The 72089-nt window shown below is 48.7% G+C and overlaps 2 protein-coding genes across 3 annotated transcripts; both read left to right on the top strand.

Moving 5' to 3' along the window:
• The first annotated feature begins 13903 nt into the window (after positions 1-13903).
• LOC136483532 (uncharacterized) lies at positions 13904-59449 on the top strand. 2 transcript variants are annotated; one of them, XM_066480619.1, is made up of 9 exons: positions 13904-14076; positions 49005-49160; positions 49902-50703; positions 53328-54814; positions 55222-55854; positions 55963-56079; positions 56432-57442; positions 57562-58248; positions 58389-59449. In XM_066480619.1, exons 2-9 carry the CDS (start codon positions 49014-49016, stop codon positions 59244-59246), a joined length of 5742 nt encoding a protein of 1913 aa, XP_066336716.1. In that variant the 5' UTR covers positions 13904-14076; positions 49005-49013; the 3' UTR covers positions 59247-59449. The 2 variants fall into 2 exon arrangements, with proteins under 2 accessions (XP_066336716.1, XP_066336717.1); XM_066480620.1 differs by lacking the exons at positions 13904-14076; positions 49902-50703 and having other exon boundaries at positions 49034-49160.
• LOC136479425 (uncharacterized) lies at positions 22376-22996 on the top strand. Its single transcript, XM_066477299.1, has one exon. The coding sequence runs from the start codon at positions 22376-22378 to the stop codon at positions 22994-22996; it is 621 nt and encodes a 206-aa protein (XP_066333396.1).
• Positions 59450-72089: the final 12640 nt, after the last annotated feature.

Below are 72089 nucleotides of genomic sequence, written 5' to 3' on the forward strand. Positions count from 1 at the left end.
ACCTTATGGACTTTGCACTAGATGATAATCTTCTGAAGGATACTCGTTGCAATGGTTCCATGTGTGCAGTTCTCTTTCTCTGATAACAATATTGTATGGTTTGAGTCTGCTGAGTGAGTGGTAAACATAGTAGCTGACTCTGTCGGCTCAACGTTCTCGATGATCATTCCTTAGGGAGCCTTCGTATCCAAGTTGCAACAGTGATCTAGGTGGAATCTAATGCAACCTCTTGGGTAAAAACACATATAAGGTACCAAAGGCATGTCAGCATTGGAGAACCATTGACGTAGAAGGATGTTAGTGAGGCTTGGAGGACAACATAAGTTGCAAGTAATCACAAAACTAGGGACTAGTTCACTACCAAGCAGGTTGAGCACAATTTGCCTTCGTGGTGCAGTTGCACAACAAGTTGGGTTGACTTGCATCGTAGCAAAACCAGCCTTCTTACTACATTTGTCTTCGAGACTTCCATTCCAAGGCCAATCAATATCTCAAAAACCATAATCCAAAAATCTGCGGTTTGACATCTTTCCAATTGCTTTCGAATTGCAAGGGCACAATTTTGACTTCTAGAACACCTTGACTGCTCATGCATTGCTGATCTAAGAGGGCAAAGGCAAGGCACATAGGGGTGCAATTAGTCTTCTCAAGGGTATGGAGGGTTGTCTAATCAGCAATATACCTACAAGTTATAATTCCTTGGCATGAATTACAAACACAACTGTCTAATGCAAATGATGATCGCAGTCACAACGGAATTGCAGATTCTGTACCCTTTTGTTTTCTATTCATATCTCACAAACTACAGCTCCATTATGCATGAATTTTGGTAGGCATACAGATCCATGAGTATTCTAACTACTCACCAAAATTCAACTCAAATGGGCACCGTTTGACCATCCAAATAATTCATCTACCAAAACTGCTGTGTTTGAAAATGGCAGCAAACCAAGCCGACAAGATATCTCTCTAATCCGATGTTTTACTCAACCAATACTCAAACTAACTTAAGACATTGAAGTGTCCTAAGCAATGAATGAGATCACCAAGTTTGGGGTCAATCCAGCTCCGTTTGAGTCACTAACCGCCGGCTTGAAGATAACCGGTTTAGTGCCACAAAATCTGGACAGATTTCGTGTCCTCCCTTTTCTTCGCTCCACACGTTGAGGTGTGTGTTTGGCACTCTCTAACCTTTCTCATAGCAGCAGCAGTCTTTCTCTAGCTGAGGATGGAGGCTAGAGTTTTCCTTACATGCTTCTCTGGTAACACTTCAACCATCGTTCTAGACACCAACTTGACTATGCACAAGCATTTAACTGGTGGGATGTTTTCGCAGGGCATAAAACATTATTCCACATGTAGGGCATTTCTACATTGACAAGGAACCATTCCTATATATCCTTCGGCACTTCATCCAATAGAGTCTGGACACATGTGTTAGTGGCACCTTGGGGCACAAAGATGCTGACTAAAAACTAGGGACGTGCTTTTGCTAGCTCCTACCTAGCTGATACAACGTCTTGTACTATATACGTGATTGCCAAAGATAGAATTGACTGGATAGCACATTTGGAGAAGAAGTAGCACCTGCATTGCGGGGCCAGGTTTGCTGTTTCCTTGATCAATATTGTTCTGTGAGATCTGGCCTTCATAGTTACCAAATAGTCGTTACCTAACTGAAGACTAACTTTCCTACTGGTAACAAATCAGTTGTCCCTTAACACTTAAAAAGGTTCCAAATCTTCACTCTTGATAATAAAATTTTTAGTCGAAGCCTACAGATGGTCGCCATTGAAGTCAGCAGAAAAGGGGTCACACCAAAGGAGGTCGGTTCGTCTACGTCATCCTTATGCACCTAAAGATTGAGAACTTGGACATGAATCTCATATATACCAGGTGACCTATTACAGCACATAATCTCCTGGTCCATTTATCATCCGACTGATAACTTGTTCAACCTTAAGTGTGGTGCACCTTTCTGATCCAATGAAAATGACATAAGTTGCTCACTAGATGACCGACGTCATTATAGGGATCGTCAAGTAGAGTCACTTGTCTACCACCTCTTGTAGTCTGTTTATGTTCCTGTTAGTGACCTGTTCTTCAAAGGTTAACCATTGGACGACTTCACAAGGGAGTCCTATTGCATCTAGTTCTGCATATAGATCTCTTGACATGATAAGGAGAGATAACCAAGGAAGAGCTCAAGTGAGAATAACATATTGGTGTAGTTCTGCAATGGATCATGACTAGAAACCTCGATACCAGCGCGTGCCGAGCAGCACAGCCTTGTGTGTGCACCCACAGGAGGCTCTCGGTTTCGTCGCGGCACCATAGATCGCTAATCGTGGCACCATTACTGAACATACAACCCACAAGAAATCTCACATGGCATAAATTGGGTTGCATAGGAGCAAGCACTATGTGAAGGAGGGATAGCAAACAAAGGTAGTCACAAGGTTAGGAGTCAACAAGCAGGGGATCCGAAAATCAAAACACAACGCAAGAGAGCATAGCTTAATTTCCAAGGACAACTGAGCAGGGGACTTCTTGCCGAATTTCCATATACGTCTTGTGTCCACCAAGTGATTACCAAAACTTGGACATGGTTCTAGGATAGCGCTCTTCAACACTCGTACGCTTACCGAGGATAAAAGGGTGATAACTATGGCACTACCTAAATAACAAGCATACATACCCACCACTTGGCTAAACTAGAGGACATTATAGGTTTAAGCATGTAACCACAATTATTTCTAGCAAGGCTAAGCACACACTTTTCTCAAGCACTTCCTATTCAAGCAACATGGAACAAGGCATTCTTGTTTAACTTCACACAGAGAAGATAGTAACATCACATTGATCACAAGTTACTTAGTATTAGAACAAGGTGAGGGAAAGCATATTTATGCACAAGCACAATCATGATGCATGCTCGTCCTATTCGTCCTCACAAAATTGCCAGCCTAAGGCGACAATCACGTTTTATGTCGGTGGCATAACACGTACTCTCTCGGTATATAGCTAGTCGTCAGCTACATTCAATCTACGCATTCGTGGTTAGCGTACCTGCAGGCAAATTCATTGCAGCCCATCCCCACAAGAGATAAACAAGCGCATAATAAAAATAGTAAACTAAGATACTCTCCATATATACATCCCCAGATGTATATACTTTGATATCCATAGCTACCCGATAGATATACCCACAATTAAGTACCTTCATATATACATGTGTGTAACATGTAAATATTCCAGTAACCACAGCTAACTCTCCCCTAGACCGATAGTTGGACGGTCATACTCTCACAACTCACACTTACCTGGGCGTAGAGGCAATTGATCCATACATTACCATTCAAGTGAATGACATCCATACAATAGCACGCCGTATGGACGACGAAAGTAAAAATTTCAAGAAGTGAACTCCCCATGTTAGTACTTAGATAGCCACCTAATAGTCCTCAATTGGGCATAAAGGAGGATGTCGCTAGCATAGTTTTGCAAATAAGTTTTGACAAATTTGCCTGTAGCTAAAGTTTTAGTTAAAATAGACCTTTTAAAACCAAAACTTAGCTTTTAAAACTATGTACCTGACAGTATTATGCTTAATCTCGCTCTAATACCAGCTGTGACAGAACCGCCCAATTTATACAAGATCAAGTATGGTTGTCCCCGCTAACACGTTGACACACCCATACTTTCACTCATATAAACCCGGTAGTCCGCCGAGTGTCCCGAAAGACCTCGGTAAATCAACATCACAACCAAGATCGCGTGATTAAGCAAATACACATCACATACATCGGGTTGCAGCGGAAATAATATTACAAAGGGGTTAACAAATAATAGTACAAGTTTGGGTTTCAAAACCGCTTAGTGAAAACAACATAGCTTTCAAATGATTACATTAATATAAGTTCCAAATATATTGCTAGCATAGTGACATCATCCGACAAAAGCATATAGATGAGAAGTAAGTATAGAATCACCGAGCCCACCGGTGGTTAGCCACCATCATCAACAGGTCGAGAACTTCACCTGCAACAAGGTGGGATAAACCCTGAGTACTCGAATGTACTCAGCCAGACTTACCCGTCGGAAACCAAAACAAATGACACCAAGGATCATGCAAGGCTTTCTTTAGTGGGCTAGCTGACTTGTTTGCGAAAAGCATAAGCTATCATGAAGAAACCATTTTAAGTACTTTGCATCATCTTTATTATGACCTATTCATCTAGGTAAGCCCATGTACTATAGCAATCACTTGATTAACCAATAACATCCAGTTACCAATTTAGATTTAGCATATCTCATACCATCCAGATAACCATCATTGTTCCATAATAATTACTACGATGCAGTAACTCGAGTCAAGTGCTCACTATCCAGGAGCGATGGCGATTCGAATCGATTCCTAACCAGCTGGTGATTTATTCCTTACACAAACCTCACTCACCCGCTAAAGTGAGATATTGATCACCGAGTCAACTTTCCAGGAATCTCGAGTTTGCCAGGAACCACATGTACCTGGGGGCCGACCGACTGCACTTTGGTCTTATCATCTCGCCCCCGTGTCCTACCACACCTGTTCCGGCACAGTGCGTTGCGGGCAATCTACTCGGCCCGAAAAATCTCCCAGCTTCGCGGTCGGAAGGTACTTTATCCGGCCAGCTAAATGTAAGGCATGCGTTCAACATGACTCGAGGCCCAACAACGAACGGTCCTTAATCGACACAGACGGAAACTAACAGCACCCCAGAACCCTGTCTGGTTGCCTCCAACTTTTTCCGTCCGGTCTCCAATTATCCATCACATATGGTTAATTCCAGGATATCATTCTTTCCATAGCTAAATTCTTCCAGTAACCACCTATAATGTAGGTGACCGGATATCACCGATCGCTACCGGTCTAAGCAAGGCTAAGCAGTTATTCGATCCTGACCTAACAGGGTAACATGGTAGTAAGGTAGGCAAGGATAGTAATAAATGCATCAACGGTTTCAATCAACTCCTACAACTTAATGCAACAATATATATAAACTCATATATATAGAAAGAATTGCTTTTATAAAGTAGGAGACTTATAATGCTCCGGGGCTTGCCTGGGATCCGACACAAGTCAGTTCAGTTAACTTGCACCATCCTGGTGACATCTCAGATCCTAGCACTCGCTTAGTCCTTCCATCTTCGGGATAGATCCATCAAACACCGTCTTCGGGTTTGGCTCCAACATCACGTCCTTCACATGGTTCATCTAGCGTACCTAAATGAGATGCAAGATGCATGTGTATGAATGTGATGAATGGTAACACAAGATGCATCACATAAGCATTCAAGACAACACAAGATTATGTAAGACATAGACACCAGTAGCTATTTAACTATCATCACACAACTAAGTATAGAGAGCAAGCACATCAAGCATGACACAAGTTTAATAAGGTCACAAGTATCATAACTTGATTATCAACAAAGCCACACTTAGCAATATACAAGCAAACAACTATAATTGGAATCTGTCAATTTCTGGACATGCAAACAGCAGCTATAAGATTTAGCTATAACTGGAGTTACACAAATCCAAATGACTTGAAAGAAGACATTCTAGAAAGCTTATGAAATTTTCTACAATTCATCTTTAATCATCTTAGCATGATTCTCAAGTTAACTAAGTCAAATATATCCATTTACAGAAACTGGTCCACAATTGACAGAAAACAACCATTTCTGAAACCCAACTTTAAACAGCTATAACTCTTAAACTACTTGGCCAAATGACACCAAATTTTAATAGAAGCTAGATACATGAATTATCTACAACTTTTGTATAAACAAGTTTCACAACAAAGCACATTATCATGAAGAACTTTGCTAAGTTCCCAGATCTGTCCATAAACCACATCGGCAAGAAAATAATTATTAACTTATGTTACAAATACATAATTAGGCAAAACCAACTTTACCAACATGTCACACATGACTAAAGAACACCAGAAAACCTAGTGTCCATGACCAAATAAATTCTTTTAATGCATTTCTTAATTTATTTTAGATAATAAGGTGACTTAATGAACATATACCAAAAGTGCACAATAACTTCTACAAAAATTACAGTGGCTCACATATCCTCTTAATAGTCTACTGTATAAATTTCACTCCATTTGGATATGTATAGCAACCTCTACGAAAAAGACAAGTTGCTAAAGCAAGAATTCATGTGAGAGCAAGATAAACCAATAACTCACTCATACTTCATCCAATACTCATGAAATTTTTACCACACATCAACTATCACATGAGTAGCATGCCACAAAAATTTTACTTCATTTGGAGCCCTAGATCTATAGTTATGAAAAATAACAAATTCAACTAGCATTAAAACCTTACTGCACAAATCTATTTTTACCGCAAAATATTTAAACTAAAACATGCCATATTATAGATCCACTGCATAGACAATTTCACAAGGATTCCAAAAAGTCCTCATTTACTATTTTACGAATTTTCTACGATTTACTATGAATTTCCAAAGTTCCTGCAAAATAATTACAAACCAGTCCTACGGCACTATTCACCTGAGTCTATGACAATGCAGATAGGACCCTGAACTTCGTCGAATTGTCGTATGACGTCCCTGGCGGGATTTTGAACAGGGAGGTCGTCGGAGCTCGCGTAATCCGGCCGGAGAAGGCACGTCGTCGGCGGCTGAGGGGCGGGGGAGCACTTGGGGGCCCTTGCGCACCCGCGGGGCTGCTCAGCTTGGCCCGACGCGGCCTGTGGTGGCGCGGCCGCAGTAGCCGCGGCGGCGACGGCAGCTGCTCCGACGGCGGGGAGCATCAGCGGCCAAAGGCGTCGGTAAAGGAGGTCTAGAGGTGCGGCGTGGTGAGAGGAAGGTGATGGAACTGACGGCTTGGAAAGAGGAAGGGCTGAGCAGCGGGGACGCGACGAGGCCGAGCTCGGCCATGGCGGCCATGGCTGCCCGCGTTCGCGAGCAACAGCGAGGCGAGGGTGCAAGGGAGAGAGTGAGCCCGGTCGTCCATAACGGCCTGGCGCGCGCGGAGAAGCAGCGAAGCGACCGCAGGGAGGCGAGGGCACGCGGCAAGGGAGAGGGCGCGCGGCGTCCATGCAAGAAGACCACGCGGCATATCGTCGAACACGTGGTGCGCGTAGAAGTGGGCAGAGCGGGCGTCAGTTCTGGCTAGCTACAGGCCGAATTAGTTACTGGGCCTAAAACAAAGTTTGAAGCCCGCGAGCTGCTCTACATTTTTCATTTAGAGACCAAGGTCATTAGAGTTCTTTAACAGCGGGTAATTAGGCCACAAACTGTCAGTGTCAGCGCCTTGATAACGGTCACGAAAATTCACTTTCGGAAGTCAAAACTCGGTCAAACTCAGTGCAACTTTTTGCATGCTCTTCTCCATAGTATAACCTTCAACTTCTCTTTTTGGACCAACTCAAGTTGTTTAATGAATTTCGGAGAACGCGGAATGCCAACAGTGATGACAATGGATTCCAGACTTAGAAATTTTTCTAAGTGCTGAAATCAGCAGCAAATTTGATCTTGTGACCTTGATTTGACTTACTTCCAAGCTGATCTAGCTCTTAGTCCAAAAACAAAGTTTGTTCTACTCTACCCAATCTTTAACTTTTATTTAAGGTGCAACTCCATACAAGCACTGTAAGTGGTTGGTCAACATAGGTCAAAGTATCGTCACTATAAAGCTTAAATTAGAGTTATTGACCGATTGAGGCATTTTCTTGACTTCTCCTCAACATGAACCTTTCATGACTTTTGTTGTAGAGTTCATCTAGAGTCATTTGGGCAAGGTTGCAAGATTTGGTTGACGATCAAGAATTCCATTCACTTTATAGTGCAATTCAGGCACTTAGTAAAATCATTCCAATAAGGATATAACTTATCATTTCATGTGACTTTTTGATTCCAAACTTCATGAAACTTTTCCAATGATCCATATAGATGGGTATTGATGTGAGACACATGAAGATATTCCAATAACACCACCCAAGCATATATCTTGAAAAGGGGTCTATAGGCGAGCAAAGGTGCAATATCCAAGTTTAGGTTGGGGCTCGTTTCTATAGGTTTGACCTTGACATCTTCATCATCACTTAATATTCCATGTTTTAGCTCAAACCCATTGCTTAACTGGTGGCAAACACCTGGGGTGTTACAATCGCATATCAATAATTACTTCTACCGTGAGCATCCTTTGTAGCAAATTACTTATGAATTACTTTTTCATAGAAATATGTACGACTGACCTCCGGATCTGCTGAAGCAATTTCTTCAGATTTCTCATCATCGTAGTTGAAATCTCCACCACCATCCTCAAAGTTGTGGCAAGAGATTTCACCCACATCATCACGAACAGTTGGCGGCAACATAGGGGCAAGCGACGATCTGTCGAGACTTAGCGGCGAGCATGAAGATGGATAAGCTGCTGACCTCTACTTCCTTTTCTTTTTAATTTTGGTTCTCCAGCCTATCTTGAAGCAGCTGTGAAGCTTCCACTTAAAGGGACATTAGCTCTGTCGGTGGCTGATGTTTTTTGCGGCTGATGCTGTTTTGTTGTGAGAGAAAAACACTGTACCATAGCTGATAAGCCGGACAAAAGAACAAGGCGAATATTTTCTATATATTTAATGTAGTCAAAGTTCAGGTAGTTTGACTTGGGCATAATTGATACTATAAGCTAATTGCTAGCTAGCTAATTCTAGCTTAAATTAGCTCTAGTGTATCTAAACAGAAGGATTAATAGGTGAACTAATTTTTAGGTAAATCTTTAACTAGTTGTTAGCCCACTAGTTAACCAACCACATGTAATCTGAGTTAATTTTGAGTCCGACTAGTAATAGCCATGTGAAGGGCAGTCCTGGTGGAAGCGGTAGAGTCTTATTGCCTATGACTAGAAGGTCCCAGGTTCGAGTCGTGGTCTCCTCGCATTGCACATGCGAGGGTAAGACTTGCCACTAACACCCTTCCCCAGACCCCGCACAGTGCGGGAGCTCTCTGCACTGGGTACACCATTTTTAGTAAATAGCTATGTGTATCCAAACAGATCCTTAGGTCCCATTTAGATCCATAAAGCTAATAGTTAGTTATTAATAATTAGTTCCTTGAATCCCAACTAAGATCTTGTTTGGATCCATAGGACTAACAACTAGTATTCTAAGTTTTCATATATTGGCCATGTAGCAGTACAGCAGTAGTTATTGCAATCCGTTTTCAAGAATTGCACATTCTCACCTCCACCTGACCACCGTGGAAAAAAGTCATATATTTCAGTTGGTCTCACTCCAGCTTGACGCATTTTGCTGATTATGTGTTCATCCGCTTTTGTCATACGCCGCTGCGATCTAAGCATGTGTGCTTTGTTAGGGCTTACAAAGCTATGATTGTGTGGGAGTATGACTTTCTGCCTCGTCCAGATTCCTTCTCGTGAAACATAGAATTGAACACGAGCATTGCTACGTGTCCTTGTTGAAGCGCGTTCTTTCTTTGGTTGATATTTTGGATTAATGTTCTTATGACCTTCATTACTGCAAACAAAGTACTTTGAAGATAATGTGCCATCTGCTCTATGTTTTGTGTGACACTTCACACTGAACCCAATTTTTCCAGCATATGCATTATAAAATCTGTATGCATCTTCCTCTGAAGTAAAAGTCATGCCAACGTTCGGCACAAGTTCATTTAAGAGACTTTGGTCATTACCCTACATACATCAAAACCAAATATCGCATATCAATAGTTACTTCTACCGAGAGCATCCTTTGTAGCAAATTACTTATGAATTACTTTTTCATAGAAATATGTATGACTGACCTCCGGATCTGCTGAAGCAATTTCTTCAGATTTCTCATCATCGTAGTTGAAATCTCCACCAATATCCTCAAAGTTGTAGCAAGAGATTTCACCCACATCATCACGAACAGTTGGCGGCAACATAGGGGCAAGCGACGATCTGTCGAGACTTAGCGGCGAGCATGAAGATGGATAAGCTGCTGACCTCTACTTCCTTTTCTTTTTAATTTTGGTTCTCCAGCCTATCTTGAAGCAGCTGTGAAGCTTCCACTGAGGCCCCGTTAGTTTGGAGGAATCTGGATGAAGTGTTCGGCTGGTGCAGTGTACAGTGATTTTTAGATGGCTTTGGATGATTAAATAGTGTTCTGTGAGAGAGAATAAACTGAAACAAGCTGAAAGTGTATCCGCCGAACGCCCTGTCTTAAGCAGCCTATCTTGAAGCAGCTGTGAAGCTTCCACTGAAAGGGACATTAGCTCTGTCGGTGGCTTTCTCTGGAAGACAACTGCAGGTCTGCAGCTGCCCGCCCCCTGCCTGTTCTGTGCTAACGGCGTCACTAGCTAGGATAAAATGGCTTTCTTGGTAGTGGAACAGGATCTACAGGTTAATGGTTAGACAAGAATCGCCATGGACATCGTCGACCTGACCAACCAGATACTACAGCTGGATTGTAGCGTGCGGTTGAGTGATGAAAGGAGGAGCAGCGAGATGGATTAAGGTTCCAATTTGAGGTTCTTGCCCGCAAGGGTAACAGTAGCTGGTTGCTGGCTTGTGTTGGTTGTATGAGCTAGGAAGGAAATGTTGATGATTCAGGGAAGAAGGTGGTGACTGGAGTAGGTCGTGGTAACACAGCAAGGTGGGAAGGAAAGTACGTGACAGCTTCGATCGACTTGCGTGCGGCGTCCTAGTTTATTAATCCCACACGGGAGCCTTGGATGCTAAAGTAGCACTGAGCCACCGTGTGAAAAGGCGTGCCGTAGCGTGGAGGTGCCCACAAACAAGTTTTCTCGTCGCACAGTACAAAGATTACAAAGAAATCAATGCAGCTGAGGTAGGATGAAGCAAAGCAAGATTTGCGCGCCTGCTCGTTTGGACTGGTTTGACTTATAAGCCATGGTTGAAAGTACCGTCGGCTGATTTAGTATGAGAAAAAAATACTATTAATTAGCTGATAAGTTATGGCTTATAAGCCAGATACGAGCAAACGCGGCTGTTGGTATGAGAGCAAGAGATCACATATACGTCAGCAGAGCCGCCACTAGCTGGAGGGAGAGAGAGAAGGGGTATTAATTAGGACCGATGAGTCTTTGATTGGTTTCAATTTCAAAAACATAATGAGAGACTCATGGAGTTTGTGTCTTCACACTGTTATGTTTTATCACTGCTCGATTTGTCTGTATCGACCAATCACAATTGGTTCTTTTCTGGGGATAGTTTATTACACAACATATTAAGCATCCAATGCATCCATGGGCGCATGAGGAATGAAGACTGGCATCAGCATCCATTGGTGGTTGTATCCGATGGAGCATGAGAATAACTCAGGTGCGGTGCAATAACCCAAATTAACGAGATTGCATAGCAGCATCCCTAAAAATGTAAAAAGAAAGTTGACGAAAAAAATAGATAGAGCATGCAATTATCTATGTCAAAGCAAACATTTGAGCTCAAACAAATACTTGTGTAACACGGGAAAAAAAGTAGAAACAAGCGAGTTAGTAGTTGCTTGGGTAACCTGTCCATTATCCAACGTCAAGCAAAATGTGGAGCAGGTTAAAGAAATTATTAAACAATCATCTAATTATTTTTAGGGTAGGCATCTTATGGTGGAAGACAAAAGCTAGTGGTTACCAACTAATGGAATCTGGCTTTGCGTACATGTATGTAGTGGTAGCCGCACGACCATTTAGCTTTTGAATACATTATCAGCTTGTTCGCTTGCTCGTATCTGGTTTATAAGCCATGGCTTATCAGCCAACGAACATTATTTTTCTCTCACACTAAACCAGCTAACATTACTTTTAGCCATGGCTTATAAGCCGAACCAGCCCAAATAAACAGGACGCTGTGTAAGTAGTACCCTTTGGTCATTCCTATATTAGTTTGTGTTCGAAATCGAGGGGTTCCCGATAGGTAGTGGGGGGAACCTTCGGAACGCTGAAGGCCCTTATACAAGGAGCGAGCAGAACAAGACTCGCTCGGATTCAGGGTTTCATTCAATGGAATTAATCATCCTAACATAGGGTCACCCACCCTCCTTTTATAGGTTACCGTACACACATAAACTGTTTTACGATTTTACCATCCGATCGTACAAGCATATTCCAAAAATATTCCACCAAAATCCATCCGTGCATCAGGTCATCAGCAGGGGATGGCGGCCGTGTCATCAACAGGGGATCAGACGGTTTAACGTATATTTCACGTATACACAGTATATATACTAGTGTTTTGTATACATTTTAGGTATGGCGGCCGCGAAACCTCGCCATACAGCTGCCTCCGCCCCTGCCAAGGACAGTGTAGAGCTGTAGTAGCTGTCCATCGCGATGAACTCGACAATCTGCTCGATTAGTGAATTACCGAGCTGCATTTCTGACCAAGAATCACTTCCAACTGACCAGTCAAGAAGGTAGGCCGGAACGCTGTGCTGGCTGGATACTACACAGACGTGAGAGAAAAAACACTATAGCATGGCTGATAAGCCGTCTGATAAGTTCAACCAAACAGGCTCAAAATTGTTTAAACTGTAGCTTGGATATGAAATTGCTGACAAGGAATTTGGAAACTAACCAATTCGTTCACTGTTTGTAGTGCGTAACTGATGAAGACTTGGAAGCATGATTGTCAAATGAGATATTCCCGACTTTGGTCATTACCCTACATACATCAAAACCGAATATCAGCATATCAATAATTACTTCTACCGAGAGCATCCTTTGTAGCAAATTACTTATGAATTACTTTTTCATAGAAATATGTATGACTGACCTCCAGATCTTCTGAAGCAATTTCTTCAGATTTCTCATCATCGTAGTTGAAATCTCCACCACCATCCTCAAAGTTGTGGCAAGAGATTTCACCCACATCATCACGAACAGTTGGCGGCAACATAGGGGCAAGCGGCGATCTGTCGAGACTTAGCGGCGAGCATGAAGATGGATAAGCTGCTGACCTCTACTTCCTTTTCTTTTTAATTATGTAGCCTGTTCGCTTGCTCGTAAACGATCGTAAATTTCCAGCCAGAAACAGTGTTTTCTCTCACACCAAACCAGCCAGCAGTAAATAATCCACGATACGATACGGCCTTCCGAACAGGCTCCATGGTTCTCCAGCCTATCTTCGCCCTTGTTCGCTTAGCTTATAAGCCATATTTTTTCAGCCAATAAACAGTATTTTGTTCTCACAGTAAATCAATCAATAGTACTTTCAGACATAGTTTATCAGCCAAATAAACAGGACGCTTGAAGCAGCTGTGAAGCTTCCACTGAAAGGGACATTAGTTCTGTCGGTGGCTTTCTCTCGAAGACAACTGCAGGTCTGCAGCTGCCCGCCCCCTGCCTGTGCTGTGCTAACGGTGTCACTAGCTAGGATAAAATGGGAAGGCCCACAGGTTGCTTTGAGATTGGTGTATGCCACGTGCAAGCAAAGGAGGGAGGTCTCTTTAGAAGGGGGGAATTCCTTGTGCGCCATTAAAATAGATCGCAATGCCGTGTGTGCGTCTGAAAAAGTTCAGCGGTCTTCAGCGCTACTGCTCTAACTTTTTTGTGCCCTCTATGCCACTGCTGTCAGTTTGGGCTCTAACGCCGTCAAACTGCAGGTGTGAAAAGTCGAAAATACCCTTAAGTCTAAATATGTCATTAATTTTTTTGAGCATCTTAACGACTTCAAATGAAAAAACCCAAACTAGAAAGTTGTAGATCTCGTCGAGATCTATAATTTTCATATAAAATTATCTTCATTTAATTCCGTAAAAAAAAGATATGATTTTTCTAAGATGTACTAATCATATCAAATCATATTTTTTTTGCGATCTTTTTTTAATGGCACAAAGGAATTTCCCCTTTAGAAGAAGGAAGGGGAGAGCCTCTCAGAATTTGCCTCCCCCCTGGATGCCTCCTCCATAGACCATAGTAGTCCATACCCACCGCGTCAACGCACGATGAAAGCTAGCCCCATTCTTCTCAGGTTCTGAAGGCAGCAGCTTTGGAATTGGATCTCCGTGCAAGCCTGATCAGTCGTCCAACAGGTTAGTGATCGATTCTGCCACTGATTTATCTCCATCCATGGCAAAAGCACTTCCGTACTGCCTTGAGCTAGTAACCTCTGCTTTGCTGATCCGTGATTAAGCATGTTATAGATGGGTCTCTGTGTTAGTGTCTGTACAAAACAAATTCGGAGTAGATGACTTGGGATCTAACCCGGCCAAATAGGACCGTATGGAACGTAGATACTCCATGATGTTAGTTGAATTTACACCACACGTGGTTTTTTTAAGGTTTGTATAATTAATTTGTTTCCACTTCCTGCTTCTATGTTGCAAAAGGCTAGCATAAGCTTGAAATAAACGAGGCCTAAATTTGAAAATTTCCTGCTATTTCTTATTATTTGCAGTTAAATAGATTTCTCTAAACACACACGGATTACAATTATTAGCATTTCCTTGCTTCATGCTCTCTGCCCTTGGTTATACTACTTTTTGAGTGGGGGGCCGAGATAGGATGGAGATTTCCCCTCCTATCACAGGTTGCTACAAAGCTGTGAATGGAACAGCTTATCTGTTGTTATGAATGAAAGAAGGCATGATCCAATCATTAAGCTTAGAAAAGTAAGTACTAAGCTGTTGTTAGCAGCTACGCTAGAATAAAATAAATTTTTTACCGTGTTCTACTAGAACAACATGCGAGTAGGAGATCATAGATCGTTACCACTTGACGCAGCGCAACAAAAGAATAGTTGAAGCAGCCTGATCCAACGTCGTGCGCGTCAATGTGTCGGCCTCCACGGCGCCGGTGCCACAGCCGCAGCACGAGATGGAGTACCGAGCGATGCATGCGGCCATGCGGGTGGTGTCTACTCTGACCTAATGAAGATGTTCTTGACTAGCTAGCTAGCTATTCTCTCGTAGCATGCACCATCGATTGGTTACAAACTGTAGGAATCCTGAAATCAGTCCAAACCAAACCGTTTGTGTGCTCAAACTGCTTTGCCCCATCCAAACAAGACCCAAAGGTAAAACCAAACCACGTAACCCGGTTTCAATCCAAACCATTCCCAGCTTTACGGTGCTCTCACATGGGCTAGATTTTATGAAACATAAGCAGTACTTATTGTTTAATACAAGTAACTAATAAAAAGTACGTATATTGAATTGTATGTTTTTCTCTTTGTTCCTTTTCTAACGCAATATACATAATAGATATTCCGTAGTCTCTGTCTAGTTATGATAAACTTAATTATAATTTATATGTTTTTTCATTCATATCCATATTTTTTTTCTATTTTCTTGGTACCTCTATGTATCTTCAATATGCATTTAGTTGACACCTTAGCTTAAACTATGACGACTCTTGTTGTAGCCCATATCTTATAATGTCATGAATCTAAATTATTGATTGGTAAGATTTTTTTCCCTCAAATTAAATCGCAGCTCTTGTTCTTATTATATCTTTTATGAGCACTCATTTTTTTAACTTTATAAAAACAAGGACCTTATCCTTGTGCTTATTATATCTTTTGTTAGCATTGATTTTTTTTACATTATAAAATAAGGACATTAAGTCGTAGACTACACTCTTAAGTACCACAATAGCATAAATACCTATTTAAAACCCGCAGCACTTGCTTAAGGTCAGTGGTAGACCTTGAAAGAAGATCTTGGATGCGTAGTAGTGATGATCTTAAGAGAATATTAATATTTAAGTCTTATAATGACTATTACTCCAAAGAAATCTCAAAGCCCATGAAGATGTTTGAATTTTCTAATCAAAGAGTTATATGTGCAATAACGATTGTATTGTCAATATAGACATGCTAAACGTTTCATTTAAAATGTATAAACACTACTAAAAAATAATTTTACGAGACAATGTCCAAACATTAACGGAGGTGGTTACAAAATCCAACTGCCTCGTAAAATGCGTGAGGATTTTCGGAGGCAGATGCTTTCATTTACGGAGGCGGTCACAATTAACCATCTTGCAAAATGCATTTACAGAGACGGACATTTTATTTCTGAAAGACAGTCAGGATTGTCCGTCTCGTAAAATCGATTTACGGAGGTGGTAAAAAATGACCGTCTCCTAGAATCAATTTAGGGTGACCCACCTCTGCAAACGGAGGCCGATAGACCTCTTATGAGGCCCGCCTCTGTTAATCGTGGCCCAGGGCTATCTGCACCTCAATAATAGAGGTCCATGGACCATAGGTATACACACATGTATCTCTACTAGCTGGCCAGGGCTAATCTGCATATCAACTCGACACATACTTCTCTCAGCGTCCACGACGAAAGCCATAAGATCCCGTCCCTTGGACTGGAGGCGTGCAACAGCTAGCAGTCTCAGCCTGCGTACGTAGAGGGCGGCGGAGGGGACTGTGGAGCGGCGGCGTGGGGAGGGCTGTGGGCGGGGAGGTGGCGACGACGCGGGCGGAAGCCGGGTGTGGGGGAAGGTGGCAGGCACGGTGGGATAGGGACGAAGGATTCACTAGGGGCGCGTTTGGTTGCTTGTATGCAGCCTGACCAGGCTCGACGCATGCATTCAACGAGGGATTGGTTGGCTGCAGCACCGCTAGCCAGGCTCCGCGCGTGCAACTGAAGGGCGATTGGTTGCTTGCATCTCCGTCTGGCTCGTGCCTTCGCGTGCAGAAATCAGCACTCAACCTGGCTCCCGGTAAACGAAACTGGATCTCGTTTCTCCGGAGCCTCGCTCGCTCGCTGCTGGCCCGTGTGAAAGCCTGTCTTTCGAGAGCCGAGCCGGCCGATACCCAGAAGAGAACCAAACGCACCCTAGGTTTCTGCGACGGAGGGGCAATGATTCTCAGCTGGCTGGAACAAGCCTGAGACAAGACAACCAGAACCGTTCGTTCAAACTCTGCGGCCAGTGTCCGCTGCATTGGTTGGCTGGTGAATTTCTTTTGTTGTCTGGGTACACACAAACATGCAGTGGTGCAGCCTTATCGTACATGACGGCGACGTTTCAACGTGGTTCGATGGCTTGAAAACTGCGCCTCAATAATGGAGCTCCAGGGGTAGATACATTTCTCGACACATGTTTCCTTCCCTCTGCGTCCACCACGAAAGCCATCCCCATTCCCATCTCTGGGAGCGGAAGGCGTGCAGCAGCTAGCAGCCTCAGGCTGCGTAGAGGTCTCCCCCGTCTCCATCACCTACTACCCGTTTTGTTGTCGCTTTTTGCATTGTAAGCCTCGTTTAGTTCCACCCCAAATTCCCAATAATAGAGCATTAAATGTAGATGAAAAAAAAACTAATTGCACAGTTTGGTGGGAAATTGCGAGACGAACGTTTTGAGCCTAATTAGTCCATGATTGAACACTAATTATCAAATAAAAACGAAAGTGCTACAGTAGCCCTAAATTCCAACTCCCTGGAACTAAACACGCGCTCAATATCTCCAATGTGTTTCTAATTGATAAATACCAGCTCCTACATCTTGTGTGCATACATTCTTAAACCTTACCAGCGCCCAATCACTATGGGGTGCGCATGCGCTGCTAACCGAAGGATTGGGGGTACTCACGGGCGGATCTAGTACCGGGCTGGCCGGGGCTTGAACCCCCGCTGCCGTCGCTAGAAGCATGGAGCCGCTAAGGCTGGCTACAAATTTATACTCATTAAAGTTTAGAAGAAGAGACTAAATGTCCAAAATAATAAGAATAAGTCTCTCCTAACATGTGTTTCTAGATCCGCCACCGGGGGTACATGATACATCTGAATTACGTTGATGTATTTAGCCTGCGCATGATGACAAAAGGAAAAATGGACTCAAAATCTTTTTATTCTTCCCTTTTGTTTTTGAAGAACAAGAGCAGCATAGTTATTGTCGGGGACCTAATGCTGAGGTACCCAATGAGGTGGAACTAATAACCATCAAACGTTGATGCTCCCAAACAGGCAAGAACGTAGCTACACTTCTTGCCCGAAGGACCGAAGGCAGGCTCCGTCACGCCGACCCCTGAGGGTCGGGCTCCGCCTCGCCCGACGACTGAGGCAGGCTCCGCCACACCCGACCCCCGAGGGCTGGGCTCCGCCACGCCCGATGGCTAAGGGCAGGTCCCGCCTCGCCCGACGGCCAAGGGCTGGCTCCGTCTCGCCCGATGGCTGAGGGCTGGCTCTGTCTCGCCCGACATCCAAAGGCGGGCTCCGCCTCGCCCGACAAACCGAGGGCAGGCTCTGCCTCGCCCGACGACTGCACCCTGCTCCTTCATAATGACGAGCACATGGTACGACAGGACATTCGAGTCAACTGCAGTACCAAGGACCATGCCCTGCACGCCTGCAGGGAGGTACTGTCAGGATACAACGGGGTGGGCGCTTTAGGCCCTTCCAGGCATGGTAGAGTCTGAACAGTGTTGTAGGCGCCGACTTTTATCTTAACAGTGTTGTGGGCGCCGCCATCAGCCCTCGGACGTGGATCCTGACATAAGCATACGACAACCACTACGGTCTAGGAAGAGACTCGCGCCCTCTACAGTGACAGACGTGTAGTCACCACGCCGTCCGCTCCCCGTAGGGTCGCAAGTCAACACCCATGTTCGACACGCCACCCGCAGGGCGGGACGGGACGTGACCACTTGCTGATCAAGTAAGAGCGTAGCATCATCAACGTACAGAGGCCCAGCAAAGATGGGATCCCTGGCATGGTCTTCCCTGTCAACAGAGCAGGCTCAAGGGAAAAGGAAGACCCGGCGCCTTCGGAGGGCGATCTCTGCCTTTGGTTTTTTCCCTCTTTCTCCTGTCTGTAACCCCTGCTCCCCCATGGTCTATAAAAGGGAGGGCAGGGCACCCCACTAAAGGGATGGATCAACTCACAGAGAGATTGATCGACACGATTCAACAACGCCCATCACGCACAACTGAGCAGCGACTAAGCTCTCGACGTCCTTTCGACCATTCCATCAGAGACTTGGGACCAGTCCCTCTCTCGACCGTTTGTACCCCCTACTACGAACCTTTTTTGGTGCTAATAACACGAGCAGCAGCAGACTGGACGTAGGGACATTCAGCCCAAACCAGTATAAATCTTGTGTCCTTTAGCGCACTATCCGGGCCTAACGCGCAACAAATACAAATTTACTAGTTGGTGTTTATTCGAAATACCGACAGTTGGCGCGTCAGGTAGGGGCCTTTGCGCGTTCCACAACAGGCCACGGATGGCTAACCACGACATCAGTTGGGTCTCAGGCGCACACATGCGCTTCGGGAGCCTAGACTTCATCGTCACGACGGGGGAGAGTTGGTACTGGCTCACGCCACCATCCAATCTCTCCCCTCCATCGGCCTCAACCACGAGAGGCTTGGGCGCCAGCTCGGCGTCTCCCTTGGACCCCAGCAGTCCAGGGAGGACCAGCATCGCCTCACCCTTTCCAACGACAACGACATGGCGCAGTCTGTGGCAGAACCGCCTAATTTAATGCCTCACAGGAGTGCTTGTCTTCCATTAGACACTAATCACTCAGAGGAGAACACTAGATTACTCGGTTCCGTCGGACACACCCCAGGGGAGAACCCGAAAATCCACATTTTTGCCACCAGAATCACAAATGAGAGAATAAAGCTTACATCATTCGTAACCACTTCTTACATCACTTTTAATACAACATCAGAGTATAATATTTATTAATATAACAGTGGAATGAAATCATGTTATCAGAGTTATAAATAATTTAATTGAACAGCGGAATAGAAACATGTGAACAGAGTTACAGCGGGAATAAACATCTATTAATGACATGGTGAAGTATTGATATATATAGACTACGGCAACAGATTATGAAACTTTCATTTATAAAAGTATTTGGTGAGAGTTATAAATAACAACTATGATCGCAGCATAAAGGAAATCCTCTCTGAGCCCACCAGGAGGAATCCACACACAAAGGTCAGCTCAAGCGTCCACCTGTCACCTGCAACAGGGGAAGTAAAACCCTGAGTACTCAATTGTACTCAGCAAGACTTACCCGATAGGAGAAAAGAAAAGACTCCAAGGATATGCAAGGCTATCTGGTTTGTGGGTTTCATTTGCAGAAAACATTACTAAGCGTGCGTCCTTATATTTGATTTTTATTAATAGCCGCATTGGTTCATTAACTAACCATTCTATGTAAGCACCTGTGCTACTTTCAAGCAGATGGTAAGCAATCAGATTTCCTTTGTCCATCTTCCATCTTTCATCTTTCAGTTCTTACTACGATGCTAAACCGTAGACAAGCCGTATCGGTTAGCCCGGCGATTCACGAATCAATGCCCCTAGCTGGGTACCCCAAAAACACACGCCGCGCTTGTACCCCAGGCACAAGCAGGACCAACCCATCACTCTCCTGTCCCGGGTGTCCAGGTCCCCGTCCAAACTGGGACTCCAAGCCCCCGCCCCTGAGTCCCGAACTCAGTGCGGTGCAAGGACCTCCTCCACCAAAAACAAACCCTGACAGTCGGTCCGGAAAGAGCCGGATCCGCGACAAGAGAGCAACAAGTCTTCCAAGTGCCCATACACAAGTATGTGCTCGAGATAATAAGTCTGTGACCTGCCTAGAGTCATATGCACGATCGGTCCTTAATCGACCAGACAGGGAAAAATGGTGTAACCAAGCTATGACCCGCCTCCGCGGCGACACAACTTCTTACACCCACCAATACCCAAACCATATCCCTGCCCAGTCACCATTTTCCTTTCCACCATTTTATATATTCCAGGTGATAATCATATAGTAACATATTTTCTATATCTCGCGAGTGACAGGCAATCACTCGACTTCTACCGGAGTCCTGTAGCATAGCAATCTACACGATCCTGTCATACTAGTAAGACTCATGGGATGAAGATATATATATGCAAGTGGGTTTCATTCAACTTCTTAAAACTTAATGCACAATTATAATTTAAACTGCAGAAAGTAGGGGTTGTGCACCGGGGCTTGCCTGGGTAAAATATAATCAGAAGTTAGCTTTCCATCATGGCGACATGATCTCCAAAAGCACCATTTCTCCAGCAACTCCCGATGACTCCGTGATCCACCGACGTCCCTATTATGATATGCAATGTAATGCCATGCAAAGATATAATTAATTGACTGCAATCGTGACTCGTATAAATACGCTTTACGTCTCTCAAGTGAACGAGCTAGTTCTAACAACGACCGCACTTAGGCTACATATTCATGTTGTCGGATAAGACGCTATTTCCCAACAATTATTTTCGTTACATAAACCCAAGTCGTTTCTTTATCCCATTCTATCAATTTAATCATTATTCGCAATAGGACGCCATTATCTATTTAACAAACTAGTTATTCCGGAGGCACAAAAATTACGGTGAGTAACTACTACTGCTAGGAGTCTACTATACAAATTTCAGATTCAACAATATTATCAATTTACCATACCAATCCCTACAAGTTTACCTTTTCGTAATATCAATTATCTCTAATTAATTATATAGCTTCCTAAGAATATTATCCACTATGTGAACGAATTACACTAATAGGTATATCCTGATTTTAGGAGACTACAAAACTGGTTTGGCATTTTTATGATTTTTCTACACTTCATTCTCAATTTTTGAAAGGCACTAAATTAACAAAACTAAAACAGAGCAACAAGGCCAGGCCCGGGCGGCCAACTCGGCCCGCAGGCGCGCGCGTGGCCCAACACAGCGTGGCGGCCCAGCAGCTGCGCGCGCGGCCCGTCAGCCAGGCGTGGCCCAGCGGTGCACGGCCCAGGAGCGCTGGCAACCGGCCGGCCCACCGCGCGGCAACAAGCGGCCCGAACACGGCGCCAACAGGCCGGCCCAGCAACTGGTAAAGCTCAGGGTGCGGCTCGTTTTGCAGAAAACCCCTTATTCATTTTGCTAATCGCCAAACCCTATTTGCACTATTCATTCGAGTCTTGTATTTTTGCAGTAAACACCATGTGTATTTCTATTTCTTGGATTTCTTACCCTCTTCTACCTTTTCATCTTCACCGAGGAGTAGAGGAGATCACGGCGGCTCCTGCGCGGCGAACCGGAAAGCGGCTTGGCCAAGGCGCTGCGGCACGGCAGCGGCGTACCAACCGACGACGAGCCGCAAGGGGACCCACGTGGCATGGGCGGCGTAGCTGCTGCGGTCCGGCTGAAGGACGTCCGGAGCAGCGGGCCACGGCGTGGCCACACGAGAGGCGCAGACACCGGGGCAGAGCACCAGCACGACCACGGGAGACGCGGCAACAGCGTTGGCCGGCGGGTGCGCAGCGCGGGGAGGAAGACGAAGCGAGGCAGAGCCGCTCGCTGGCAGGAGGGCTCCACGGCTCCGGGACGGCAACGACAGCGGCCATGGCGACGAGGCGCATCACCGGCACGGTGGTGCTCCAGGGCACGGTGGTCGCGGCTTGCCGGGAAGACACAGCGCGCGAGAGCAGCGGCCGTGGGGCTGGCCACGGCGAGGACGCGCGACGCGGGGACGGAACGGCTCCACAGCGAGGCGCTTCGGCTGTGGCTGTCGAGACCGGACTCCCAGGCACGGCGAACCAAGCGCGCGGGACATGGGAAGGGTGCGGCTCGGACTGCGGTGCAGGAGCAGGGAAAGGAGGCGTGGCGCGGCGTTGCGGTGGTGCGGCCTGCCCGCGCAGAGGACGGCAGTTGCGGTCGAGGAGCTCCGCGGGGCTCGGCGCTTGGAGGTGCGCGGATGCGGGCACAGACGGGCCAGCGGCCGAGGAGCTCCGCGGCTCAGCGTGGAGGAGCAGCGCTCGCAGCGCGGCTGACGACGATGGGCGCAGCCATGGCGGCAAGAGCGCGGAGGAGCCGGGGAAGGCACGGCTACGGCTTCGGCGCGGCCATGGCGAAGGAGCGTGCTCACGCAACGCTGAGAGGACCGCGCGGTGGCTGCGGGACCACGGGCGCGCAGCAGGACCAAGGGGCTCGGGCGGTCGTAGTTCGGCCGGCTCGGCTGCGTAGAGCCGAGGGGCGCGCGCGCGATGAGCTCGGGCGCTCATGGCTGGCGCGAGGCAGGAACCGAGGAAAAGGAGGTTGGTAAGGACGGCTCCGACTGCTTTCCTGTAGAAAAAAAAAGAAACAAGGTCGGGCAGACAAGGACAGCAGAGGACAGGGCATGGGCTGCCGAGGACTTTCTGACATTGGCCGTGGACGTGGATGCTCCTGCCCCTGCTGATCTGATCCCATGCGTTGCGTGCTCCATCCATCAGACTTAATTTGCAGGAGCCACCTGGAGGCGCTGGACAGAGACAAGACAGGATAGACAGAGGTAAAGCAAGAGAGTAGACTCGTGAGAGAGAGGGAGAACGGACAAGCAGCAGCAGCATTCGCGCCCAACGTCTCTCCTCCGTACTAGTACAAGATTGGTTAAAAATGAAAAGTGGTACATGACAGCATCAATAGAAAAAGAGAGAAGGCAGCAGCAGCACGAAGCGGAGACAGACATAGACAGGCCGCAGGCAAGCACTGCTACAAGTTTTTTATTAAAGTGACTGTTGTAACGTGCGTGTATATATATATATACACATGCATACTTTTATATATATATATATATATATATATATATATATATATATATACATATATATATATAATGGTTTATTACTTTAGTCAATTTGCAACGTCTAGGCACAGGAAAAATTCAGCAAGCTCGAATTTAAATTTGATTCTAAATCTATATATATATATATATCGTTCTATTTATTAACATATTTTATTTTATTTATAAACATTGCTTTTCATGCTTAATCTAATAGAACGAGCCGTTCGTTATCGATTGGCCAGAATTGTCGTTCAGCAATTCTTAACTATTTTTACGCACTGAAATTTTACCTGGACGTTTATTTGAATTCGCGAAATTACGTCACATAGGATTCGCGTATCGCGTCGAATACGTTTTAAATAAAAATCCGAGAAACTCATTTTGAAGTTTTACTTAGACCTAAATCGCGGCGTTAAATAAGATCGTAACACCGGGGTGTTACAACCAACCCCCCCAAAAAAATAATCTCGTCCCGAGATTCGAAACTAGAACCAGAAAAGGGGAAACGCGATTACATTCCATAGATCAGGGATTACACGAAAGATTACACGACTTCGAATACTAAACCACACGGGAATCTAGGGATACATGGTTAAGAGCAACTTGGTACAACCGAGTCCTACTCCAGAAGTCGAGATAGACGAGGACAGTGGAGAAACAACAAGATAATGATTATCCAAAATATGGCGTAGCACCAACAAATCCAGAAATAGTCGACTGAGAAGTAAAACATCGCGAACCCTAAGAACAACTAACCAAAGGGAACTTGAACTTTCTCGACGAACCGGATCCTTTCTTCTTCTCAGACCTCAAACTGACGAATCTAGCTGTACAACGTCGAATGAATTTCATAGTTCTGCTGTGAATGTGAGAGGAATGAGGGTGAAGAAGAAGAGCAAGGACCAAGGGTATTTATAGTGGAGAATGGAGGTGGGGAGCAACACACCGGAGTGGAGATAAGATTTGGACATGTTGCGCTCCCTGCGTGAGCGGCGGAGGGGGAAATAAAAGGAGGGAAGGGGTCCGCTCGACGAGACAGGCGTGCGGGCGGTCGTGTCACCAAAAGAAGAAGGAAAAGAGAGGGAAATGGGGGGGGGGTCCGGTACGATGAACGACGGTGCGGGGTAGAGAGCCGACCGGATGCTGGGAAAGGAGAAGTGCACAGTGCACCAAGATGGCGAGCACTGCACGATGCCGCGGCCACGCAGAAATGGGATACTACCGATCCTGACACAGACGGCGTTCGCAGGGCACGCAGCGAAATAACCCGGCATGCGTAGCACGGTCAACTAGGCACAGGGCTTGGGACAAAACGTCCACTCTGACTTTTGCAACTACTCCCGACTATCCACTGCTGACCTTCCTTGACCACATCCGTCTTTTCTGTAAACCCAGATCATGTCATACTTCTTCCTCCAAACCATCTCTTGTTTACCTTGCGAGAACACCTCTGCATCAACCCGTTGTGGATTTCCCGTTTGAACACCTGAACATTTCCAAGGAGAAATTTTTAAAACAAAATGGTACGGCAGTGCAACTTGGTAAAGGTACTTGGTTAACAACCTCGATACCAGCGCGTGCCGAGCAGCGTCACATGTGGCAGCTATTCCACAGGGAGCCCTCGGTGTCGTCGCGGCACCATAAGCTATTAACCAGGCAACTATTACCAACTTACATGCCATGAAGGCAGTGGGGTCATAGACCACAGAGTAAGGGGGTATCACAAGGGAAAAATTCAAACAACCAAAGTTTTCCCTCCACAACAAGGGACAAGGAATTTTAAATCCAACGACGGATTTGGTTTAAAAAGATTCAAGTGTTCTGTTGGGACATCCACAATTAGTCGATACAGTGTCCAATAACATCCAATCATGGCTGATCTGCTGGCGTCTGAATGGCAACTTTTCTTGTAACCCACTTAGTATCACCCTAGAAAACTTAAGCACATCTAACGAACTTAAGGTAGATAAACGCAATAAACACAGCGAAATAAATAAAATGCATATTCCAACGATCTTACACGGGTACAACGTACAGGCATTCATGCTCCATTCACGACACAGCATTCACCTACGGCCAGACGATCTTAACAACTACGGATGACAACAACGGCAAGAGTACAAGACCGAGGACAGCAACGAAGAACACTACTACTATGGCACAACATCCCAAGGCAACTAGTCTACATCCTCACGGGGCAACGGCTGAGCGAGAGGAATCAAGGGTTCTTCTAATACTTCCGAGGGTGGAGGTGCTGGCGGTGCTGCAACACCAGTTCTTCTTCTCTCAGGCGGGTGGATAGGGATCCCTTCCAAGATTGGGGCATCCTGCCTTTCAACAGCCAACATCCTCCGCTCGGTCCTGGTGACATGATAGGCCACCCGTAGCTGATGGACATGCCGATCTTCAGCCCCCTTTAGAGCTTCCTCCATGGTAGTCTCCCGGCTCTCCACAGCTGCAGCACTGGCATGTGCTTCGGTGAGCTGCACCTGAAGCATCCGGTTGAAGATCTCGGCTTCCTCGGCGCGCCGAAGGCACGCCCTCAGCACCAAGGCTTGACGGTCGTACTGCTCATCCAGAGCGAGTAGGTACATGGTCAAGTGCACCATGGTGGGACTGTCCTCTTGCACATCTCGCCCTTGCAAAGCCTCCATGCAGGCCCTCCATGCCCGCCGATTCTTGTCCAAAGGAGGAAAGAACCGCATGGGGGTACGAGCGATGGGTTCCTCATAGATCTGGCAGAGGTACCGCAAGGCTTTGTGGGCCACCACCTGGTAGGTGTCGACGAAGCGAAACCCGGTTGCGGTCACACTCCAGGCTTCGGTGAGGTCGGGGAACTCTTCACTCTTCCCGATGTAGACGGTAACCTCACATCGCTCAGTGCCATGCTCCTCATACTCACGGCCCTCATACTCAGGGCGATCATTGACTCCGAGCTTTTGCAGGGTGGCATACAGGATTCTAGGAAAACCCTCAACGTTCAGGCACTAGGTACTAACCTAGGCTCCTGCCATCTTTGGCGGTGGTTGCAAGGGAGGCTGAGCGAAAAGCTGGCTCAAAGGAAAAGCTAAGCGAGCTAAAGTGCGCCGAGTGGTGGTACCAATGGCTAAGCCAGGCTCTACTTATAAAGGCGGAGCGTTCAGTGATCCTGGCATGGTTCACCAGGGTTCCCGCGCGAGATCACTACGGCGGATCGACCAAATTCCACGAGTTCGAGGCGAGCGACGTGCGATGCCATTACTGACTAATACAACTGCAGGGCAAGGGTCCGACAAGAGCGCAGAAAGGGGGTATGGGGAGACGTGGGTCACGACCGGCGCGAACCACGGGCGAATGCGAAACACGAAGCCATAGTGCAGACCTAACTCTCGGACAGGAACGAGTCAGACGTGCACAATACGACACGCGTGACACTTATGGATGGCGTATCTACCAGCTATACGACACTACAATGCACAAACAGGATATGCATGAATGCACGTCCTATACGTCCTTGCACTGTTGCCAACATATAGGGCAACCGTTCTCAGAGTTTTGGCACATCGTTCTCTCCCTATAACTAGCCGATACTATCGGACTATGCTCGAGTCAGTGTACCTGCAGAAACTTGATTAAGTCTACCTAAGTCAGCAAGTGCCATCTATCCTAGATACATAACCATAGTAATAGGGCTACTTATATAACTTCGCATATAAACGTCCTAACTTTTTGCAACAATGGGTTGTCAAATTTTAGTTTAGAAAAGGTTTTCGAAGCTTTATTTCCTCATTTATGCTCTGATACCACCTGTGGCAGAACCGCCTAATTTAATGCCTCACAGGAGTGCTTGTCTTCCATTAGACACTAAGCACTCAGGGGAGAACACTAGATTACTCGGTTCCGTCGGACACACCCCAGGGGAGAACCTGAAAATCCACATTTTTGCCACCAGAATCACAAATGAGAGAATAAAGCTTACATCATTCGTAACCACTTCTTACATCACTTTTAATACAACATCAGAGTATAATATTTATTAATATAACAGCGGAATGAAATCATGTTATCAGAGTTATAAATAATTTAATTGAACAGCGGAATAGAAACATGTGAACAGAGTTACAGCGGGAATAAACATCTATTAATGACATGGTGAAGTATTGATATATATAGACTACGGCAACAGATTATGAAACTTTCATTTATAAAAGTATTTGGTGAGAGTTATAAATAACAACTACGATCGTAGCGTAAAGGAAATCCTCTCTGAGCCCACCAGGAGGAATCCACACACAAAGGTCAGCTCAAGCGTCCACCTGTCACCTGCAACAGGGAAAGTAAAACCCTGAGTACTCAATTGTACTCAGCAAGACTTACCCGATAGGAGAAAAAAAAAGACTCCAAGGATATGCAAGGCTATCTGGTTTGTGGGTTTCATTTGCAGAAAACATTACTAAGCGTGCGTCCTTATATTTGATTTTTATTAATAGCCGCATTGGTTCATTAACTAACCATTCTATGTAAGCACCTGTGGTACTTTCAAGCAGGTGGTAAGCAATCAGATTTCCTTTGTCCATCTTCCATCTTTCATCTTTCAGTTCTTACTACGATGCTAAACCGTAGACAAGCCGTACCGGATAGCCCGGCGATTCGCGAATCAATGCCCCCAGCTGGGTACCCCGAAAACACACGCCCCGCTTGTACCCCAGGCACAAGTAGGACCAACCCATCACTCTCCTGTCCCGGGTGTCCAGGTCCCCGTCCAAACTGGGACTCCAAGCCCCCGCCCCTGAGTCCCGGACTCAGTGCGGTGCAAGGACCTCCAACACCAAAAACAAACCCTGACAGTCGGTCCGGAAAGAGCCGGATCCGCGACAAGAGAGCAACAAGTCTTCCAAGCGCCCATACACAAGTATGTGCTCGAGATAATAAGTCTGTGACCTGCCTAGAGTCATATGCACGATCGGTCCTTAATCGACCAGACAGGGAAAAATGGTGTAACCAAGCTATGACCCGCCTCCGCGGCGACACAACTTCTTACACCCACCAATACCCAAACCATATCCCTGCCCAGTCACCATTTTCCTTTCCACCATTTTATATATTCTAGGTGATAATCATATAGTAACATATTTCCTATATCTCGCGAGTGACAGGCAATCACTCGACTTCTACCGGAGTCCTGTAGCATAGCAATCTACACGATCCTGTCATACTAGTAAGACTCATGGGATGAAGATATATATATGCAAGTGGGTTTCATTCAACTCCTTAAAACTTAATGCACAATTATAATTTAAACTGCAGAAAGTAGGGGTTGTGCACCGGGGCTTGCCTGGGTAAAATATAATCAGAAGTTAGCTTTCCATCATGGCGACATGATCTCCAAAAGCACCATTTCTCCAGCAACTCCCGATGACTCCGTGATCCACCGACGTCCCTATTATGATATGCAATGTAATGCCATGCAAAGATATAATTAATTGACTGCAATCGTGACTCGTATAAATACGCTTTACATCTCTCAAGTGAACGAGCTAGTTCTAACAACGACCGCACTTAGGCTACATATTCATGTTGTCGGATAAGACGCTATTTCCCAACAATTATTTTCGTTACATAAACCCAAGTCGTTTCTTTATCCCATTCTATCAATTTAATCATTATTCGCAATAGGACGCCATTATCTATTTAACAAACTAGTTATTCCGGAGGCACAAAAATTACGGTGAGTAACTACTACTGCTAGGAGTCTACTATACAAATTTCAGATTCAACAATATTATCAATTTACCATACCAATCCCTACAAGTTTACCTTTTCATAATATCAATTATCTCTAATTAATTATATAGCTTCCTAAGAATATTATCCACTATGTGAACGAATTACACTAATAGGTATATCCTGATTTTAGGAGACTACAAAACTGGTTTGGCATTTTTATGATTTTTCTACACTTCATTCTCAATTTTTGAAAGGCACTAAATTAACAAAACTAAAACAGAGCAACAAGGCCAGGCCCGGGTGGCCAACTCGGCCCGTAGGCGCGCGCGTGGCCCAACACAGCGCGGCGGCCCAGCAGCTGCGCGCGCGGCCCGTCAGCCAGGCGTGGCCCAGCGGTGCACGGCCCAGGAGCGCTGGCAACCGGCCGGCCCACCGCGCGGCAACGAGCGGCCCGGACACGGCGCCAACAGGCCGGCCCAGCAGCTGGTAAAGCTCAGGGCGCGGCTCGTTTTGCAGAAAACCCCTTATTCATTTTGCTAATCGCCAAACCCTATTTGCACTATTCATTCGAGTCTTGTATTTTTGCAGTAAACACCCTGTGTATTTCTATTTCTTGGATTTCTTACCCTCTTCTACCTTTTCATCTTCACCGAGGAGTAGAGGAGATCACGGCGGCTCCTGCGCGGCGAACCGGAAAGCGGCTTGGCCAAGGCGCTGCGGCACGGCAGCGACGTACCAACCGACGACGAGCCGCAAGGGGACCCACGTGGCATGGGCGGCGCAGCTGCTGCGGTCCGGCTGAAGGACGTCCGGAGCAGCGGGCCACGGCGTGGCCACACGAGAGGCGCGGACACCGGGGCAGAGCACCGGCACGGCCACGGGATACGCGGCAACAGCGTTGGCCGGCGGGTGCGCAGCGCGGGGAGGAAGACGAAGCGAGGCAGAGCCGCTCGCTGGCAGGAGGGCGCCACGGCTCCGGGACGGCAACGACAGCGGCCATGGCGACGAGGCGCATCACCGGCACGGTGGTGCTCCAGGGCACGGTGGTCGCGGCTTGCCGGGAAGACACAGCGCGCGAGAGCAGCGGCCGTGGGGCTGGCCACGGCGAGGACGCACGACGCGGATACGGAACGGCTCCACAGCGAGGCGCTTCGGCTGTGGCTGTCGAGACCGGACTCCCAGGCACGGCGAACCAAGAGCGCGGGACATGGGAAGGGAGCGGCTCGGACTGCGGTGCAGGAGCAGGGAAAGGAGGCGCGGCGCGGCGTTGCGGTGGTGCGGCCTGCCCGCGCAGAGGACGGCAGGCGCGGTCGAGGAGCTCCGCGGGGCTTGGCGCTTGGAGGTGCGCGGATGCGGGCACAGATGGGCCAGCGGCCGAGGAGCTCCGCGGCTCAGCGTGGAGGAGCAGCGCTCGCAGCGCGGCTGACGACGATGGGCGCAGCCATGGCGGCAAGAGCGCGGAGGAGCCGGGGAAGGCACGGCTGCGGCTTCGGCGCGGCCATGGCGAAGGAGCGTGCTCACGCAACGCTGAGAGGACCGCGCGGTGGCTGCGGGACCACGGGCGGTCGCAGTTCGGCCGGCTCGGATGCGTAGAGCCGAGGGGTGCGCGCGCGATGAGCTCGGGCGCTCATGGCTTGCGCGAGGCAGGAACCGAGGAAAAGGAGGTTGGTAAGGACGGCTCCGACTGCTTGCCTGTAGAAAAAAAAGAAACAAGGTCGGGTAGACAAGGACAGCAGAGGACAGGGCATGGGCTGCCGAGGACTTTCTGACATTGGCCGTGGACGTGGATGCTCCTGCCCCTGCTGATCTGATCCCATGCGTTGCGTGCTCCATCCATCAGACTTAATTTGCAGGAGCCACCTGGAGGCGCTGGACAGAGACAAGACAGGATAGACAGAGGTAAAGCAAGAGAGTAGACTCGTGAGAGAGAGGGAGAACGGACAAGCAGCAGCAGCATTCGCGCCCAACGTCTCTCCTCCGTACTAGTACAAGATTGGTTAAAAATGAAAAGTGGTACATGACAGCATCAATAGAAAAAGAGAGAAGGCAGCAGCAGCACGAAGCGGAGACAGACATAGACAGGCCGCAGGCAAGCACTGCTACAAGTTTTTTTTTTAAAGTGACTGTCGTAACATGCGTGTGTATATATATATACACATGCATACTTATATATATATATATATATATACATATATACATATATATATATATATACATATATATATATATATAATGGTTTATTACTTTAGTCAATTTGCAACGTCTAGGCACAGGAAAAATTCAGCAAGTTCGAATTTAAATTTGATTCTAAATCTATATATATATATATATATCGTTCTATTTATTAACAGATTTTATTTTATTTATAAACATTGCTTTTCATGCTTAATCTAATAGAACGAACCGTTCGTTATCGATTGGCCAGAATTGTCGTTCAGCAATTCTTAACTATTTTTACGCACTGAAATTTTACCTGGACGTTTATTTGAATTCGTGAAATTACGTCACACAGGATTCGCGTATCGCGTCGAATACGTTTTAAATAAAAATCCGAGGAACTCATTTTGAAGTTTTACTTAGACCTAAATCGCGGCGTTAAATAAGATCGTAACACCGGGTTGTTACACAGTCTTCCAGAGGAGGATCCCTCTTTCTGGAACGCCACATATGGAGCGCCCCGATAGCGTTTTCGTTCGGTCTTCGCAACACTGCGGTGACCGTTAGCCACCTTGTGGCACGACGCATGGTTCAGCCGCCCACAGACAACGAGTTGTGGGGGTGATCGAACACGTTATGGAGTCTCTCCACTACCTCCTCATAGAGGAGCCAGGGTCATCCTCTGGCTCTAACTCCAGCAGGGGGAGCCATCACCCCTCCCGGGACTGCTTCATGATGGGCACCCTCGAGGGGCACGTCGAAAGCGTCTCCGCGGAGGAGGCTACCCCGACAGGCAACCTCGGTGGCAAAACCGAAGGGGAGGCAGCGGCCCCACCTCGCGTGGGGGTGGAGCAGCTGAGAGCACGAAAGCTGGAGATCAACGAAGCCGGATGTGAGCTTGTGCGGGAATACATAGAGATCGATCGCGAGATCGAGCGCCATGGAGATAGTGGGTGCACACGCACCTTGGCCCGTGATGTACACCGAAGGATCATCGCGGACGATGAGACCCTTCCTCACTTCGCTCGGGCAAGCCAGAACATCGTCGCCGCGATGGCCTTGCTCCGTGGCCTTCCAGAGGCCACGACGCCTGAGGATCGTTAGGCCCACCGTGAGATTCACACGTTGCTCAAGCATGCGGCGATGTAGTAGGCTGAGAGCTCATTGTCTCCGCGACGCGAGCTCAACACCAGCCAGTGCACGCCCTCGGCACATCCTGTCAAGGACGCGTCGGTCCACTAGACACCACCAGGTGGCAGGCAGCACGCCACTGTCCCAGTGCATCAGCGTCTCGGCCATAACCGTGATGCATACAGCACCCTCGACGCCCGCAGACGTACCAACAGCGACCCAAGAGAATGATCCCACCATGGCTATCATCCTCGTTGTGGCAGACGCTACGACAGTGACGAGGACCGGAGCCTGAGCCTCGGCCTGCCGGGCCCTCAGGCCTTCGGCCGGCACATCCTCAAACGCTGCATTCCTGCCAAGGTACAGACCACATACCAATATCCCTAAGTACTCTGGGGAGACAAACCCTGGACTTTGGCTTGAAGACTATCGGCTTGCCTGTCAAGCCGGTGGCATGGATAATGATGACTTCATTATCCACAACCTTCCACTGTTCCTTGCCGATTCAGCACGGGCATAGTTGGAACAGCTGGCGTCCAATGCGATCCAAAGTTGGGCGGATCTGAAGGAGATCTTTGTGGGAAACTTCCGGGGCACATACAAGCGCCCTAGGAACCCATGGGACCTCAAGAACTGTCATCAGAAGGCCGGCGAGACCCTCCGTGGGTACATCTGATGCTTCTCCCGATAGTGTAACGAGCTCCCGAATGTCGCCGATGCCGACGTGATAGGAGCCTTCCTGTCTAGGACTACCTGCGAGTCTTTGGTTCATAAGCTGGGACGCAAGGGCCCGTGAACCACCAAGGAACCCTTGGACATCGCCACCAGCCATGCCTCAGGAGAAGAGGCGGTCGGAGCAAGGCAAAATGGGACGAGTGAGCCGGCGAAGGCACCTCCAACCGTTCTGTCAAAAGGAAGAACAAGAAGCAACGGTGCGAGGACTCGCTCATGGCCACTGCTGACCGCAAGGGTGGTTGAAAGCCTACAGAGGGCACTCCGAACCACTTTGAAAAATTACTTGGGGCCGTGCCCAAACCACGCCTTTCCGGTAAAGCATCTACTCAAGGACTGCAGTCTCATGCGGCGGTTCCTATCTGGAGGCTCCAACAAGGGGAGCAGGGAAAGGACCCTGCCCCCACCACAGACGACGTCGAGGAGAAGGATGACGGCTTTCCGTGCCGAATGACTGCCTTATGATCTTCGGAGGATCAGCGGCCTACGACTCCAAACGCCGCCATAAGGTCGCACGCGGCGAGGTCTATACTACCGAACTGGCCACGCCAGCCTTCCTACGTTGGTCGGAGTCTGCCATAACCTTCGATCGGACTGACCACCTAGACAGCGTCCCGCATCCAAGAAGATATCTGCTCTTGGTCGACCCGATCGTCAGCCCAAAGTGGCTCACCAAAGTACTGATAGATGGAGGTAGCGGCCTCAACATCATGTACGCCAAGACACTTGACGAGATGGGCGTCGACCGGATGCACCTCCGCCCAACCCGAGCGCCTTTCCATGGCATCGTGCTTGGGAAGCAGGCCATGCCGCTTGGGCAGATCGATCTGCCTGTTACTTTCATGGATCAATCCAATTACAGGACAGAAACCCTCACCTTCAAGGTGGTCGGGTTCCCCGGAACCTTCCATGCCATCCTAGGACGTCCATGCTACGCGAAGTTCATGGTCGTCCCCAACTATACATACCTCAACCTGAAGATGTCGGGGCCCCACGGGGTCATCACTGTCGGCACCTCCTTCTAGCGCGCCTACGAGTGCGAGGTCAAGTGCTACGGCCATGCCGCAGCAATTGTCGCCTCCGTGGAACTCGCCGCACAAAGGGAGCAGGTCACTAAAGAAATGCTCGACGCCAAGAAGTCTACCAGGTCGTTCGAGTCGGTAGAGGGCTCTAAAGAGGTCCTCGTAAGACCCTGGGAGCGTCGAGGGTAAAACGGTACGCGTCGGTACCATGCTTTCCTCTGAATAGGAAGGCGTGCTCGTCAGCTTCCTCCACGCTAACAGAGACATCTTTGCGTGGAAGCCCTCGGATATGCTAGGCATTTTGAGGGAAGTCGCCGAGCATACCTTAAAAATCCACCTAGGCTCCAAGCCGATAAAACAACGCCTATGTCGCTTCGACGAGGAGAAATGCAGGGCCATCGGCGAGGAGATAGCCAAACTCTCGGTGGTCGGATTCATCAAAGAAGTATACCACCCAGAGTGGTTAGCTAATCCCATTCTTGTACGAAAAAAGAATGGGAAATGGAGGATGTGTGTTGATTATACGGGTCTCAACAAGGCGTGCCCAAAGGATCTATTTCCTTTGCCGCACATAGACCAAATAGTCGACTCTACCTTGGGGTGCGAAACCCTCTGCTTCCTTGACGCGTACTCCGGCTACCATCAAATCGCAATGAAAGAGTCCAACCAACTCGCGACGTCGTTCATCACCCCCTTCGGATCGTTCTGCTACATTTCACTGTCGTTCGATCTGAAGAACGCTAGGGCTATGTACCAATGTTGTATGCTCAAATGTTTCGGAGACCTCATCAGGCGGACCGATGAGGCCAACGTCAACGACATCATAGTTAAGTCCAAACGGGCTGACCACCTCATTGCTGATCTTAAGCAGACCTTCACGAAGCTCTGAGCAAATGGCATCAAACTCAATCCCGAGAAATGTGTTTTTGGGGTCCTGAGGGGCATGCTGCTCGGCTTCATCATCTTCGAGCATGGCATTGAAGCCAACCTAGAGAAAATCTCAGCCATCACAAGGATGGGCCTGATTTAGAACATAAAGGGGGTTCAGCGAGTCATAGGGTGCCTCACCGCACTCAGCTGATTCATCTCATGCCTCGGCGAATGAGGTCTCCCCCTTTATCGCCTCCTAAAGAAAGTCGACCGCTTCGAGTGGACATCCGAGGCTCAGGAGGCACTTGACATGGTCAAGCTGGTTCTAAGGAGGGCCCCGATCCTAGTTTCGCCGAGCAGCGGAGAATCCCTCCTGCTATACATAGCGGCCACCACGCAAGTGGTCAACGCCGCCCTGGTAGTAGAGCGGGAGGAAGAAGGGCATGCCCTCAAGGTCCAACGCCCTGTCTACTTCATCAGTGAGGTGCTATCCGACTCCCAAACCTGCTACTCCCAAATCCAGAAGCTCCTATACGCCGTCCTCATCACCAAGAGGAAGCTGCGCCACTACTTCGAGTCACACCCCGTAACGGTCATGACATCGTTCCCCCTCGGCGAGGTCGTCTAGAGCCAGGACGCCACGGGAAGAACCACAAAATGGGCGCTCGAGTGGATGGATCAAGGCATCACGTATGCCTCCCGAACAGCAATCAAGTTCCAGGTGTTGGCTGACTTCATCGCGGTATGGACCGAGGTCCAAACACCACCGGCGGTCATCGATCAAGAGTACTAGATGATGTACTTCGATGGATCACTGATGAAGAAGGGCGCCGGTGCAGAGCTGGTCTTCGTATCACCCCTCGGGGTTCACATGAGGTACATGGTTCGTCTCCATTTTCCCTCATCCAATAATGTGGCCAAGTATGAAGCACCCATCAACGGCCTACGCATCGCCATCGAGTTGGGCATCCGATGCCTCGACATCCGGGGCAACTCCTAGCTGGTCGTCAACCAAGTCATGAAGGAGTCGAGCTATCACGATGCCAAGATGGCTGTGTACTACCAAGAAGTCCAATGGTTGGAGGACAAATTTGATGGCCTCGAACTCAGTCACATCCCAAGGCGCCTTAATGAGGCGGCTGATGTGCTAGGAAAAGCAACGTTCGATCGAGAACCAATGCCAACATGTGTCATCGCCAATCATCAACACAAATGCTTGGTGCGCCATGAAGGGTCGGAATGGGCCAATGATGGCCCGTCTAATCCGGCCCTGAGGGCTGACCGACTGATGGCTCCGTCCGGCCCTGAGGTCATGGAGCTTGAAGAGGATCCAGCGACAGAGCCCAACCCTCTGATTGACTAGAGAACGCTCTACCTCGACTATCTACTTCATGACGTACTGCCGACGGACAAGACGGAGGCTCGATGGCTCGCACGTCGTGCCAAATCCTTCGTTCTTGTAGAAGGCGAACTCTACAAATGAAGCCACCCTAGAATCCTTCAGCTCTGTATCCCCATCGAACAGGGGAACCTTCTGCTGAGCGATATCCACGGTAGGGTCTGCGGTCACCATGCCATGCCCAAAACCTTGGTTGGGAACGCATTCCGATAGGGCTTCTACTGGCCCACTGCAGTAGCCGACACTGAGTAGATCGTATGCACCTACGAAGGATGGCAATACTATGCTCGGCAAACTCACCTCCCGACCTAGGCACTTCAGATGACCCCCATCATGTGGCCCTTCGTGTTCTGGGGGCTTGATTTGGTTGGGCCTCTCAAGAAGGCGCCTAGGGGCTACACCCACTTGCTTATCACCATTGACAAGTTCACAAAATGGATCGAAGCTCGGTCGATCTCCGTAATCAAGTCTGAGCAAGATGTGTTGTTCTTCCTCGACATCATCCATCGCTTTGGAGTACCAAACTCCATCATCACGGATAATGGCTCACAGTTCACCGGCAAGAAATTCTACGATGAGCAACAAATCTAGGTTGATTGGGCCACCATCGCGATCCCCGGACAAATGGGTAGGTCGAGCACACAAACGGCATGCTCCTATAGGGCCTCAAGCCTAGGATCTTCAACCGGTTGAACAAATTCGGTGCACGCTGGGTTGCCAAGCTCCCTGTGGTGCTCTAGAGCCTAAGGACAACTCCCAGCCGAGCCACTGGCTACATGCCTTTCTTCATGGTTTACGGTTTCGAAGCCGTCCTCCCAACCGACCACGACTATGGAGCACCAAGGATCAGAGCATACGATGAACAAGGAGCCAAGGCATCCCACGAAGATGCCATGGACCAGTTAGACGAAGCTCACGACGTCACCCTCCTCCGCTCAGCCAAGTACCAGCAGGCGCTGCATCGATACCACAGCCGATGGGTGTAGGACCGAGCCTTCAACGTCGAGGACCTGGTCCTCCGCCTCGTGTAGAGCAACAAGGACTGCCACAAGCTCTCCCCGCCTTGGGAAGGACCATACGTCATCGCGGAAGTACTCCGGCCAGGCGCCTATAAGTTGAAAACCATCAACGGCGAGGTCTTCACCAACGCTTGGAACATTGAGCAGCTACGTCGATTTTACCCTTAAATAAATGCATACTTTCTGTTATCAGTTTTTTTCATAAAAAATCCCTGATCTTTCGTGACATCTGACCCCTACAAAATGTGAGGGATCGAACCTCACTCAGGGGCTGCTATAAGTATGTTTACCTTGCAAACATTCTCTATGTTATCTCGCAAACATTCTCTGTGTTTTCCCTCCTTTCTCACGGCAAGTCCTAAGGACTAGGATTTTGGGAACAAAATCTGAGTCTAACTGGTAGGACTGCGGGAAACCCACGCCCCAGCAGCTACGGCCTCCTCGCTCACCAGCGTGATCAGAATTGGCTCGCCCGCACTCTGAGTTTTTTAGACCTTAACTATGGGAAGGATCGGAAGACACTAAACCTCTTTTATAAAAAAGTGGGAGAAAGAGCTGAAAAGCTGTTTGCCATAACAAAACTTAGAGAACACATTTATTTTTCGCACAAATTCATCGCTTACAAAGTGATTTCATCATGAAAAGGGACTAATGTATTCATGAATACAAAAGACTGTTCCCACAGGGGCTCCCCCCACAACTTAAACGATTACAATTTTTGACCAGATCTACTCTAAATACTACTACAGTCGATGTGCCACGCTCTCCATCGGCAACGTCCTAACGCTCCATAGGACCCCTGAGGGTACCGCCATCTACAACATCGAGCACCACGTCGGTGACCGTGGCACCATCGCCGGGGAGTCCAGGGACTATGCCATCGTGATCAGCCACAACCCTGACCACAGCGTCTGGACTGGGGGCCCTCCCCATCAAAGAAAGGCCGCAATGGCTCATGGATGTCATAGACATCTCATCAAGCTTCGTGAACTAGCCAATCCAAGTGGCTGCAAGGGCGAAACCCCCCATCGACGCAGTCCTGGGCGGCTTCCTGGCGATGAATCCAACGACGCTCAGCACCCTCCAGTGCTCCTCCTCCTTTGGCAGAAGCGGCCCCTTCTCAGCGAAGGCGGCCAACACCATCTCATCTATGTTGGATGACCTCTAGCTCGACATCGTGCTTCGAATTCATGAGCAGATTTGTGAGTTTTTCTCTCCCTGGCATTACCCTCCCTCACTTAGGAACCGCTGCGACGCACGAACGCGTTTGGTGAAAAGGAAGAAGGAGAGGAGGTAGCAGCTCAGGAATAGGCGATGGTGTGGGGACAAGAACCCCCTCCCTCCCCCTATTTAAGAAGGAGACGCAGCAGCTGAAGAAAGGCGAAAGGTTGGGACGAAAAACCCTCTTCCTTCCCCTATTCGATGCAGGTGAGAAATCAATGCTGACGGGAATTCGAGGGGACACGCCTGGACCAATGGGACATGCTCTGGTCAATGAAGCGCCGCCTGGTCAAATGAGACGTGGCCTAGGCATGGCCCGCCACTACCACACGCCGGGCGCGAGAAACAAAGCGCACCCGCGTGCGGGCGACTCTCCGCTTCCCCAGGCAGGCCCCAGAAGGACCCAGCGACGAAGCTTCCAGCAATGGGAGCCCACTAGGCCTCCTAGGTCGATCGAACGGCCCAAGTAAATGCCGAACCGATGGCCTCCAAAAGATAAGCACCTTTGTTTACTTTCTTTGCGTGTTAATTTCACTACCGAGCCTCCGACCCTAGCAACGTCCGGGGCACAGACATCGCTCGGGGGCTGCCGAGAGTGTCTACTTGTGTAGATACCCTCTTTGCCCGACCCCTCCTTACGTTCAAAACCGGAGGCACGGTGCGTGGGTGTAAAACTTTGAATAAAACTGGATGAACCGCTAGACCCTATGCCCCGACGGCTATAGTGTTTTTGTTCACTAGAATTATCGAATTCATAGTTCCCCGCATCCCCAGCTTTAGCGTTCGCCTTCTCAAGAAGGGTTCAGAGGGGTCCTCCTATAGAATCTCCTTCAAGGAGAAGCTGTCAGGTCGCCTAAATCAATCGAATGGCTCGAATCGCCGCCGAAAGGCAGAAACAAAAAATTGCGATGCTCCTGCAGGTCACGCCGACCCGTCGCAAACGTCGGCCCCGAACCCCACACGGACATGTCTGGTAAGAGCTTCTCGTTGCTCATACCACCAAGGTAACATTACTGCCCCCCGCTTTCATTTCAATAAACCCATACATCCAAACGTTGCATATGCGATTGCCGCATCTCAACACTTCGTGTTGCGTCACGAAGCAGTAGTCGTCTCATTCGATATGAGTGGCAACTGACCGAGGTTCGAAGGCTGGCCCGCGAAGGGCTCAAGGCCACCTCACGTCAAACAGAGCAAGGGGAGAAAAACCGAAATGAGCCCCAGCGGCCTTGCCTGACCCAGCTCAGAAGTGGACAGGGACATCTCGACCTTTCTTGTTTGATTTTAACCTCAAGCCAAACCCACAGAATCTCTGTCGAGGAGAGGCCAGCAGGCCACCTGAGCCTATCAAACGGCTCAGGCATCTGCCAGGAGGCAGGTTAAGAAGTAGTGGAATGCCACATGAGGGCTCTGCCGACCCCGTCATTGAATGACGGACCCGGATTCCACACGAACATGCCCGTTAGCAAACTCATTGAGCGCGACACTCGAGCCATCGAGGCAGGTGTCATTGGCTTAGCCCCTCTAGTTGCAGAAGCCGAGGATGGGGTTACGCGCGAAACATGGCCGACCCCTATCAGCCCTAAGGGGCTCAGGGGCTCGAGCCGCTCGATCCAGGATCGAGAGACCGAGGTTCGAAGGCCGGCCCATGGAGGGTCCGAGGCTGCCTCGCATCAAACAAAGAGCCCGGGGAGAAAACGTAGATGAGCCTCAGCAGCCTTTGCCCAACCCACATTGAGGCAAATAGGGTCATCTCAACCTTCTTGTTCAATCTAGCCTCTAGCCAAGCCCATAGAATCCCCATTGAAGGGGAGTCTGTTGGAAGGCGGGCCAAGGAGCAACAGAATGCCATCCGAGGGCTTTGCCGATCTAGTCGCAAAGCAATGGGATCAGATTTCATTTGAACACCCCCATTAGCGAGCTCATCGAGCGCATCACTCGAGCCGTCGAGGCAAGTGACGCTTCCTCAACCCCTTCGGGTGCGAAAACCTCAAATGGAGTGACAGTCACAAAACAAGCCGACCCTTGACCAAATCCCCGCCACACGTGGGGGCTCGGGGAAGGCCGGACTTGCGACAAGACTAAACGCACGGTCACCAAAACGATAGCTAAAAATCCTAAGTAAGGGGTACGTGCGAATGCAAGCGTAAGTTCGCTACCCTCATTTCGGTCTCTAGTAACATCTGGCCCCAACAATCGCAAAAGGACAGATCTCACTCGGGGGTTAATAAAGGTAAATACCTTTTCTTTTTTTTGAAACAGTCGTTGCATCGGACCTCTTCCTCACATTAAGGTTAACGACAAGGTTTGTGGGAATGGATAAACGAGCATGCTTGGTAAGACTGCAAAAAGCCCATGCCCCGATGACTATGGTAACTTTGCTCATTAGCATAATTGAAATTTCCCCATATACCCCTTGGGCCCTATGGCCTTAACAAACGGAAGGGTCGGATCGCATAAACCTTTTTTCTTGATTGCAAAGGGAAGAAAGTAAGATCAAACGAACGAAACAAAATTACGAAGCGAAACTATGAAACTGTTTTTGGACACAAAAGTACCGACACTTGTCCACATATTACATATAAATGTTTATCAGACTTACTTTACTAACTACTTCCTTGGAGGGAGAACTATGTCTTTTAGCCTATTCGCTAGGTTCTGCGCGATAGGAGTCACCGCCTTCTCAATCTCATCCAGCTTGGAGTTTTCATAGCCAGGCATGAAGCCGTGGCTCATTGCCTCCAAGTTGATTTCCTGATCATAATGAGAGTGGGCAATAGCAAAAGCTTGGGTGATCCCAGCGTGAAAGGCGTCCTCCTCGAGCTGGTGCACCCGTGCCGTGATACCAGCGGCACGAGTCATGAGGGAGTTAGTCCCCTCCGCTTGCGTCACTTGTAGGTCGTCGTAGACCACCACGATGGTAGAATGCAGGAGATCGTGCTCATCACTCTCAAGCTAAAGAATCCCCCACACCTCAGCAAGCTCCATGCCCAGCCTAGCAGAAATTTCCCTGGCCTCCAGCCTTTGGGCCACCGCATCACCAAGATCCGCCCGGAGGGCGCTGACCTCCCGACATGCCTCATCGCGCCCTCGGATGGCTTGGTCGTGCTCATTGCAGGCCACGCCGTGCTCCGAGCAAAGTTTTTATGCAGTCTAGCATAGCTCGTCATGCTCTCTGCATAGCCGGGTGATCACCTCGGCATCCTAGTTTGCCCTCTGCTACAGGGCCGCGAACCTTTCCTTGGCTTTCAGATTGAGCTCCCGCTCCATCTCCAGCTCTGCCAGGACTTCGACGGCCCACTCGCTAGCCTCGGCATCCTTCTAGAGTAGCTCGTCCCACTCCTTTCGGATCGTGGTGGCCACCTCCTCGTCCTGCTTCACCCTCACCAACAGATCCTCAAACATCCCATGGATCTCCTCCGTGTCCCGACGCGCCTCGACTTCCCACTGCTAGGCGATGGTGAGCTAGGCCCTCAAATCTCCGCGCAGCCAGGCCTTCTTGGTGAGGTGGTCCCATTCCACCTTCTACTCGTGGAGGAACCAGGATTTCTCCTACCTACGATTAATGAGGGACTGAAAAGAAGATCAGTGTCAAAAAAATATGAAAATACATGAAGAAAGAAGAAAGCGAGAGGAAAGATCAAGTGGATACCCGGCCATTGGGAATGATGATGTCCCACAAGATGACCCTGGCCTGATCTTGGACATCCATCATCGTCGAGATCCCTTTGTCAAGACTCCCCCGCTCTATGCTCTCGGTAGCATCGTCGAGCGAGAAGAGAGTCGACGTTGGGTCTTGGTGATCCATCCACTGGAGTGGCGACTCACCTCGTGCGGGCGAGCAGCTGCCTCCCAACACCAGGGCCGAGGGTGACCTCCTGCTGGTCCTCTCCACCACGGCCATGATGCCCGGGGACCCTCCAGCCGCGTCCTCCATCCAGCCAGCCTTGGGCGCCGTCGCCTGGGCCGCCGGTGGCATGGGTCGTGCCGTTTCCTTGGACACCACAATGGCTTCATCTGGCTACGCCTGGCTCATCACGGTCGGGGAACCTTCGGCCATGTCCTCCTCCATCTGGCCCACCTCGGGCGCCGTCATCTGGGCCACCGGTGGCACGGATTGTGCCGTTTCCTCGAACACCACCGTGGCTGCATCCAGCTGTGCCTGGCTCGCCACAGTCGCGGTCACCTGCGCTTGCGATGCTGGGGCCTCAACTTGCAGCGCCACACCCACCACAGAGGGTGTCACAAGCTCGGGTGGCAGCTCCGACCGCTTTGATGTAGGCGGCGGAGTCACCTCCGATGTTGTTTGCTCGGTGACCCCCGAGGACGCTTCTTCAGCCCCGGCGCTCACTTGACCCACCGAGGGCACGGGCGTCACCATAGGCAGCGTCTGAATGGCCGACGAGACTGCAACATCGGTGCCACTCCTGCCCAAAATAAGAGCGACATCAGGCGGCGACGTCTGTCCCGCTTGAAGGGCATGGCTCTTCTTTGGCGCCAGCGCCAAAGAGCGGCCCCGTCTCAATACTCTGCAAGAGTTAAAAGGCATGAGTTGCACTGAAAATAGAAAAATAGAAAAACAAAGGAATCAGGGACTTACACTGATGTTGTTCGGCGGTAGGAATGTTTTGGGGCCGAACCCCTGGATTCCTGCCCCAATTCGTCTAGGCGGGACTGTTTCGAGCCTACCCCCTGCTCCCGGGCAGAGGGGTTTGTATCCCTTGCCTCCGAGGGCGCGGCGACGGAACCACCCCTCTCTGCCGACACCTCAGGCGCGACGATAGATCCGCCCACCCCTATCAGCTTGTAGGGCGCGGTAGCGGAGCTGCCCCCTCCACTGGCACCTCGGGCGCAGCGGTAGATCCGCCCGCTCTTGCCGGTCCTGAGGACAGGCTGGTGGTTTGGCCCATCTCTGTTGGTCTCGAGGACTCGCCTCCCCCCACATGGAATGGGAAGGGTCCCTGCATGGACGGGTGGGCACCTGTCAGCGTATCCTCATCCTCTAGGACGTCCCACTCCACATCGGTAGCTACCTCATTGTCGTTGTCATTGTCGTCTTCGCTATCTTCTCCTCTCCTCATTTTCGTGCTTGCTGCTTCCATAGCATCTTCTTCCACTTGAGCTCCTTCAACCTCCTATCCCACTCGGCCACAGTGCAATTCGCCTTCGCCACGAGCCGATCCTTTGGCAGTAGAGCCAGGCTATCCCTAAAGAATAGTCCCTTCGGCTGGTCCTGCTATCCCAAGGTTAGCATCAAGGGGTCAGAAGTTCAAGTAAAAAGAGGGGCACGGGGAAAGAAAACTTACGAAGTCGATAAACCCCGGTTTCGGCCGCATTAGGGGATGCCCCGACACCGGATACACAAAATCAAGGACGACACCAACGGTGTCCTTCGAAGGCTCCATCACCTCCTTGATGCGCTGCGCCACTTCGGAGGGGGAGAGTGCTTCATCGACAAGCACCGTCCCTTCAAATGACACTCTAGGCACCATCTGGTGTAGGGGAAGCGCGCGCGCCATCAGCGGCGCCACCCTCCTCATGTGGTAGGCACCGATGATCCCTAATCCCTTCACACCCCTCTCCTTCAGAATTTGGAGGGTGGTGAGAAGGTCCTAGATATTTATCTTGTCCTTGACCGGGACACCCCACTTCCATGACCCCGGGACCACTTCAATGACGCGCCTAGAGAAAACTGGCAAGGGGGCGGCGTCGTCATCCTTGACATAAAACCATTGCGAATGCCACCCCTTGTTGGAGGTCGACAAACGCATCGATGGGTATGCATCTGCCCAGTTGTTGCGGAGATGAATGCGGCGTATCCCACCAGCATGCATAGCTCTTGCTTCCCGACCCGCTTCTTCAGAAGGTTGACGGTGAAGAGATGCCACCATAGGTCGAAGTGGGGATCAATCCCCAAGAACCCCTCACATAGGGTGATGAATGCCGCAATGTGCTAGACCCCATTGGGAGTAAGGTGCTGCAACTCCACCTAGTAGTAATCCAACAGCCCCCGAAGGAACTTGTGGGCAGGTATGGTGAATCCCCGCTTGTGGAAGCGAGCGAAGGACACGATATACCCTTCGGGCGGCGATGGCTCATCTTCATTGCCAGGCAGCCACCACTCCTCGGTGGCAGTCAGCGGGCAAAGGAGGCCACGACGAACAAGGCCCTCTAGGCACTGAGGGGTGATGTCGGATCTACACCACGGCTCCATTGAACGATTGGGAGGGGGGCGGATGCGAGCTTGACGGCGGCTGTGATGCGAATGCGAGCTTGACGGCGGCTGCGATGCAGGTGAGGGAGGCTCAGACGATTGGCAGCGGAGGTTGTCGATGCGAAGGCGAGTTGGCAAAGTATGGAACCCTGGGGGCGAACCCCTTGGTTTTATAAGGGTGATGGATGTGAGAAGGGCAATCGCCCGCCTAGGTCTCCGAACCTGCCACAATACGCCACCGTGTCACATCGCGCGATATTCACCCACGATCCCTATCCTTTCCCATCAAAACAGCGTCGGACGTTTCGCCTTCACAAAGTAGACCAGGACTCTTTTCCCACAGAGGGGATATGGGTCAAAAAGTATTTCTCTGGACCGCCTGGGTTCAGGAGTTCGAGGGCTGGCCCAGTAGCTTCAATGGCCGTCCCAACGAGGGATGGGCCCAAAAACAGCCAAAACTCGGGCGCACGAAGCCTCAAAGGAGTCTCAATCCTCAATCGAGTCTCAACCGGGCGGACCCTAGGTGAATCCCCATGAACAGGATACTAGGGTTCCCTTTAAACTGCCCAGTTGTCAAAACACCAAATCTCACAGCCATATCCTCGAAGGGACCGAAATTACCCCCCGGACGATTCTACCCGAATCACCCGGGGGCTACACCCAACGGGTGCGCTCGAGCGCACCCTTTGGCGAAGCGAAATACCCCTCGGGCGATTCTGCCCAAATCACCTAGGGGCTCAGGGGCTACACTCGTCGGGTGCGCTCGCGCGCACCCTCTAGCAAGTCAAAACACCCCCGGGCAATTCTATACAAATCACCCGAGGGCTCGGGGGCTACTATCAGGGACCTAATACTGGGATACCCAATGTGGTGGAACTAATAGCCATCAAACATTGATGCTCTCAAACAGGAAAGAACGCAGCTACACTTCTTGCCCGAAGGACCGAAGGCAGGCTCCGTCACGCCCGACCCCCGAGGGCCAGGCTCTGCCTCGCCCGACGACTGAGGCAACCTCCACCATGCCCGACCCCTGAGGGCTGGGCTCTACCTCGCTCAATGGCTAAGGGCAGGTCCCGCCTCTCCTGACGGCTGAGGGTTGGCTCTGTCTCGCCTGATGGCTGAGGGTTGGCTCCGCCTCGCTCGACAACCAAAGGCAGGCTCTGCCTCGCCTGACAAACCGAGGGCTGGCTCCACCTCGCCTGACATCCGAGGGCAGGCTCCGCCTCAATCGACGTCCGAGGGCAGGCTCCGCCTCGCCCAACATTCGAGTGCAGACTCCGCCTCGCCCGACGACTGCACCCTGCTCCTTCATAATGATGAGCACATGGTACAACAAGATGTTCGAGTCAACCGCAGTACCGAGGACCATGCCCAGCACGCCTATAGGGAGGTACCGTCAGGATACGATGGGACAGGCGCTTTAGGCCCTTCCAGGCATGGCAGAGTCGGAACAGTGTTGTAGGCACCGACTTTTGTCTTAACAGTGTTGTGGGCGCCGCCGTCAGCCCTCGGACACGGATCCTGACATAAGCATACGACAACCACTATGGTGTAGGAAGAGACTCGCGCCCTCTACAGTGACAAACATGCAGTCACCGCGCCGTCCGCTCCCCGTAGGGTCGCAAGTCAACACCCATGTCCGACACGTCGCCCGCAGGGGCGGGATGGGATGGGACCACTTGCTGATCAAGTAAGAGTGTGGCGTCATCAACGAACAGAGGCCCAGGGAACGTGCGATCCTTGGCATGGTCTGCCCTGTCAACAGAGCAGGCTCAAGGGAAAAGGAAGACCCAGCACCTTCGGAGGACGATCTCTGCCTTTGGTTTTTTTCCTCTTTCTCCCGTTTTTAACCCCTGCTCCCCCTTGGTCTATAAAAGGGAGGGCAGGGCACCCCACTAAAGGGACGGATCAACTCACAAAGAGATTGATCGACACGATTCAACAACGCACATCATGCACAGCTGAGCAGCGACTAAGCTCTCGGCGTCCTTTCGACCATTCCATCAGAGACTTGGGACCAGTCCCTCTCTCGACCGTTTGTACCCCCTACTACGAACCTTTTTCGGTGCTAATAACATGAGCAACAGATGACTAGACGTTGGGACATTCAGCCCGAACCAGTATAAATCTTGTGTCCTTTAGCGCACCATCCGGGCCTAACGCGCAACAGATACAAATTTACTAGTTGATGTTTATTCGAAACACCGACAGTTATCCTGCTGCAACTAATAGTAAGATGCCTTGTGGTTTCCAAATCAGCATAAATCATGCTTCAATTGCCCTCTTTTGCTACTCAATCCGGCTTTTGTAGTACATAATATTTGTAAAATGTATTTAGATATAATGTATATCTATATCCATGAATGATGTGAACAATATTTTTGTCTCTGAAGATATTTACATGTGTGTAATTTAGATGCAAATAAAGGGATTACTTTGAGCTATTTTATTTATAACAACGAGTAGTTTTTTTTCGAAAACGGAACAGAATTAATGGCTATCATTATCTCTGATGATTACTAGATTATATGAAATTGATGTCAAGATGTTACTGATTTTCTGTGATAATTTCTTTGATTTATTTTTCCCTAGTATGTCTGGTAAGGATTAAATTTGAGCCTCCGTTGGGGTCGTCTAATTTGTAACATAAAGTGTGGTAATGGCTATCATTACCACACTTTCTGTTGGGCTTGGAATCTTCAGCTTCAATATATGTGCAATTATGACATCACCCTCTAGTCTTCTCTGAGACTCAACCAGTCACATAGTTTTGAGGCGTGCAGCCAGTGTCTTTTGCGCTCTTTGCCCCTCTCTGTATATATGACTCTTTCTTTTTAATTGAAAGGGCCACTTGCGTTTAGAAAAGAGAGAGATTCAACCAGTCACCTGACAGAATTTGATTGTTTTCTCATGTGCATGGATCTCAAAGAATATTTGAGGTTCATAGTAATATGTAGGTTCATAGTAATATGTATGCACATAGTTTTGAGGTTTATTAATTATTTCTCTGTTTGCTATGTGTACTAATGTACCAATTTTCCGTGGCAGCGATTTGGTTAATGCCAGAGTTGTAACTACAGAGTACATATCCCACATGATGTAGCCAAACTCTTGGGGCTGTTTGGCTGATACGTTTTACGGCTGATATCGGTTGATTCAATAGTGTTCTGTAAGAGAGAATAAGCTGAGTACGGCTGATATCTAGGGGCAACCTTAACGTTTGGAAGATACAACGGTTCAAAGATAATGCCACGTCAGAGTGTCTAACTTAGGAAATTTCACTCTAATGCATAGGAAAACATCAAGTATAAACAAGTAAACAATCTTTCCACTGTATCCGTCTCTTGCGGTCTTGCCCAGCACTCTGGCAGGTCGTGCCGGTCTTCTTTGTTTTTCTCTAGAAGAAAATGATTTTTCATGTTAGGAACCTGTTGCCAACTCAAGCTTCGGTGCCAAAATTTTCATGTCTAGCACAGGTGCTGCATTGTATTGCACCTCTGCTGCTTTTCTTTCTCCCTCCGCATACCACCTTAGTAACAAGGCTGAGCTACCGTAAGGTATACTCCATCTGTGAAATATGTTGGTCAAACTTTTTTTTTAAGTTCGACTAGGTCTTAGAAAATATTAGCAATATTTGTATCGTCAAATAAGTTTATTATAAAAGTATATTCAACGATCTATCTAATGATACTAAGATCTAAATATTAATATTTTTATCTATATATTTAGTTAAAATTAGAAATATTTGGGAGAGTAACAATTTTTATGGGACGGAGGGAGGGAGTATATAAGAAGAATATATGACAAACAATGATTATTCTGATGCAACACTGGGTAATTAATGTTTTGCAACAGCTGTGGTAAAGACAAACATGCATGGTCTAAATTCTAGGTTTACCCGTTATCACTCAGTGAATAGTAGTAGCAGGAACTAACTAAATTCATGTACTGGCACAGGAATTCACCATGGGAGATACGCCTGACCAGGAGATGTTGGACGTGGGTGACGGCGAGCTGCAGGTCGGGCCGGGGGTTCCAGCAAGTAGATGTAGCCCAGCGATTGGCAACCTGGAAATCTGTGAAGCTGCCGCAAATCAGGAAGCACCAGTGAAGGTAACATGTTGTGCGCCAAACATTAAAGGCATTTAATTCATTGTTAGTTTTCCTTCTTTTACTGGTTGTTGCGAAACGAACCGCTGATCTCATTCGTAGACAGGAACCGAACGGACACGTCCCTTGGACACACCGGTTCGACGCACACCTCACACACTCACACACAATGTACACACAAACCTACAACTACACACAGTGGTGGATCCAGCAATCAAAACCCCACAAGCTGAACCTGCATCCACCACTGACTACACATAGATACCGAACGCAGCTAAAAGGTACCCGAGGATCACAAGACTCCGAGCGTGACCGACATGTCACTTGACCATTGTGGCATATTAACATATAGGGGTTGTTTGGTTGCCGCAGTTGGGGCGGAAAAAAATGGGCGCCACAAAAGTGTGGCGAGATTCCATCCGATTTGCACTACGGTTTTCCGTGGCTGCCTACGCGTATCCACCAACCAAACAGTCACTTCGATATATGTGGCTGCCAGACTTTGTGGTGTAGCGTGCTGTGGCCGGAAACCAAGCACCCTCGTATATGTGCGCTTGTGGCTATATATAGGAGATGGGTAAAGACCCTGGTGAACGCCGGTGGTTGGCACACCACTGAGCGAGCCCTCGTTCGCAAACAGAGATGAATGAAACTACTGATTACATTCCTATTTGTCTGAGTATCTTGCTTTACGATCAAAGCACTCTATTCTAAACACTAGTAACTAATAAATCACAACTGCAGGACGTCAAAATGGTGGAGGATCAACCTCCAGCTGAACTGTCGTACACCGTTGACGATCACAGGTCGTCGTTCACTGAATTCATAAAGGATCTACGTGTCATCCTCGCTGATCACCAAGACCGTGAGGATATCTGTGATTGCCACGTGGACCCAAATATCTCGAGTAGCCGAAAACACCCACTGCTCCCGAAGCCGCGTGCTGAACAACCGGTGAGGTGGATTCGCATCAAGCTGCAACTGCAAGTGGTGGAGGGCGAGGAATCGTCGTCATCGGCAACCCTACTCATGAGGGATGACAACGTGGATGTGATCGGCTTCATCAACCAGTCTGGAGTCTGTTACGATTTTGCCGACCCAAAGAGAAGCGCCCGTCGGATCCTCCCACAAGAATACAAGCCAGTACTTCTAGGCTGGGGCAACAGCTACAAAAGCATACTAGGCGTCAGAAAGGAGGAGGAAGTCATGGATAGACTGACGTCCGCTAACCTGGGCAAGACCTTCGCCACGCACGCCGTTCGTTTGCTGTCGCGCTACCCACACAAGGTGGATGGCATCGAGATGACACCCATGCTGGCACTGGTGGGCCTGAAGTTCATGGTCTCTGAGTCCGCAAGGATGAATCCTGTGCGTGACGCCATTGCACGTGGCTGGGACACCGGGACAGGATTCACCAAGCAATTGATGATAGATTACGTGTGGAAATATGTAGAGATGTCAAGGCGTCTGAGGCATTGGAAGAGAGGAAACTATGTGGAACGGCGCCCCGACTCGGAGCTACGTGACATCTACCTCGTGCTCAACGGTAATCCCTTTTCTTTGAAGTGTGCATTCAATCCTTTAAAGTATGACCATTTTCAAAATATTATTGCATTTTTTATGATATGATATATCATTGCCACACCGCTGATCCCTGTTTTTTTTTATTTCTTGTAAAAAGTACTACGCACACACTAGTCCGTCAATTTGTGCTAAGCATAGACTAAAATGGCTAAGGAACATAAGCATTATTAATTCAACAATAAATTTAAGAACCACATTGTTCGCACACGATAAATTTAAGAACCGACCTTGCACGGTTAAGATTGATCCTTAAAGGCGGTGGAACACCGACGTACAAGCGGGGGCTGACCAGCGGGCCCCATGGGTCGGCCGGCCCCACCCAGGCTCCTCTCGGCCTGATCTTTGATGATCTGTCCTAGATGGTGGATTGGAGGTCCTCTAAGTCGGTTTCGTCACTGATGATCGTGATTTGCTTTGACAGATAGGTCCACTTCGCCTGTTTTCTAATTAAATCCTCCTGCAGACACAGATTCACCAACACTTGTGGAATTTATTAATTTAAACCCCTATGCCTATGTTGGTGATCATATTTATTCAGTTTTTCATGTTATATTGATGGTTTATTTTGAGGGTTAACGACCGTTAACAGTTTGCAATCCTTATCACTAGCTTGTTTTACTTGTACATACTTGTGCTAGTGTTGTTGTTCTTGTGTAGCTAAGTAGCCTTGCTTAGTTTGTGTAACTAAGTAGTTGTTGCTCTCTAGTTTAGCTTGTGTAGCTTTGCTAGTTGAGTAGTGTTAGTGTGGCTTAGGCTTTTTGCGCTTTGCTAACTAGTATGAGTAGGAGCTCCTGGTGTGTTTTGTTGTACTAGTTGCTTAGATTTGTGTGACCTTGCCAACGAGACTTGTGTAAGTGAGCTTTCTCTAGCTCGGCACCTTAGTTGCTAAATTAGGATATTTGTGAGGTGTTTGTGAACATAGATAGATGGGTGTAGTCTTGGCTAGACCAATTAGTCTATTTTCGTATTTGTTTCGGTTAGTCGGCGCATAATTTTTTTAGAAAAGACTATTCACCCCCTCTAGTCAGCTAATTGATCCTATCACCCTTAAAGTAGTTCATCGGCATGCCAAAGGAAGGATATGTGGTCTTAAGATCGAGAAGAAGACACCAATACAGACACACTAGGCATAACAGATCCATAATCCGTAGATTTCTTAAGACTAGCATTGTATTGCATACTATGAAACGTATTTATCATAGCCGCATCACAATCCACCATCATTTTATTGTGTTGTTCCATGGTAACAACAGAAGATGTATTAATTACGGGTGGTGTTACCTTGGGTTCAGCAGTGGTTCAATGAGCAACCTGATAGACTACCTTGAATTGTTTTGCCACCCCTCCTCGCTGATATAGCGAACAAATTGCAAGAGCGGCTTGTAGGTTAGTAGCATTCTACTCCTCCACCATCTTACGGAGATCCTCTAGTAGTTGATCAATCGTCGTAGGATGAATGATATTGTCAGGGTTGAACGGATCCGTGGGATCACCCTCCTTCTTGTTGTGTTCTTCAGACACGTTGCTTGTAGATTGATCTTCTTTTTCCAGCGGAGTCACCTAAAAGTGTGTGACGTCGATTTGGATCACACACCAGCAAAGATTAGCTTGTCCAAGGTCGCACACGACCTATCACGCAACAAGGACATCCGAGATCAGTAAGACCGACCAGCCGGTTGCTAGAGCCGATTCAATGCCCGTTCTTCGCCTGAAAAGCTCAAGAACACCTCTCGGGAAGATCCGTCAGGGAGGGGCACGTTGAGGTTGTCCTAAGGTCGGCAAGGGCCACCTAGAACGCCACCGAATCTCGTCGAGAGACACGCCGAACAGCAGGGGTTGGAAAAGCTAGGATAAATAAAAAAAGGGTAATAGATGTTTTTTTGATCGATTGGAAGTTGCATCCCTCAACTGACCATGATCCTCCAATATATAGAAAGGGAGATGGCCTTATCCCATTAAGAAACATATCCAAGACATAATTTACAATTTTTCCATGTCAAAACATGAGCTAGGACCGAGCTAAACTCGAAGCCGTCTCAGACCAGGCGAACTGGCCTAGCCAGTATTCGCGGGGCTGAACGGCCCTTGCCAGACAGGATCAGAGAAGCCTGACAAACCCCCAAATCATCCTTTCTTCGTTTGAACTCCAAATTTGATGATTCAAATGTATTTTTTGATCGTCTTGACGTTGGGAACTTCATGTTGGAGCCCATTGCACGTGTGCTAACATTTTTGCTGTCAACAAAACATAGTTTGAGGCATATATTTAATATGAAAATCGATATACTCATAAGTTCTCGCATTCATAATGATATAGTTTATGTTAAAAAAGGTCGTGTTGAGACTTTTTTTCTAAAACGACAAATGTAAGTAATTTTGATGCATATTTCGAAGTTAATTTAGTTTACTTTTAACAACGTCGAAAGTGAGTAATAATTTATTGTTATCTCTGATGAGACGATACGTGGGTAATTAATTTGCTACAAATTAAGTTCAAAACTATAACTTGGTCTATGCGTGCGTGGGTGCATGTACATGTATATATTGGGTTATTTTTCTCATGTGTTAATTTAATTATTGTTGCAGTACATGCTGAACTGGTGTATACCATCGGAGATGAAATTTCATTCATTTCATTCATGACGGATCTACGTCGCAAACTCGCCGAGCATCCAGACAGTGAGGATATCTTGGGCGGCCACAAAGACCCAAATCTCTCCGAAACCGGAGATCATCCAGTGCTGGCCAAGCAGCGTGCTGATGAACAACCGGCGAGGTGGATTCACGTCACGCTACAAGCAGTGGAGGGAGAGGAAACGTCGTGGACAACCCTGTTCATGAGGGATGACAACGTGTACGTCCTTGGTTTCATGAACCAGCAAGGAGATTCGTTCCAGCTGCTCGATGACAACCGGAATGCAGCCACCAATATACTGCTCCCAATTACTAATGGACGCGATCCCGAACTCTCAAGATGGGGCGTCAGTTACATGTCCATGCTGGGAGCCAAAAGTAATGATCATGCCGTGCACAAACTGGAGGCGGCTCATTTGGGCCGTGATTTTGCGAAGAACGCCGTGCGCGTGCTGTCGAGCCACCCAAATCCGGTGGCTGGTATCGATCTGAGGCCCAGGGTGGCACTGGCGGGCCTGATCGTCATGGTCTGCGAGTCCGCAAGGATGAATCCTCCCCACGACTCCTTTTCACGTGGGTGGAGCACCGGCACGGGATTCGCCAAGCAATTGATGACTGAGAACGTCTGGGAACATGGGAAAATGTCGAGCAAGCTAATGGCATGGAAGACCCGAGGGTACGCCAGCAATGTGAGCACACAGAATTGGCAACCGCACCCCATTATGGAGCTACAAACTCTTTACCTCGTGCTCAACAACACCCATACAAGTGATCAGGCTAAAAAAGAAGAAAAGAAGAAGAATCAACGTGGGAAGCCTGGCAATGTCAACAACGATGGAGATTCTATTAATAAGCCCGGCAACACTGGCAGTGGTCGCGGCCCTCCTGGACAAAGCAGAGGTGGCCACAATACCAAAGGATGTGGCGGCCCTCCTAGCAAAAGCGGAGGTGGCCCCGAGCGTAAAAGGGGATTCAACAATGGCAGCAATGGGAGCCCACAAATCCAACACAAGAAGGCCTGCAACATTGGCATTGGTGGCATCTCTGCTAGCAAATCATCGGAGGAGGCTAGCGATGCTGGCAGCAATGGCGGCCGTGATAGCAAATCAGAGGAGGCTAGCGATGCCGACAGCGGCAGCGGCCCTGATAGCCAAGCCGATGAGTCCGGAGACGACACCAGCAGCAGTGGTGGCGATTCTTCTAGCCAACCTGGAGAGGCCGGTGATGGTGACAGCAGCGGTGGCTCTGCTAGCCCACCCGGGGAGGCCGGTGACAACGGGGATCTTGATCTACGATGCCAGGGCCACGGTCGACCTCGGGTGGAGCTATTGGCCATACATGCTGATCTTCATGTCAAAGGCACGGAAATCGTCGTCTTTGACGGCAGACGAGGCCAGATCATCTATAGGAAGGAGGAAGGAGAAGAGGAGACAGAACAGGTATACATATATTATGTCTTACTAATTTGTCAACTTAGGGCCTGTTTGGATCCCTTCTCTAAACTTTAGAGCTCTAAAAATATTACAGTATTTTAGCTCATTTTATAGGTATAAAGCTCTAATGTGAGGGGGCATTATTATCATTGTTTACTCCAAACAAATCTCAAACACCATATGGTCATTGACACTATTTCTTAGTGCTTCTTGTGAGTATTTGTATGCAGTAGTAAGATGATGCCTAGAGTATAGAAAATTAAAGGCAATTTGTTTTTGATCATTGCAAAAATTTTGCAGAATTTATCTTTTCTTTCTTTGTGTATCTTGGGAGGATTAGAAATAGTAAGATGTCTACTATATGCATCTTTTTTACAACCATGCCATATTAATCAAGCAGTGCATGCATGTAGGGAATGGTCGAGTTGGTACTGACTGGACCCTACAAAGGCATCTCAGCTTACGGGTGCTTCGCCATTAAAATCAACATCCCACCTGCCACTGCCAGTAGCAGCAGTGGCGATGCCGGTGGTCTCATCCAATGGGAATGGGACTGTTATGACCCCAAGTATGCCGCCCAAGTCGACCAACTACCCGTGAGCCATACCATCTGCGCTCCGGACATGCGCCCCGAGGTAGCTGAGGTCACCTACGTTGTGATGTCAGATGCCCTGGAGGCCACAGTGCAGGTCAGGCTGCGACTCAAAGATGGGCATAACACTGCTGGCATTGGTGGTGAGATCACTGCACGTATCGACGGCTTTGAAGACAAATACAGGAGCGTCCTCTTCAGGTGTGCAAAGGGGACGCGTCAGTGTTTCTCCCCTACCGATGACGACTCGTGGTTCCTTCTTGAGCTGGCGAGGAATGTGGTTGCAGTGCCATGCGGCAGTGCGCTTCAAATAGAGGTGAACCTCCAGATTGAAACTGGCGATGGCAAGAAAGTTGAATTGAATAATGTTCCTCTCCGCTTCGCCAATGGAATTAGTTCCAGTAAAACTGACGACGGCAATGAAGTGGAAGTGGAAGTCACCTGGTACCCGGAGGTAAACATTATATTGAAGACATTTTTTTATCATCTCTTATTCTTTTAACGAATACTAATAATCTTGTTGTCTACTGGATGATTATTATATACTACTAATCCACTGCAGATCGCACGGACAATAAGTCACCCTCCGGAGCAAATAATAACCAGCAAAGAGGCTCATCTGGAGAAAGCTATTACTGCTCCGTCGTCGTTAGAACAAATCATCAGTGGTACACAGGAGGTAAATTAAAGGAGGACTAGCTACTATAGTGCTTGCGCTAAACATTGAAGACATTTGTTACTCCCTCCATCCCAAATTATAAGTCATCCCAAGAATCTTGGAGAGTGAAAGCATCTCAAATTTGACCAAAATACAAAGATTTATGACATCAAATAGGTATACTATGAAAATATATGTAACAAAGAATCTAATGATACTTAACTGGTATCATAAATGTTATTATCTTATTATATAAATTTGGTCAAACTTGAGATATTTTGACTCTCCAAGATTCTTGGAATGACTTATAATTTGGAAACGGTGGTAGTATCACTTTCCTTCTTTTAACTAAACTCTCGGGTAATGCATGCAGGCCAAAATGGTTTCAGGGCATCGAACTGTAGTGTACACCATCGGAGACGAACTATCGTTCACTGAATTTATAATGGCTCTCCGTGGCATCCTCGCTGACCATCCAGACCGCGAGGATATCTTTGATCGCCACCACAGTTCAATTCTCTCCTCCACCAGAGAACACCCAGTGCTCGCCAAGCAACGTGCTGAACAGCCGGCAAGGTGGATTCACGTCAAGCTGCAAGCAGGGAAGGGAGAGCAAACGATGTCGACAACCCTAATCATGCGGGATGACAACTTGTATGTCTGTGGCTTCATGAACCAGCAAGGAGATTCATTTGAGCTCATCGAGAACCTGGATAGATCTGCCGATATACTCCCAGTTGATGAATACAATCCCGAACGCCTAAGCTGGGGTGTTGGTTACAGATCCTTATTGGATTTCGACACTGAAGGTGGTCTTGTGAGAATACTGGCGCACGTGAATAGGGGCCAGGACTTTGCCATGGATGCCGTGCACGTGCTGTCATGCTTCCCAGCTTGGGTGGACGATCGTATTTCACCCAGGTTGGCACTAGCGGGGCTGATCCTCATCGTTTGCGAGTCTGCAAGGATGAATCCAATCTACAACTTCTTTACAAGCTCGTGGAGCAGGAGCACCACGGCATTTTCCGACAGGGAATTACCCCAGGATGTGATGTGTGATTACGTGTTGAATAAATATGGGAGGATGTCACACCAGCTGCTGGCATGGAAGAGTAGAAGATATGCCAACCCGCACCCCATTTCACTGCTACGAGACATTTACCTTGTGCTCAACTACCGTTTGAATCCACCTCATCAGGCCGGCGATGCCGAGAGCAGCAGCAGCTTCATGGCCCTTTTTTGGAATGCTGACGGCGCCAAGGACCGACCTCGGGTGGAGCTGTTGGCCATGCATGCGGACCTTGGGGTCCTTGGCACAACCGTAATAGTCTTCGACGGGAAACGAGGCCATATCATCTATAGGAAGCAGGAACAAGGAGAAAAGGTAGATGTATTAGATCATGTCTATTAATTAATCCCTTGTATCCATAATCTATATTAATCTTTTTTGCATGAAAGCAATAATAGATTAGATTATTAATGAAGCAATGTGCATGGTTGTAGGGAAAAATGGTTGATTTGGTGCTCACAGGACCCTGCACAAGCATCTCGACATACGGGTGCTTTGCCATCAAAATTGACATCCCAGGACCCTACACAAGCACTGGCGATGGCGGCGGCGGCGGTTCCATCAAATGGGAATGGGACTGCTATGACCCAGAGTACGCCAGGGAAGTTGACAAAGGACCCATGACTCGGACCATAAGCTCTTTAGGCCCCGGCCGCAACGTTGAGATCACCTATGTGGTGATGTCCAACGCCCTGGAGGCCACAGTGCAGGTGAAGCTGCGGATGAAAGATGGGAACAGCCCTTGTAGCGTCTACGGTGTTATTACAGCTAGAATTGGTGATTTCTTCAAAGGCCAGAGCATCCTCTTCAGGCGTACAAAGGAGACGGCCCAGCATCTCTCTCCAATGACGGACTCGCCGCAGGGCGTCCTGTATCAGCTGGTGTGGTCCCTTGAGCTGGCCAGGAACGTGGTTGCGGTGCCATGTGGTGAATGGCTTCACATAGGGGTGGACCTGAGCATTGAAACTTCCAAGAACCAAGGGACTAGTATTAATCCTCCGCCTTTCACCTTCTACAACCACAGTAGCTGGTCGAGTCAACGTCTTGAAGTGGACGGGTATGAAGTTGAAGTGAACATCGCCTTGTACCCTTGTGATCTATATGACCAGGGACCATGGAAGGTAAACATTGAAAACATGACTGAGCACTCGTTGCTCAACACATTTCTTATGCTTTCCTTATGTTTTGTTTTGTTTTTCGCTAATCATCAGATATGTCATATGTAGTCTTTTGCTTGATCACTACTACATATGTACTGCAGATGGATAGGATGTGGCAACCTGACATATCCTACATGGTTGGGAATGATGCAGAAGGATTCAGTACATTCATCATTGAGCTGCGTAGATTGGTGACCGACCACCCACACTGCAGGAATCTCGTGGCTGATCATCCAGATCTCTCATCCACAAGCAACAACAAAGTGCTCCGCAAAGTTCCTGACAATCACCGCATCCAACCAGAAAGTTTGTTTCACATCAAACTGGAAGCGGAAGCGGAGGGCGTGGAAGAAACGTCATCGATAATCTTAGTCATGCGGTGTGACAACTTGGACGTAATAGGATTCATCAACATGCAGGATCGAGCCTTCTGCTACGAGCCTGGCTCTCGTCGGGTGCTCCCAAGAGAATATAGTTCAAAAATTCTCGAGTGGGCGGGGTACTACGGAAGGGACAGGGATCAAATACTGGGCCCCACGAGGCTGGGCAAGACCTTCATGGCGGAAGCCGTGCGCGAGCTATCGCTCTTCACAGGTACTGATGATCATGGTTTCACATACTTCTACAGTAGTAAGGAAGCCAAGCGGTCACTGGTGGGCCTGGTGATCATGGTCTGCGATTCAGCGAGGATGGAACCTGTACGCGAAGCCATGGCAGGTGGCTGGGAGAACGGGACGGAACTTACCGAACAACTGAACAATTACGACAGCCAGAACTGGAAAGTAATATCAAGAGCACTGCTGGACTGGAGGGATCACGCCTACCAAGGATGGCCTGAAAACAGCACGCTAGAGTCCATGGGAATCACAAGTGCAGATGATGCACTAAAAGCTGTCTCCCTCGTGTTCAATGATCAGCATCGGATCTGCCCACCATACGATCTACAGTACCGAAAATAGTGGCTTTGCCACGGCCTCCATGTATGATATCACGAGATCTTGACAAATCTCGTGATTTTCAGACTTGGTTTGTTTTTTTTAGAATTTAAAAACCATTCGGCCACACGTTCGTGGTCGTGTTTCCTGAACAAGATGTTCGAAATTTCTTTTCATTTCCTAGGTAAGGCCTCACACCGGACTCAATAACATGAATATCATTTTTCTACTCATTTTATTCTATTATTTGAATCACTTGCAATTCAAATTTGACTTATACCAAAAAATTCCTTGAAATACAATAAATTAATTAAATATAGCAAATAGATCCAGAAATATACCAAATCTTAACATGGAGTACCACATGTTGTATGTGGACAGTAGATAAAGTTTTAAGGCCAGAAGAGAAAAAAGCTTATTTATTTACCGAGTGCAAAAAAACACTCGGCAAAATTATTTCTTTGCCGAGTGCTAAAGAAAAACACTCGGCAAACTTACTTCTTTGCCGAGTGTCACTAACGGACACTCGACAAACTCCTAATGGCCGGCACACTAACTGACGGATGTCCACATGGCGGTTTTTTTGCCGAGTGTCTCTGTTTTGCCGAGTGTTTTTTCCTAATTTGTCGAGTGGTCTTTTTTCAGCACTCGGCAAAGATATTGGTATGCCGAGTGCCATTATTTTGCCGAGTGTGGTTTCTGAAGCACTCGGCAAACAACTTTTTTACCGAGTGTTCGATGGAATGCACTCGGCAAATCTTTTGGCACTCGGCAAATCTGCTGTTTCCGGTAGTGCTAGACTTCGCCAAATTATAAACACATGTTATTTGTTGTATCCCTTTTAATTTGTTGTCACAAAATCATGTCGATCGGGCACTGGTTTAATTTCTTTGGATTGCAACCCATGACATATTGTCTAGCATGAGCACACCCTACCACCACGCATGCTACACTATTTGTTATGACCAAGTATAGGATTCTATCCATTTTGTTAGCTTCTATGAATTTTGTATTGAATATTCTAGTGTCTAAGTAATCTAAAATAAAAAAGTTTTAGCTACAAAGTTTAACATCTGGTCAAGCACTACAACTTTAGTATAGAGCGTGACTACATCTGAGGTTCTTTCAAAAGTTAAAAAAATAAAAATCTGAGAAATTGAAATGTATATTTTAGACCCCTAAACAATCTCAAATAAAAAAATTGTGAACCACAAAATGTTAGGTCTCATCGAGTCTCTAGAGTTTTGGTATAAAGTTCATCTTTTAACGATTTTGTTTGAAAAAGTTGTGTTTCCTATTGTGTAGCACCTATTTTCTAGGGGTGTTTTGGATCATCGACCACCCTTAGAATTGTTTATGTTTCCAGATGCGGTCCGTAACCCAAACTGCTCCAAGGAATCAAGTTCTAGGGCAGCCCGTTTCTAAAACCATATCTAGCGAGGGGGCAACAAAAAGACAACCGTTCCTGGACAACAACTTATTAAAATAGTTTATGTAGGAGTGATTTAGTCTATTCGCCTAAAAGAAATAGTGTAACCCTCAACGTGTAATGAAAACGTTTATGCTGCGGGTGTCCACGCGTCCTCTTGTCTTGTAATATAAACAAGCAGCGCATGCTTGTAGGGAATGGTTGACTTGGTGCTGACTGGACCCTGCACAAGTATCTCTGCGTCCGGATGCTTTGGCATCAAAATTGACGTCCCATCAGGAGCAGCTGCAGGTAGTACCAAAGATGATGCCGGTGGTTCCATCAAACGGGAATAGGATTGCTACGACCCCAACACTATCAAAATGGTAGAGTTCTCATAATATTTTTAAGTAGTAATAAAATAGTACCACTAGTTATAGCACATAGGAATCCTCACTAGGAGTCATGTGGTAGGGAATATTTATACTAAATGTTGAATGCTAAAAATCTAGGAGAACCTCACGTCACTAGGAGAAGTCGAATATTATGATTGTGCAAGTATGTTGAAGAAGTTGACAAACCACCTGTGACTCGGACCATAAGCTCTTCAGGCCCCAGCCGCAACGTTGAGGTCACGTATGCGGTGATGTCCAACGTCATGGAGGCCACAGTGCAGGTGAAGCTACGGACGAATTTTTTATTTTTTGGTCTTTTTTTTTGAAAAATATTCACAAATAGACCCCTGGTGGTTTGATTTTCGTCTATGGACCCTGACCTCGACGCCATAGCTTTTGGCGCCGAGGAAACACGTCTCGGCACCATGACCAATGGCGCCGAGGTCTTGGCGAGGCGTCGGACGTGGCGGTGACCTGGCGCCGACGTGGGAAAGGCCTCGGCGCCGTAGATCTTGGCGTCGAGTTGTTACCGTATAACTCTTGGTGTTTGAAATGAAACAAGTATAATTGTTCTGAAGAACATGTAACAACGCCATTGCGGTTCAGCTGTTTAGGACGCGCGTGACTTAGCTCAAAGGCCTGGGTTCGAACCGCAGCACTAAATCTTTTTTTGCTACATTTTTATAAGCAATAGAATAAGAAAAATTATTTCGAGAAACATGCTATATCTCGGTTGTAGTCTAGTTGGTTTGAGAAACAATAATATACTGGCCTCGTTGTGGGGGGTAATACCCCAGCGCCCTCAAGGGAGGCCCAGCCCACAAGACGAAGCCTTGCGGGGCACGACTCTGCTCGGCGCCTCCCGCAAGACATCTGGAAGATATCCAGAAGATACTACGAGATCTGTTAGGATATGTATGATCCCAAGATTCCTGTAATCAGTTATTACTTTCCGGTTATCTCTCAGATCTAACCGACTTGTAACACTGCTCCCTGGACTATATAAGGTGGGCAGGGACCCCCTCCAAACTCATGCAATATCATACGATAGCTAATACAAATCAACAGACCACATGAGTAGGGTATTATGTCATACTGATGGCCTGAACTTGTCTAACTCGTGTGTCTCTATTGTCTTCTTGTTCTTGATCACACACTTCTCAGCCGATCAATATACCTTCGTGGGATACCCCTCGGAGGACTGCCGATGATATTCTATCGACAGTTGGCGTGCCAGGTAGGGGTGTGCGTGCTGTTTCCTTGTCGAACAAGATGGCTTTTTTCGCAGGCTCTTCGTCTCTCCCGTAGCCTAGCCAGATCTTCACGGTCGGATCGATCTCATGGATCATCAACGCTGACGGAGTCGGAGAGCTCCTCGAGCCGGTACAAATCAATTCTGCGCCGATCACCCTCACACCTATGACTGTAGATCCGATCTCAGAACCGCCTCCGAGGTCGCCTTCATCGACGACTCGCTGCCCGCTTCCTCGCTACCAGAGTAGGTAGATCAACAATGACAATCTGATCGCATCTATCAATCGGGTTGGTCTGAAGCTCGCCGATTGCCTCTCCATCGCTGAATCGGCTCTGGACACTCTGGTTCAACGCCGACTACCCTCCGATCCAGATCTATCGGAGGCTGCTCGGGAAACTCCAGGGGCTACGGCCCTACCCTTCGGGTTCACCAACGCCGCCGCCACTTACCAAGATGCCCTAAGGGGCAAATTTGCCGACCAGATTGGAGACATCCATCCTCTCGCCAGCTAGATCGTCGACCAGCTCACCGACCAGCTCCCGCCGGTTGTCAACATGCTGCATGTCGGCCGACATCCCGGAGCATCCCTCCAAACTATCCCAGAGGAGAATCCGGAGTCCGAGTCCCAGGGATCTACGAAAACCGTCGCCGAAACCACCACCGAACTACTTCTTCCACATCCATTCTGTGGCGGCGCAATCTTCAACGTCAGCGTCGATAGCCCCCCTCGGAATGGCGAAACCGAGGAGGAATGCACCGCCTGCGAGAACAGGAACGTCAACCGTGCGCAGTGCTGAGCAAACGAGATTGCTCTTGCGACGGCCGAGCAACAACTTGACTCGGAAGGAAGGCCACTCCAACGCAACCTCGACGACGAGTTTGTTCGCGTTGATAGCCACAACGTCTACAAGACCCCAAGCACCAATCTGGCGGTGGCCGCCAACGAGCTCACCCAGCTCTCACAGACACTAGAGGTCACCAAGGTCACCGCAATGCTTAAAGCAGCGCATTGCCAGGTCAACGAGATCCGCCAGGATCAAAGACCTTCTTACTCCACCACTTTGATTTGCTGATCAGTCACCACAAGAACCAATCGCCGCCCAAGTCGCTTCACGGACCAGCACCACAACGACAGGCAACCCCTCTAGGGCAGATCTAGGGGCAACCGCGTCGAACATCACCGCCAACGCGACTAGGAGGTCGACCAGGATGTCCGAGTACACCTCAACAATCTCTGAGCTGCACGACGATGTATTGACGAACGTCGCTTTGGTCGCCATGAAGAAGAAGTACGCCGCCGCCAAGAGTACGAGCTAGAGTACCGTAACCCGACTCAGCTCTCTACCCACTCGCCGACGGCAATGCTGCAGACGATGGCGCTGACAACCCCGAGGGGCCCCCAGCTTTCACAAGGGCACTCCGAACACTTCAGTGGCCCCGTGGTTTCAAGATCACTGGGGTCGAGCCCTACAAAGGAAGGATGAACCCGACACAGTGGCTACAGGCTTATGCCACTGCTGTCCGCACCACCGGAGGAGACACTAGTGTCATGGCGAACTATCTTCCCATCATGCTCACGCCAGCCGCCATAAGCTGGTTTACAAGCCTTGCCCCAGACTCCATCGGATCCCAGGAAGAGCTAAAAAAAGTTTTTACCGACAATTACATGGCTACGTGTACTCGGCCGGGCACCAAGCATGATCTAAACCGCATCAACTAGAAGCCGTCCGAGCTCCTCCGCAGCTACATTCGATGCTTTTCTGAGATGAGGAATTCTATTCCCAACATCATAGAAGCTGAGGTTATCACCGCCTTCATCCGAGGACTCCATCACTGTGAGCTTCGCTCCAAGTTCAATAGCAAGCCGCCAACAGGGATTGACGAGATGATCACGACCGCTAACCAGAATGCCGACGCCAAGGAAGCCAAGGTATGCTTCCACGAGGATGCGGTCACTCATCGCCCAACACGCCGCTTCGACGACCACAGTTACCATCATGACAGTGGTCGTGATCGGCCAGAAGGACCCAAGTCTGGCCAAAATTACCGCCGCTGGCCAGACCACATCGTCGCCGCCATCAATGAACCTCGAGCCAAGCACAACTATGATGAGCAATACAAGAAGATCCTCAACAGCCCGTGCCCTCTCCACAAGAATGCCAAACACAAGATGAAGAACAGCCTCGGCTTGGCTAAGGAGTTCTAGGACAAAAAGCTTGACGACGACGCCAACGACGGAGCCAGAGGCCGTCGACCACCTGGGGGCAATAACAATGCCTTCTAGGACCATGACAAGGTGGTCGCCACCATCTTCGGGGGCCTCGCCTCCATCGAGAGTAGAAGAGAACGGAAGCTCGCCGCACTACGGGTGCTCGCCATCACTATGGAAGACGCCGCCGCCAACCCCCGTTATCGCCCATGGTCCGAGGTCTCCATCACCTTCAGCAGGGCCGACCAGTGGGCAAACATCCCCTACACAAGGTGTTTCCCCCTTGTCCTCGATGCAACTGTCCAGAAGGTCCTTTTCAGAAAAGTGCTCATCAATGGTGGGAGCGCTCTGAATCTCCTCTTCGCCAGAGCCCAAAAGGAGCTAGGCCTCGGGTTATCAGATCCCACACCCTCCAACTCCTCCTTTTGGGGTGTGGTACCTGGCAGGGCCTCCAAACCGCTTGGAGAGATCACCCTACCAGTACAGTTCAGCACGGCAAGCAACTACCGCATTGAACACATCAACTTCTATGTCACTGACTTCAACACCGCCTACCACGCCATACTTGGTCGGCTAGGTCTGGCCAAGTTCATGGTTGTACCGCACTACGCGTACCTAGTGCTAAAGATGCCTTCGCCTATGGGAGTCCTAGCCCTGTGGACCAACCTCTCCATCGCCTACGCCTGCGAGACAGAGAGTCTCGCCCTCGCCAAAGCCACTGACCTCTTCATCCAGATGGCCAGCGTGGTCATCGAAGCCAAGATGGTGCCCGCCAACGACATGGAGATCCCAGAGCTAGAGCCTCCTCGCGCCTTTGCCAAGTCCAAGGAAATCAAGGAGGTCGGCCTCGGCCTCGACGACCCCTCCAAGACTATGAAGATTGGGGCTCACCTCGACCCCAAATAGGAAAGCGTGCTCATCTCCTTCCTACATGCCAACACCAACGTGTTTGCTTAGAAACCTACAGACATGCCGGGGGTACCACGGGAGAAGATCGAGCACTCCTTGAATGTCTCGCTGACCGCCAAACTGATCAAGCAGAAACTCCACCGATTCGCTCCACACAAGAAGGAGGCTATTAGGGTAGAAACAAAACGGATCTTAGCTGCCGGATTCATAAAAGAAGTATATCATCCTGAGTGGTTAGCAAACCCTATTCTCGTTTGAAAAAAGAATAAAGAATGGAGAATGTGCATTGATTACACTGATCTTAACAAACACTGCCCTAAAGACCCCTTCGGTCTGCCTCGGATGGATGAGGTTGTAGACTCCACCACCGGTTGCAAATTGCTCTCCTTCCTTGATTGTTACTCCGACTATCACTAGATCTCCCTTAAGGAAGAAGACCAGATCAAGACATCATTCATCACGCCCTTCGGCGCTTACTGCTACACCACCATGTCCTTCGGACTCAAGAACACCGGGGCAACGTATCAAAGGGCCATCCAGATGTGCCTCGATCAACAGATCGGCCGTAACGTCGAAGCTTACATCAACGATGTGGTTGTCAAGTCTAAGACCGCCGATGATCTTATCGCCGACCTCGAAGAAACCTTCGCCAATCTAAAAAGGTACCGATGGAAGCTGAATCCTTCAAGGTGCATCTTTGGAGTTCCATCCGGTATACTGCTGGGCGACATCGTCAACGCACGTGGCATTGAGCCCAACCCTGACAAGGTCTTCACCATCACTAACATGAAACGACCAACATGCGTCAAGGATATATAGAAGCTTACTGGTTGCATGGCTGCTTTAAGTCGCTTCATATCGCGCCTTGGTGAAAAGGGACTACCTTTCTTCAAACCCCTCAAGGCCTTCGAGCACTTTTCCTGGTCGGAGGAGGCGGACACAGCTTTCAAGTAGCTCAAGTTGTTCCTAACAAGGCCTCCGATCATGACGGCTCCATGGCCAGACGAAACTCTCCTGATCTACATCGCTGCTACTTCTCGCGTCGTCAGCACAACCATTATGGTCGAACGTGAGGAGGCCGGGCATGCCTATAAGGTGCAACGTCCGGTATACTTTATCAGTGAGGTTCTTAATGAGCCCAAGACTCGTTATCCTCAAGTCCAAAAGCTGCTATATGCCATCCTGATTACGTCACGCAAGCTCCGTCACTACTTCGAGTATTACAAGATCGCCATGGTCACCGAGTTCCCTCTACGGGACATCCTCTGCAACAAAGAGGCCAACGACCATATCATCAAGTGGGTTGTCGAGCTCGGCACTTACTCCATTGAATTCAGAAGCAGGCCTACCATCAAGTCTCAGGCGTTTGCTGATTTCGTCGCTGAGTGGACCGAGATCCAAGAGCCCATCACCGCCACCTGCCTCGAGCACTAGGTGATGTACTTTGACGGCACCCTTAACATCAACGGTGCTGGTGCGAGCATTCTGTTCATTACGCCGACCAAGGATAAGCTCCGATATGTTCTCCGAATACACTTTCCAGCCTCCAATAACACCGCCGAATATGAAGCATGTCTCCACAGACTCCGTATAGCCGTCAAGCTCGGCGTCAAACGCCTCATGGTATACGGAGACTCTGCGCTGGTCATCAACCAGCTTAACAAAGACTAGTCTTGCTCCAGTGAAAAGATGGATGCATATTGTGCCGAAATCAGGAAGCTTGAAGGGAAGTTCTACGGTATCGAGTACCACCATGTGGTACACGATCAAAATTAGCTCACCGATCACCTATCCAAGTTAGGCTCCTCTCGCGCCACGATTCTGCTAGGGGTCTTCGTTCAAGATCTTCTGGCGCCATCCATTAAGGAAGATAAGGAAATTCAGGAAGTTCCCCCCGCCGAGCAACTGGTACTTACGGTACCTTTGTCGGCCGATGATTGGAGGGAACAATTCATCAAGTACCTCTCCAGCGCTGAAGTACCCGCTGATAAGACTAAAACCGAATGCCTAATCCATCGAAGCAAGCATTACGTGCTGGTGGACGGCAACTTGATGAGGAAAAGTGCCAAGGAAGGGATACTGCAAAAGTGCATCACCCAAGAAGATGGAGTGAAGCTACTTCTCGAAATTCACTCTAGTTCCTGCGACCTCGAGAACACTGGTCGACAAAGCTTTCCGAGCTGGTTTTTACTAGCCCACAGCCATCTCTGATGTAGAAGACCTCATCCGATGTTGTGAAGGATGCCAATTTTTCGCCAAGCAAATACACGTGCCGACACAAGAGCTGCAGACCATCTCAACTTCCTGGCCCTTCGCATGCTGGGGACTAGATATGATCGAGCTTTTCAAGCCTGCACTAGGTAGTTTTTGGTACGTATATGTTGCCATCGACAAGTCCTCCAAGTGGATCAAGTATAAACCGCTCGTCTTGACTACGACAAAGAAAGCAGTCGAGCTCTTCGAAGATATCATCCACAGATTCGGTCTCCCAAACAACATCATCACCGACCTCGGAACTACTTTTATTGGCCATCACTTTTGGGACTTCTATGAAGACCGGTGCATCTCCATCAAATATGTCTCCGTCGCCCATCCTAGAGCCAACGGCCAGGTCAAACGGGCGAATGGCATGATCCTTGATGCCCTCAAAAAGAGGCTATATCAGAAAGATGAAAAGCATCCGGGCAGATGGCTCAAGGAGCTACCAGCTGTAGTTTGGGGACTGCGCACTCAAGCTAGTCGCAGCACCGGTGTGTCTCCATATTTCTTGGTCTACGGCTCAGAAGCCATACTACCAACGGATATTGCCTTCCAAGCACCTAGGGTGGAAAATTATGATGAAGAGCAAGCCACAGTTGTTCGGACAGAGGACGTCGACAGGGCCGAGAAAGAACGCCTAATCACTTGCGTCCGCACAGCCAAATATCTAGAAGGCTTGCGGAGGTACTACAACCGCAACATCAAAGGTCGTTCATTTGCTGTCGGCGACCTCGTTCTCTGCAAAAAACAAAAAACCGAAGGGATGCACAAACTCTCCTCCCCCTAGGAAGGGCCTTATGTCGTCAAAGAGGTTACCCGACCAGGGTCTTATCGCCTATGTGACTTCGACGGAATCGATGTCCCCAACTCATGGCACATCGAGCACCTCATACGTTTCTATCCTTGAAACACCCCAGATATGTACTCTCTACTTTATGATGAATAAAGTTTTGGTCTCCATAACTTGTCTCCACTTTTTCTCCATTGTGGTTTAATCTCCACTTATGGTCACCGAGCTCTATGCTACTCCATAACGAACTCCAATACAAAATCGCCATAACTATGCCGACCACGTTTCTCCAAATCTCCAACGTTTTTGCCGAACGAGTTTCCCAAATCGCCGAACACATTTTCTCCAAATTGCCCAATGCGTTTTCTCCAAATCGCCGAACACGCTTTCTCCAAATTGCCGAACACGTTTTCTCCAAATCGCTGAACGTATTTCACCACGTGTTTCTCCAAATCGCCGAAGATAAATCTCCAAGATACTTCGTCGATCAGCGAACAGCATACGTTCTATTCTATTCTCTATGGAAACGACCCAGTCTCTGATCTCTCCCTACACGTGCTACGGGCTGCGCGCTCTGTGTTATGGGTGGTCGGCTGTGGTTCCTTGGTCATGCCTGTTCCTCCTACATGTGCACGGGCTCCGCGCTCGATGTTATGGACTATGGGCTAGCCAAGGTCGTGATCCCAGCAAAGAACTAACTGCTTAGATGCTACTTATACTATGTATATCTCCAAGTTATTCTACCAACCACTGAGCAGCACACATTCCCTTCTCTTCTCTATGGAGAAGACCCAGTCTCTGATCTCTCCCTACATGTGCCACGGGCTCCGCGCTCTGTGTTATGGGTGGTCGGCTGCGGTTCCTTGGTCACGCCTACAACTCCTACACGTGCACGGGCTCCGCGCTCAATGTTATGGACTGTGGGCTACCCAAGGCCATAGGGCTCAGTAGCGAGCTAACTGCTCGGACGCTACTTATACTACGTATAATTGCGTTATGGTTAAAACTATGAAGATTTTTTCACTGAAATACCAGCAAACTATATACACATGCACCCTATAACATTTATACATATACATAAGTGTTTTTTGTGCTTTCATGCGTTCTAACTACGCTGACCTGATGTTACAAATGATAATCTCCGAGCAGATCACCGAGCTTCGCCATCGCCGTCTATCTCACCAAATAGGTCGATGTCGCCAGCCAGCTTTTGCGCTGCGTCCTCCAGCTGTTGGGTCTCCGCCTCGCTTAGTCCTTTGGTGAATCTGGCCCTATCGCCTGAAGGTCAATGGATGGATAGTGGGACCGAACCACCACAAGGATGTGAGTAGTGGCGGTAACAATGGTGTCATGGTTGAAGCTCTTGAAGTGCTCCCATGCCGCCTTGCACCTCTAGATGATCGTGTCCGAACATTGCCGCCTACCGTCGGGCTGAGGGGCCAGTTCCCGATCGATGCAGTCGAGCACCGGTTTAACTACGGTGACTAAAGCGTCGAAGTTATCCCTTTGGGTCCTGGTCTCCTACACCAGCACATCAAACTGTGCCTTAGCTTTATGACAGTAGCCTGCAAGCATTACAATGTTCCATCATACAAGGAAACTACTTCAATAGTAACTTCGACCAGGAAGTATTCACCTTTTAGCTCCTCGGCTAGTTTGTCTGCCTGCCCTGACTCCTTCGCCTTCTCCTCCCGGAGTTGCTCGACGGTTTGGCGTAGCTGGCCGAGCTCCGCATCTTGCTCTATAGAGCACAATAGTCATCACCACAAATATGGTTATCCAACTATACAAAGCACATTTGCCGATATACCATACCAGCTTTCTGTTTGGATACGCTTCTAAGCTGCTCGGACTTCTGCTCTAGCTACATGGAAGCACTCATCAGCTGCTCAGACTTGCCACGTAGCTGCTCGGACGTAGTCGTCAGCTGCTCGGATAGGACGCCCTTCTGGTACTCTAGGTCCTGAGCATTAGACTCAGCAAGGTCTCGCTCGCGCTGGGCCCTCTGGATGTTTTTCTCCATAAGGTTCATCGCCTACTTGAGTTTTTCATACTCCTCGGTGAGGGGCTCCATCCTTTTGATCAACTGGTCGCGCTGCTCGGTAGTCTCAGTTATTCCCTGCAAGTGCACAATGATAATGACGAACTCCGATCTCCAACATCAAAGACAAGAGCTATAGATGCAGCACTGACCTTGATTTGTTTCACCACTCTAGCAAGGGCGAACTTCAGTCTCCTCATCTCTCTGGTGGTGTCCTCCTCCTCGACAACTACCACCTCGTTGACACGCTTGCGGAGAATTCGGATAGATTGGGGGTGAGGTTCCTCACGCTAGATCTCCTCCACCTCGTCCTCTTCCACCGTAGCTAGAGGCACCACTTGGGGGCTCGGTGGCCAGATAGCATGCCCGACCACGCCCTCTGATGCCCCAGGGAGCGTCGTCTGCTCCTCCAGCACTGAAGGTTTCTGCGCTCTAGATTCTGGTGTGACATCGGGGACTCTAGCCTCTGCTCCCAAGGACCTGGCGGTTCCCACTACTGCCTCGGGCGCTGCCACCGACCCATCCTCCATCGACACCGTTCGTTGTCGCCAAGTCTAGCAGAAGGGGCGGATGATTCCTCCACAGGCTGCCAAGCACCCGGGGTCTCTAGGATGGGGTCCACCGGCATCTCATCCGCCTCAGGGCCAGTCTTCGACTGCTCGTAAGTCTGGACGGGTGGGGCTGGATCCTCTGTATGTTTCGCTCTACATCAGATCGGCTCGTCGGTCGCAAAAAAAGCTAAGGAATGACAATAAGGTAACTCCAAGGTGAAGATACTTACGGTTTGGTCTACCGGTACAATTACTTGAACCGGCATTGCCTACCCAAACCTCCGGCCGCGGCTTTGGGGTTGACGCCTGCGTCCTAGGGTGGAGGTCCCTCCTCCTCTACCGTTGGCCTCTGCTCCGTCTGCCGCTCTGGGACTTTCTCCGCCCGCTGATCAGGGATTCCCATTGCCTGCTGCTCGGGGACTCTCGTCGCCTGCTGCTTGGGAACTCCCATTGCCTGCTGTGCGGGAATTCCCCTCGCCTGCTGCTCGGGGACTTCTTTGCCTCTCTTCGCTTGTTCCTCCCCGCGCGTGCTATGCGGAGGTGCTTTAGTACTCAGAGGAGGAGCCACTAGAATTTTGTCATCATTCAACCACTCGAACACCGCGGTCCTTCACGTTCGAGTGGCCTGGTCGCCGCCAAGCGAGATGCTGCTCGGTTTGAGGGGAGCAGTGGCAGCCATTTTCCTCTTCTTTTGGGCCGGCTCATCTGCTGCTGCCCTCTTCCCTCGGATTTTCTCTGACATCGGGGATGGACTCTCTGACGAGATGCTGACTACTCCCTCCTCAGGCTATGGCGGTGGCCGGGTGTTTACTCCCTTCGGCCATTCGCTCCTCGGCATGCCCGAGAAGTACACCGCCCTATCCTGCGAGTGGATCTTTGCATAAGTGAATCAGTCCAATGCTCGGAAATGACAAAAGGTAAAAAGCATTAGGAACATACAGCTGAGATATTTACCTAAGGTGGCAGATTCTTGCAGTTAAAGGGTTTCATATACCCTGAAATGTTGAATGAGGCAAACGGAGCGAATAGCTCTACAACCCGCTCTTCCAC

This window comes from Miscanthus floridulus, chromosome 9, assembly GCF_019320115.1.
Source record: "Miscanthus floridulus cultivar M001 chromosome 9, ASM1932011v1, whole genome shotgun sequence".
In the NCBI taxonomy this organism is placed as follows: Eukaryota; Viridiplantae; Streptophyta; class Magnoliopsida; order Poales; family Poaceae; genus Miscanthus; species Miscanthus floridulus.

Bases quoted from the DNA above. Each gene is read 5' to 3' on its own strand.
- LOC136479425 (XM_066477299.1), top strand. From the start codon at position 22,376: ATGGCGACGAGGCGCATCACCGGCACGGTGGTGCTCCAGGGCACGGTG.
- LOC136483532 (XM_066480619.1), top strand. From the start codon at position 49,014: ATGGGAGATACGCCTGACCAGGAGATGTTGGACGTGGGTGACGGCGAG. The intron at 49,161-49,901 runs GTAACATGTTGT...TCACAACTGCAG, and splicing joins ATCAGGAAGCACCAGTGAAG to GACGTCAAAATGGTGGAGGA. The intron at 50,704-53,327 runs GTAATCCCTTTT...TTATTGTTGCAG, and splicing joins CATCTACCTCGTGCTCAACG to TACATGCTGAACTGGTGTAT.